This window comes from Impatiens glandulifera, chromosome 3, assembly GCF_907164915.1.
Source record: "Impatiens glandulifera chromosome 3, dImpGla2.1, whole genome shotgun sequence".
NCBI classification, from domain to species: domain Eukaryota; kingdom Viridiplantae; phylum Streptophyta; class Magnoliopsida; order Ericales; family Balsaminaceae; genus Impatiens; species Impatiens glandulifera.
In genome coordinates this window covers 56,940,310-57,012,398 of record NC_061864.1, presented here as the reverse complement: position 1 = coordinate 57,012,398, position 72,089 = coordinate 56,940,310, and the positions used below count along the sequence as shown (strand labels likewise).

General features: G+C 33.8%; 4 protein-coding genes across 4 annotated transcripts; 1 reads left to right on the top strand and 3 right to left on the bottom strand.

Annotated features, from left to right (window-relative positions):
* Positions 1-21,312: 21,312 nt before the first annotated feature.
* On the bottom strand, positions 21,313-22,959 carry LOC124930454 (flavonoid 3'-monooxygenase-like). Its single transcript, XM_047470796.1, has 2 exons — positions 22,066-22,959; positions 21,313-21,933 (listed from the first exon to the last, which is right to left on the bottom strand). Exons 1-2 carry the CDS (start codon positions 22,957-22,959, stop codon positions 21,313-21,315), a joined length of 1,515 nt encoding a protein of 504 aa, XP_047326752.1.
* A 21,788-nt stretch (positions 22,960-44,747) lies between these two features.
* LOC124932196 (flavonoid 3'-monooxygenase-like) lies at positions 44,748-46,843 on the bottom strand. Its single transcript, XM_047472813.1, has 2 exons — positions 45,851-46,843; positions 44,748-45,669 (listed from the first exon to the last, which is right to left on the bottom strand). Exons 1-2 carry the CDS (start codon positions 46,742-46,744, stop codon positions 45,049-45,051), a joined length of 1,515 nt encoding a protein of 504 aa, XP_047328769.1. The 5' UTR covers positions 46,745-46,843; the 3' UTR covers positions 44,748-45,048.
* Positions 46,844-52,754: 5,911 nt separating this feature from the next.
* On the top strand, positions 52,755-54,088 carry LOC124930453 (secreted RxLR effector protein 161-like). Its single transcript, XM_047470794.1, has 3 exons — positions 52,755-52,962; positions 53,053-53,260; positions 53,980-54,088. Exons 1-3 carry the CDS (start codon positions 52,755-52,757, stop codon positions 54,086-54,088), a joined length of 525 nt encoding a protein of 174 aa, XP_047326750.1.
* An 11,861-nt stretch (positions 54,089-65,949) lies between these two features.
* Positions 65,950-67,999, bottom strand: LOC124931986 (flavonoid 3'-monooxygenase-like). The gene is made up of 2 exons (XM_047472579.1): positions 67,083-67,999; positions 65,950-66,870 (listed from the first exon to the last, which is right to left on the bottom strand). Exons 1-2 carry the CDS (start codon positions 67,974-67,976, stop codon positions 66,250-66,252), a joined length of 1,515 nt encoding a protein of 504 aa, XP_047328535.1. The 5' UTR covers positions 67,977-67,999; the 3' UTR covers positions 65,950-66,249.
* Positions 68,000-72,089: the final 4,090 nt, after the last annotated feature.

Genomic DNA, 72,089 nt, shown 5'->3' with positions numbered 1-72,089 from the left:
AGATGCTTGAAGGTGAGCCTTGTTCCACTCGATACAGTTCTTCAAGCCGATGCCTCCCTCGTCCTTCAGTTTGTAGAGAGCGGTCCATTTGACTTTTTTTCCTCCTCTTCCGCTACTGCCCCAAATAAAGTTCCTCATCAGTGTATCGAGCTCCTTCATTACCTTCTTCGGAATGACCATTTGTTGCGGCCAGTAGCCAACTATGCCCATGACCACTGTTATGATAAGTTCGATCCTCCCTGCATAAGAAAGTTTTTTCGCTGCCCAACCAGATATTGTATTTTTTACCTTTTCAATCAACGGCTTGTAGTGTGAGATCTCGATGTGCTTCGCGGTTAACGAAATTCCTAAGTACCTTATGGGAAAACTCCTTCCTTGATGCCCATGATGTTGAAGATGTCCTTCTTCGTTTCATCATTTGTGCCTCCATAAAATGCCACACTTTTTCTTTCATTAATAGTTAAACATGTAACCTCAGAAAAGAACGTTAGTGCAACCCTAATAGTTTTAATAGAATTAATGTTTGCATGCGCTAAAATGAACAAATCGTTAGCATAACATAAATGGGTTACCTTCTCTACCTCACAGAATGGGTGAAAGATGTATGGACGATTCTTTCGGAATATCGCGAAGATGCTCTAATAGATCGCCATGATAGTTACGAAAAGGTAAGAAGAGAGGGGGTCCCCTTGACTTACCCCGTTTTCACCCTTGAAATAGCCTCCGTGGACTCCATTGACACTAACAACAAAGCAGGATGATGAAACACACTGCATAATCCAATCAATAAAAATCATAGGAAAATAGAACCAACCAGAAAGTCCTGAATGTCTTCCCATCTAACAGAGTCGAAAGATTTCTTGATATCTATTTTGAAAGTCACTCTTAGGGATATTTTCTTTTTCCCGTAGCCTTTTAAAAGGCTCTGCATGAGAAGAATATTATGAGAGATTGTCCTACCGGGAATAATGCAAATTGGTTAAGATTTATAATTTTTCCTATGACATTTTTAAATCGTTTAGAAATGATTTTTGAAATTATTTTATAAATCACATTGTAGCAGGAAATTAGTCTGAAATCTTGTACTTTCTCGGTTACCGTAGTTTTGGGTATGGATTTAGGGTTTAGGGTCTTGGTTTAGGGTTTAAGTTTTAGGGTCTAGGTATGGAAAAACCGTCTCTATTTGTCACTAAAAAGTTCATCGTTAAACGATAATGACTTTTATCGACGGCGATGGGCCGACGTTGATAATTAAAATATTAATGACGACGAATGGGGGATTATGTCACTGATAATTAAAAATAATAGCGACGTCTTTGTGCCTACGCTATCATTTATATTATAATTAATAGCATTGTCGCTGATATTTTAATTATCAACGTTGACATTCCTCTGATATCGTCGCTGATAGTCCCTGCTCTCGGGGTTTTGACACATTTTTTATTCTCTTATCAACGTCGACATTCTCTTAACGTCGTCGCTGATATTATTAATTATCAACGTCGACATTACTCTAACTCCATCGTTGATAATCTTTGCTCTTGGGCGACACATTTCTGATTCTTTTATCAACGTCGACATTCCCCTAACGGTGTCGTTGATATTATTAATTATCAACGTCGGTGTTCCCTAACGACGTCGCTGATAAGCCTTGCTAAGGGGTTTTTGGCATTTTTTTATTCTTATTAAAATTTTTTCATATTTTGTTCTACTATTATTTTCAAAAAAGATCATTCATAAATAAAAATTAATTCTAAATTATAAAAATCTCAAATTGTATGTCAATCAATACTGATCGGGGGTGGAGGGGGCATCCTAGACATAAACTCTTGTATAGCCTCTTGCATGGTCCTTTTCTCCTCGTGCAGTGCTTCCGTCTCTTGACGTTGTAACACACGTGCGGTGTTGATGCTCGAGTAATAACTTTCCTGTTGATCCGCTCTAAAGTGCATTGAATGTACTCCCAATTCCATCCTAGTCACCCTCCCATGTTCCTGTGGTCTCAAAGTAGCCTCATATAATTTGAAAGACTACATATCAGAGTTTGCTTCTAGCCTCGCACATCACATTCTATAATTATTAACAACATTATTACTAATTTTAAATTTAGACATGCAAATTAAAAACGATAGAAAGGATTAGAATTTACGACAACCTACTGAACATGCGGAGAAGCCACGGGAGTAGGATCCTCAGCGATACCTCTCTTAGGATGATTATGTAGGAAGAATTCAGCATAATTAGGGGTGTGTACAATATCCCTCTCATGTACAATAATATATATACCATCTGTTAGATATTATTAAATTTTAATACTCGTATTCAAACTTAACATATGTCGATCTATTTGCGAAAATGGTTTGTTGTCGGTGTTGGTCGTACTTGTTTTCTACAATTATAAGATAAATATAGTTGTTAATTCATAGTCGATTAAACATTTAATGAATTAAAAATGACTATTGTACTTGAAATTCAATCGTGAAGTAGTGATGTTCAAGGAGATAATTCCAATCATCATAGTCGAATTCAGGAGGAGGGTTTAATCTGATTCTCTCCTCGTCGCTATTATGTGGTTGGATGTAGTCCCTTTTGTTCGTATATCTCCACATATCACATGTTTATTAACATGTGTCATTTCCCTATCTTTGTAGGTTCAATGGTATAGGGAGAAGACTCGAAAGGATCCTGAAAAAGAAATTTAGGATTATGAAAGCTTCAAATTATAAGATGCCATATCCATAGAATAAAAAAGTTATTGTGATTGACTTGCCATTACAAACGGATCATGAATCCGAGTTCTCAATGTCATGTTCACATTAACACTACAAACCCATATTTATCTACATTTATACCACGGTCCTTGCAATGTATATCAAACCATCTACACTTGAAACGAATTACTCAGTTACCACCAAAATACTAAATTTCTATGATATTTGTGAGTACTCCATAGTAATTTATCATTTTGGCCCCATTGTTGCCAATTACTAAAACACCACTATTTTGTGTGGTTAATCCTTTCTCAGTGTTGAACTTGTACCAATTATTTTACAAGAGTTATACTTATCAACATAAATTGTTGGGTCACTCCCAAAAATCTTTAGACTCAAAGTTCGATCTAATCCGTCATTCAATTGCTCCACTTTCGTCTTGAAAAAACTTATGTAAAGTTTATCGCGTTCAATATTAGAAAGATTGAGTCGCCCTGTATCGGTAAACTCCTACGTGAATTCGCTGCATAAAATGCAATTTAATTGTAATTAGAAAATTCACACTTAGTTACTAATTAGCTTATAAACTCTTACTTGTAATATTGTTCGACTTCGAGACAATTCTTAAAAGGAAAAAAACTCACTTAGACGTACATACTAATAAAAGGTTATTTAAACATTCGTACTATAAAAAATTGGCTTATTTAGACTTTTTAATAAACTATAGTTAATTTTTATTTTTTAATTTATATATTTATTAACTAAATATTAATATATTTTCTCTCTCCTTTTTTTCATTAATCAATTAACTCTTTATATTTATCTTTTTCATAAATTTTTTTATAATTTCTATATGAGTATTTATTATTTATTATTTTAATTTTATTTTATATATATGAGCCTTCATCATTAATTATTTTAATTTTATATTTCTTCTCTTTTTTATATTATTTTCTTATATTAAAATTGATTATTAATTATTTTAAAATTATTTGGTCACAATTGAATATAACAATGACTTATCTTTTATACAATAAAATTTTTTCAACACAAAAAAATAAATTAATTAATAATCAAGAATTGGATAATAATAACAACTTATTCATCAAATAACAAAAGATAAAATAATCAAATAATCAAATATTAAACAAAATAATATTACTTACAATCAAAAATTAAATTTTGTTCATATTAAATTAAATAAGAAATAAAACCCTTTAAAAAAATATTACAGTAAAATACAAAATTTATAATCTTTTGTTTGATGAATGAGTTGCTATTATTATTCAATTCTTGATTATTAATTAATTTATTTTTGTGTTAAATGATTTTTATTGTTAAAAGGATAAGTCATTGTTATATTAAATCATTGGGAACAAACAATTTTAAAATAATTAATAATCAATGTTAATATAATAAAAAAATATAAAAATGGAAGAAATATAAAGTTAAAATAATTAATGATTAAGGCTCATATATATATAAAATTAAATTAAAATAATCAATGATAAATACTCATATAGAAATAATAATAATAATTATGAAAAAGATAAATATGAAGAGTAATGAAAGGAAAGAGAGAGAAAATATATTAATATTTAATTAATAAATATATAAATTAAAAAATAAAATTATCTATGATTTACTAAAAGAGGCTAAATGAGCCAATTATTGATAGTATGTATGTTTAAATGACATTTTATTAGTACATACGTCTAAATGAGCTAGTTGTACAAATATATACGTATAATTGAGCTTTTTTCCTTTTTAAAATATATACATGAGAATGCTCTCAATCACCTTGTTCGTATGTGTAAAATGTTGCAATCGATAAATCTTTCATTGCCAAGAATATAGAAAGTGTTTAAGTTGGTTGTATCGATGTCTCTATTGACTCGTGATCATCTAAATATTGAGCACATAAACTCATACTCTCGTACAAAAGGTAACTCTCACTAATTGACCATTGAAGAATGTTTTTGCTTCGAATGTAATTTTTAAAGGAACCAATATATTATTCAATTTGATACATACATCGATACTGGACACTAGTATAAAAAGTCAAATAACGACGGTAGAGGTCGTCGACAATGAGATATAAACCATCTCTATAAATAATTTGCGACGGTGAACAAGTAGTCGCCAGTTGTCGGCAATGCCCTTGTCGTTATTGCCCAAAATCACATATACTGGCCATTTTTGTACCGTCTCCATAAATCCCTCTAAGACAACCACTTTTACTGTCGCCATAAAATACTCTATAACGACCACTCTTACCGTCGTAATAGAGGACTCTATGACGACCACTCTTAAAGTCGCCATAGAATACTCTATGACGACCACTCATACTGTCGCCTTAAAAAACAATATGACGACCACTTTTACCGTCGTCAAAGACTATTATATGACGACCACTCTTACCATTGATATAGAGAACTCTATGACGACCACTTTTACCCTCACCATTGAGTAACCTGTTTGTAGTGTCATTTATAAAAATTAAAACAAATTAAATATTATTCTTAAAACATAAACAAACATAGAATATTATAAAATATTTAGCTTCAAGGTTTTAATATATAATTATCTAACTTATCATTGATCAGTAATTATATCACAACTATTTCCTTACTAAAAAAAGGAAATCAAAATTATTTTATAGTCTTAACAAAATGACCAATTTCAAGCCATGAATGTGAGAAAATTTCAAGAGAAAATTACCCACTCCACTTCACACTTCAAATGAATTATTTTTAAAGCACATAAACTGGATCTACTTTATCCCCTAAACCAAAAACAAAAGAGAATTATACAAAAAAATCGTACACAACTATTAGATATTATTTGATCAATTCAGAACTACAAATATCAACTATATAATATTCCTTTTAAATATATAGATACATAAATCATAACAGATCCTAATATCAGTATATCATTCATGATCATTCTATTTGTTCAATTTTGAACCATAAAGATCAACTATAATATTCATTTTACAAATAATGATACATTAACTATCTCAAATCTTAATATAAATATAACATTCATGATCATTCTACTTAATCAATTATGAATCATAAAGATCAACGATATTAATTATACGTAATACGTCAATGGAGAGAAAAGATATATGAGAAAACTGAGCAAAGAGAGCAATACCTGGTTTGTTGACTCCTAATAAAGCAACCATGTTCCTTTCATTTCGAGTCAATTGAGATCCTATTATAACTGTTCACTTATATCAAATATTATAAAAAAAAGTACAATCTACAACTTATAAAAATAAAAGTCTTCAAGATATTTTCTAAAATCTCCATCTTTATGAATTTAATGCACTATCAATAATAAGAAAAAATAATTGTAATCAACAAACATAATAGTGAAAACATAACTAAAATTTATATAAAATGTTAAATTAACAAAAATTACAAAAACAAATACCTATTAATCCATTGAACAATGAAAATTATTCATTGTCTTCTTGAATATCATCAAAATTAACTCATCTATGAAATAGTTAACAAGTTAAAATAACCACAATAGTATTTCATAGTAATATAAACAATAAAAAATGCAATGATGTAATAATCTGACCTCTGTCATAAAGCGATACACTTTGTGGCATTGATAAAGTGAGAGAATGGTGTAAAAAAAATTCAGCGACAAGAATGGTGATGAATAGCTGAAATACTATTAAGACATTAAGAAATAGAAATAATTATAACCAAATATGAATGACAAACCAACAATATTTGTATAATTGAGATTCTACTAATTAATTAAATCAGTCTTGCAAAGGAAGGTTGAGAGATTTTGAAAAACAAAATTTGTAAAAAAAGGCACACTTTCATAAAGGACTAGTGATTTTATCTTATTAACAACATTAGAGGTAAGATGTCATGCATAAAAGTTTAAATAGCTATATGTCACTAGCAGAAACTCACAAATGGGCCGTGACATATATCTGACTTGCGCACATTCTAAAACATTGAGATTCTAAAACATTGAGATAGTAGATGGAAATTATTCATAATATGATGGAGTTAGTCATTCTAAAATTGTCTCTCATCACACATTAATCTCTATGAAATTGATTCCTTCTTACTTGGAGTTACTCTTCTTTATCTTAACTTCTATCGTCATAATCTTTCACTCACACTTTACTAAAATACAATTCAGCCAAGACAAAATCTATCAAGTGTTCAAAATGTCCATTCACATCTATTGTTAATGAAAATTTATCACTAAGCATACCAAAAATTCAGAATTATGAAAATACCAGAATACCCCAAAAAAAGACCTTCAATGATAAACAAGTCAGTCTCCTCATCATCAATAGGCACAAACAAGTCAAACTTAATAGAAACTACATGATTATTCAGCCCTAACCTTTCTCTTTTGGCTCTTCAGATTTTGACCAATCTAGTTCCAAACCTGAATTATGACAATATATATGGTAATCTCCTCAGTTTCATTTATTCTGAATCTAGAAATATATCAATGATTAAGAACTACAAAAATGTGTGTATAGTTAGCATAAGAAGCTAAATATGAAGTGATTTATAATTAAGAATAACTAAAGGAAAATCCATTTGAAATCCATAAACGGGTCTATAAGTGTGTTAATAACTGAAGGATCAGAAAGACGTAAAGATGAATAGTCCACTAATTAATCATAAGGACATGTATAATTATTGCGAAGAAAACATGAAAACAAAACGAGTCGAGACATTACCTTTCAGCTCGAGAATCGTCCTTTCCCTCCTGCTCTAACAGCACCAAAGGTTATTGTTGATCAGGTTTACGACACAGACAAAAATAGAGTGAATAATCATGAAAGATTTCAAGGCTCAGATTAGAACCTTGAAAGGGGAGGTTTACATAAGTCATGAAAGATTTTAAGGCTCGAATGTTTGACTATTAATCTATGTTTTATAGTTTGAGAAGTAGTAAACCTTATAGATCAGTTTTACTATCATTCCATTTTGGCGATAAATTGAAAATAATACCTTCTTTCCTTCGTATAACTAGGTTGGAAAGCAGGTTTAGAGAACGATTGCGGGAACGGAGAGCTTGAGCGGAGAGCCGAATCAAGGAGTAGTAGGGAGAAAGGAAAGGGTTAAGGCAACGAGAGGGAAACAGGGAGCAAGGAAGGAAGAAATGGAGGGAGTTTGAAAAAATATTTTAGTATAAGATTTTTTCTCTTATTAAAACTAATCTTTTCATTTTAATTATTACTTGGCCAAATCAATTTTTTCTAAAATTAATAGAAATATTTAAGATGGTTATTTATTACTAATGGGCAAATCATTTTTTTCTAAAATTAATGGTAATAAGTGAGATAGTTATTGTTCATTAAAAACAAAATAAACAAGCTTTAATAATACTTTGTTATTATATTTAAGAATAAACAATTTCAAAAATATTATAATATTTTAATTGGATAATATATAATAATTTAAATATACCACATTTTATTTAAATTAAGGAGGTACACTGGTTACAATACCGAGGACTTTTAAGTGTTGGTTATTAAGCCTTAAATATTGAGAGTTTTTTAAATGGTCGTTATTAAACCCTAAATAACTATAACTATTTCTCTGGTCGACATTGTTATGCTATATATACTGAGGAATTTTGTTCCGTCGGCATTTGTCGTCGCTATTGAAGCTTTTTTACTAGTGTGGACAAACCCCCCTAGCAAAGCTTCAAGGGCCAAGTTTATAGAAAATGTACCATAATATCAAACAATGAAGGTGGAAATATCTTTTTCAATATACAAAGGTCCAAAACAATGTCAACATACAACTCTTCCAATTCATCTCGATTTAAGGATTTTGACACAACAATCGAAAAAACCTTGACAATATTAGGGAAATCTTTTGCTTGCATTAATAATTCGTTCCAGACAAAAGATCAGGTGTCGGTCTTCACTCTGTATTACCGTCAAAAGAATTTTTTTTCCCTGCGCCAACGATGAGTAGGTGGAAGAAACCGTCGTCAATAACTCATGTAACACTCTTTCTGGAAGTGTACCAATCTTAGCCAAGCTGTATTCTTATTACAACACGGACATGCATGTTTTCCCATCGTACTCTATCAAGATAAATTTGCAAATGTCGGAAAATCATTAATTGTCCATAACATAGTTGCACGCATATTGAAATATTCTTTTCGGCTCGCGTCGTAAGTCATCAAACTTGTATGTCACAACTCTTTTAGACATTTGATTTAGAAATTGACAATCTTTATGTTCATTTGTTTTGCATTAAACGTATTGAAGATGTTTTTGTATATTTTAAAGTTTCATTAGTTTGATACGCTTATTTCAGTTTAATAAACATGAGATTCCAATTTATGAAACTTAAATTTCAATTTAATAAATATTAAATTTCCGCTTAATATAACATGACAATTCTGTATTTAGAACATGACAATAATGTATTGAGAACATGACATTAACGTTTCAAGTTTAATGCAAAAAATTGAACATACAAATAGTCAATTTTATGTTGTATTAAACTAAATGTCATGTTTTCTTATTTTAGTTTAATAAACCTAAGATTTTAGTTTAATAAAACATGAAATTCCAGTTAAAAAAATAAATTTTAGTTTAATACAACATGACAATGTTGTATTGAGAACATGACAATTTTGTATTGAGAACATGATAATATTGTATTAAGAACATCACGTTTCAAGTTTAATGCAAGGCAATTGAACATACATATTGTCAATTTCATGTTTTATTAAACTGGAATGTCTATTAGGTGGATGTTTTTTTGCTAAGTCTATTTGGAATCTTTTCACTTTATCCATGGGAATTGTGAGCTTGATGGGGTCCTGGGAGGATATAAAAGTTGTTGCCCAAGTCTTATCTAAAGGTAGTAAATTTCATGCTAACGTCTTTAAGTGTAGGTTTGCTGCCATCGTTTATCATTTGTGGGCTGAGAGAAATGCTAGAGTCTTTGGTAGAGTTCGTCGAAACGTTGATCATGTGTGGAGAGACATTGTATTTGATTGTTGTGAGCTAATTAGAACGTGGAGACGGGTTCCTAAAGGTGAGCGGGAATGGGTCCTTTGTCACGAATGGAAAGTCAATTATGATGAAGTCACATCTTTTAAATGTTTTAAGGCTAACTAGTTCTTTATGTTTTGTTTGTAAGTCATGTATGTTGCTTTGTTAGAATTGTTTGGTTCTTGAACTTTATTCTAACTTTCTAGGTTTGTTAGAATGTTAGAGGAAACTATGTTCGTTTTCTTTTCCGTTTTGGAATTTTAATAAAATGACACTAAGTCGTTTTCCAAAAAAAAAACTGGAATGTCATGTTTCTTATTTCAGTTTAATAAACATGACATTCCAGTTTAATATAACATGTCAATCGAGTTTAAAAAATATGAATTTTAGTTTAATAAACATTAAATTTCAGTTTAATACAACATGACAATGTTGTATTGAGAACATGACAACGTTGTATTGAGCACATGACAATATATATGTTTCATTAAATTTACATGTAAATATATATATGTTTCATTAAATCAACATGTGAAAAGATAAGAGAATTCACTTCTAAATAATTGTTTTTATTATAATAGCACTAACAACCATTGCAAGATTTTGATTGTTGTGTATAATGTGTCCGCCTCTCTCATTCTTCTTTCTTTCTTGTTTCAGCTACGTCATCGTTCTCATCTTCATATTATTTTCTTCATCAAGCTCAAACAGATGCAAAGATAAAAAAAAACATTAATGACTTATTCAAAAACAAAATGTAACACAAAAAATAAGAAAAAGGTAGGTTAGTTGTAAGACAAACCTACTTGACTTCACCATTGAATATGCAATGAGCTACCAGAAATCCAATGACAAATGGTACAATATAGAGTAGAGTAGGCTATAACAAAAAATAAATAAAAACAACATGCAATGTAGTATAAACAATATAATAATACATATTCATAACTTGTTTATACAACATGACAATTCTGTCATTCAGTTTGAGAAACGTGACAATAAAGTATAAATAACATGACCATGCAGAAACTAACCTTAAACATGACATTCTAGTTTTATACAACATGACGCAGCTTTGCTAAAATTACAACGTTATTTTAAAAACATGACAAAATTGTTTTGAGAACATGACATGCACATTTCAAGTTTATGCAACCAATCGACTTATTTAAACACTTTCAAAACGTTTCCAGAAATACATCTAACATTTCTAGTACATAGATTGTGAATTTCTAAATCAAATATCTACGTTTCTGAATTTTTTTTAACAACAAGTTTTGTAGTAATTGCCTGCAATGAATGCACGAAATCGGATCAAAATGATATATAACAGAAAAAATCGAATCGTATGCGAACAAAGAAGATAAAAATAAAGAAGATTTAGACAGTGTTTGATAACTTAACTTATCACTTAATTTAATATATTAAGAACTTATTTAAAATAAGTCTGTTTGATAACACATCTTTATAACCACTTATTTTTATAGACTTCAGTGGAAACAGGTTAAAGATAATAAGCTAAAATAGGAAGGTTATTTTAAAAGTCAACAAATACTAAACACAAAACTTTAAAAATAAAAATGCAAAAGACCTCTTTACCCTTAGAATTTTAATAAAATTACCTACTATATATTGAATTATTAGGTTTTAACTTTCATTATATTTATCTCTATCTTCTCTCTTCTACGTCTTCTCTCTCGACGGCACGACACACAGAAGAGTTTCTTCATTGCAATTCGTTAAAGGCAAAGAGAGAAGCAAGAACAAGAACAGCAAGCGGCGCAGGGTCGGGAGATCTGGGCTTGATTGAGCTTAGGAAAGCGTTGGAGGGAGAAATGTTTATATTAGTGCTAATTGATTATCGATCTCTCGATCTATCATATTTATCTTCGCTGAATCAAGTAAGTTTTACTTTCTCTAATATTCTAGATGTTCTTTATTAGATTGATCTTGATATGAATGTCTATAATATGAAATTATATGTTTTTTCTGTTCAAACCCTGCCTTATTTGATTACATAATTTTCTATTATATTATTTGATTTAGTGTTTTTTTCTTTTGTTAACAGTTATATTGTTGTTGGTATAGATTAAGAAAAGAGTAAGACCTGAAGAAGATAGATTTATGGACATTCATTCTTTTTATGCCTGTAAGGTGTTTGATATAATGCATCTGAAGATTTTCATTTTTTTTGTGCCTGCAAGGTATTTGATATAATGCATCTGAAGAGAACTGAACCTACTTTATTTGTAGACAGTTATTAGAAACTATGAATATTTGGAACTGATATTATTTGTAGATTAGAAATCAATACTCCTTTATGATTATAAGAGAATATATATGTATTAATTTGTTTTGGACAATTTAATAGAATTTAGACAATTTATGATAAAGTAAAAGTGCAAATTGATCTAATTTTACCATCTTGTTTTTACGTTTTTCTAAGCTACTTTTTTTTAAACTAGAGACCTTTCCAATAAAAATCTGATTTAGATTCTTATTAGATACATATTTGCTTATTTATTTATTTCATTAATATAATCATAAATATATCTTATATTGTACATATTTGTTGATAGGTTATTATAAATAAAATAGCTGATAATATGTAGAGTGCAAATTGAAAAGTTCTTGAACTTTTAAAATTATATTTAGATGCTTGTATTGAAGAAGATAGGTGCGGAAATAAAAATGGAAATGTTTTTAAGAAACGTTCCTAGGATATAATTAGCAATAGTATTAAGGATAAAAAGACTTATATTGATTAGAAAACAATTAAAAAAATCAATGGGATTACTTCAAAAAAAAGTACAACATTTGGGAGAAAATAATTAATAAAAGTGGAAATGGATATGATCCAATTAGAAATACCGTTGGCTGGACTTCTGAAAAGTGAGAAGAATATATTAAGGTGAGTTATGAGATTTTTAATTGTTTATCATATTTAAAAGTGAAAAAAAATATTGACATATATGAAATGTTGATTTATTTTATGATAGGTTCATCCTGATGCAAAACAATTCAGATATGCTGGACTACAATATGCAGAGGAGATGAAGGCATTATTTGATGGTATTGGAGCTACTGGAAAAGATGTTTGGGGTCCTTCTATGGAGGGACAACCATCATGTACCCCAAATAATACCACAATCTTTGATGTTGATTTGGATATAGAGATACCTAGTAGCCTTGTATCTCCCGCTAACATCGAACTTTCAAAACATAAACGACGGAGGACAGAAGATGAGATTATTGATGATCATATATTAGAAGTTCTTAAGAATTTAAAAGAGTCGGATCAACCGAATTTAGAAGAATGCTCCAAAGTTCTTGATGACATGTTTGATGTGAATGATCCCTTATACTCTATTGCGGGTGTAATTCTTTCTGATTATAAAGCAAATAGAGAATGGTTGATGGTCCTTAGTAAGAAAACATTTGAAGCTAGAAAACAATGCTTCTTGTGGTAGGGAAAGAAGATGGGTTTAATATAAAATTTATATTGGATAAATATGGAGATTTGTTTTTGTTTAATTTTGAATTTGGAAGATCGTTTCTTAGTTTAATTGGATTTATTTGTATGTAGGTTTATTTAATTACATTAATTTATATTTTGTTTAGTTCATATTTTTATTTTATTTTATTAGTTTTATTGTATTTACATTTTTGTTTTACAGGTTTTATTGTGTTGGAAAATCAAGTATTTGATATGTTGGTTAGAAACAAAATAATAGAAATTGTCATTCTACGGTACCTAATTTCTCTTAGGAGAAAAAGGCGAGTTGGTCGAAGACCGGACGCAGTTTCTTTACTTAATGGAGCTAATTATGTAAAAGAAATTATTGAAGGAAATCCAGCTCATTGTCAAGAAATTCTTAGGATGAAGAAAGAAGCTTTTGTAGAGATTTGCTCTATTTTTAGAGAAAAATGATGGTTAAAAAATAGTCGTTATATTTCGGTGGAAGAAAAAATGACAATGTTTTTAATTACTTTAAGTCATAATTTACGAGTAAGGTTTGTCAAACGAAGATTTGTCATTCAACGCAAACAATTAATTTCTATTTTCATGAAGTGTTAATTGCTATGATACAATTCTGTAAGGAGATTATTGTTCCTACTACGAATAACTAAACAATATCTCAAAGTACAAAGTATCGACGTCTCCGAGAAGTATTTAAGGTAATGTTTAAATATTAATATATATAGATATGTATATTTTAAAGTTTTTATTTCATAATTTATTTTAACATTTATTTAGGGGGCATTAGGTGCATTAGATGGAACTCTAGTGAATGCTGTTGTTCCGAGAAATGAGCAAGTTCGATATAGAGGAAGAGGAAAGGGGAAATGTTATCAAAATGTATTAGCTATTTATGATTTCGATATGATATTTACATTTATTTGGGCGGGATGGGAAGGAGTGGCACATGATTCTAAGGTGTTAACTGAGATGATGCGTAATCCATTGTCAAACTTTCCCTTTCTAGCACCAGGTAAATTATTATTCTATATTTTAAAATTATGTATTTATATTAATAAATTTATATATGTTTATTTTAAACTGTAGATTAATATTATTTATGTGATGCTGCATATACTCATACTCGAGGATTTATGTCCCCCTATCAAAATGTGCGTTATTGGTTTTGGAATTTCAAGTTGAATAATACTTTCCTATTGAAATCAATTGATCTGATTAATTTCACAAGTCAACCAAATCATACTAGCAGATCAGAAAAGTAATAAAGAACACCAGATTTACGTGGAAAACCCTCTCAACACGAAGGGTAAAAAACCACGGGGCAAAACCAACAGATTTCACTAATCAGTAAGAAACCAATACAATTGTTCTTCTCAACTTTAAACCTAAAGTTGAGGTATACATACAGAGAAATTAATTTCATTCAAACCCAAACAAATCTAGGTTTGAGAAAACATGAAATTCCCTTTACAAATAAGAGAGAAATGAACCTGAGGGTAATCAAGACAAAGAAGGTGATACTCTGTTCTCCTTCTCTTCTTCTTCCTCTATATCTTCTTCTCTTCTTCTTCCTCTGTATTTTCTTCACTATATTTCTGTTTATCTCTTCACAGAACTCTCACTGAAAATTGTGGTAGAGAGAGAAACAAAATTAGGGTTTATTTGGTTTTTATATTGCCTAATTGGGCTGGACCCATAAGGCCCAACAATCTCCCCCTCCAGCCCACGGAGAGAGGTACACCGATCTTCAATTCATCACTTGGTATTCACGCCGACAAGCCGACAACAAAGCTCAAACTTGTCTTTTGGAACTATCTTCGTAAACATGTCTGATGGATTCTTATCAGTGTGAATTTTCTTCAGCTTCATCTGCTGGCTTTCTATTGCATATCTTAACCAATGAAATCTCACATCAATATGCTTAGTTCTGGAATGATATGTAGCATTCTTGCTCAAATATATAGCATTCTGGCTATCACAGAAAACAACTGCATCTTCTTGTTGCATACCAAGCTCCAAGAGAAATCTAATCAACCAGAATAACTCTTTACCATCTTCAGTGGCTGCAATGTATTCTGCTTCTGTGGTTGACAAAGCCACACATTTCTGCAATTTGGATTGCCATGACACGGCTCCCCCTGCAAAAGTAAACACATAACCTGAAGTGGATTTTCTGTGATCCAGATCTCCAACCATATAAGAATCAGTGTAACCTTCTAGCACATGTTCACCATTTCCAAAACTCAAACACAAATTGGAAGTGCCTCTTAGATATCTAAGAATCCATTTCACTGTTTCCCAATGTTGTTTTCCTGGATTAGAAAGGAATCTGCTTACCACACCGACTGCATAAGCTATATCTGGCCTAATGCAAACCATTGCATACATCAAACTCCCTACAGATGAGGAGTATGGCACACTTGACATTTCATCCTTTTCTTTTTCTGTTGATGGACACAACTTCTTGCTCAATTTCAAATGGCTAGGAAGTGGACAACTTACTTTCTTTGCTCCTTGCATGTTGAATCTTTCAAGCACCTTTTTAATGTACTTCTCTTGTAACAACCAAAGTCTCTTAGCCTTTCTGTCACGAGTAATCTTCATGCCCAATATCTGGCGTGCTTGACCCATGTCTTTCATTTCAAATGTCTTGGACATCTCTTTCTTCAACATAGCTATAAACAGAGCATCCTGTCCTGCAATCAACATATCATCAACATAAAGTAAAAGGATTATAAATTTTCCATTAGGAAATCTTTTGAAGAAAACACATGGATCTGCCTTGGTTTTCTGGTACCCATGACTCATCATAAAGGAGTCAAATTTCTTGTACCACTGTCTCGGGGCTTGTTTCAAACCATATAGACTCTTCTTCAATTTGCAAACCATGTTCTCTTTTTCTTTCACTTCAAATCCCTCTGGTTGCACCATATAGATCTCTTCTTCAAGGTTACCATGAAGGAATGCAGTTTTTATATCAAGTTGTTCAAGTTCAAGATCTAGGCCAGATACTAGACCTAACACTTCACGAATGGAAGTCATCTTTACCACTGGTGAGAAAATTTCCTCAAAGTCGATGCCCTGTTTCTGTCCAAAACCCTTTACAACCAGTCGGGCTTTGTACTTCATAAGTTCTCCATTTTCATCTCTCTTTAGCTTGAACACCCATTTATTTCTCAAGGCCTTTCTGCCCTTAGGAAGCTCCACAAGCTCATATGTGTCATTTTCTTGCAATGACTTCATCTCGTCTTTCATTGCATCCTGCCACTTAACTTTGTCTTTATGAGTTTGTGCCTCCTGAAAACTTTCTGGCTCTCCTTCTTCTGTCAACAGGATATACTCTGAAGAAGAGTATCTTTTAGAAGGTTTGTGCTCTCTTTCTGATCTTCTTACTTGGGGCTCTTCTGGCTCCACTTGATGATGTTGCTCCCCCTGCATAGAAGCATCATTAACAATATCATCATCATTACTACCATTCATGTCAGAGGTTTCTTCAGCAACTTCTTCATCATGTTCATCTTCATTTGTTACTGCTGACTGTACATATGAAGGAACTGGTATGAGTTCTATGAACTCATCAACCCTCTCTGAATTTTCGTTGATTTCTGGACTTATCCCTGTCTGACCTTCAAAGAACACAACATCTCTTCACCTGACAATTCTCTTCTTTTCTGAGTCCCATAACCTGTACTCAAATTCTTCATTTCCATATCCAAGGAAAATACATGGAGTTGCTTTATCATCCAACTTGGATCTTTGTTCCTTTGGAATATGCACATATGCTTTGCATCCAAACACCCTTATATGTGAGTACGAAACATTCTTCTTAGACCATACTGTTTCTGGTATCTCGAATTTCAAAGGAACAGATGGCGACCTGTTTATGAGATAGTAGGCTGTGCGAACTGCTTCTCACCAAAACTGTTTTGCAACTTTGCCATCTTTAGCATTCATCTCACCTTTTCTATAATGGTGCGATTCATTCTCTCAGCCACACCATTGTGCTGCGGAGTTCCAGGCACTGTGTTCTCATGTCGAATACCATATTTGGTACAGTATGCTTTAAATTCCTTGGAGGTATACTCTCCCCCGTTATCAGAGCGAAGACATTTCAGCTTATTGTCTGTCTCTTTTTCTACCATGACATGGAACTCTTGAAAGTAATTGAATACCTGGTCTTTTGTTCTCATAAAATAAACCCACACCTTTCTAGACGCATCATCAATAAATGTTAAAAAATATCGATTGCCACCCAATGACTCCACTTCAAAAGGACCACACACATCAGAATAAATCAAGTCTAACACATTATGTTTTCTTTCTGATGTCTGACTAAAAGAGACTCGATGTTGCTTACCAAATGGGCAGTAGTCGCATAGATCCAGAACCTCATCTTTGGTTGAGGGGATGTGCAGCTTCCTCAGCAGAATTCGCAGCCCTTTCTCACTCATGTGGCCAAGGCGTTGATGCCACAGATTTAGAGAGCTTTCAGCTTGTACTGCATTCAGATCATCTTTGAGTACCTTCACATGTGTTCTGTACAATGAGTGCCACGACTTCCCTTTTGCTACAATCATTGATCCTTTGTTGAGTTTCCATTCACCACCACCAAGATAATGCTTGAATCCATCTTTGTCCAATGCATCACCTAATATCAAATTTAGACGCAAATCGGGAATATGCCGCACATCTTTTAGTGTTAACCAATGCCCTGTTCTGTCTGCAAATAAACGTCACCAATACCCACAATGCTTGAGTGACTAGTATTACCCATCTTCACTGTACCAAGATCTCCAGCCTTGTACGTGATGAAGAACTCTTTATTCGGTGTAGCATGATAGCAAGCACCTGTATCAACTATCCACTCAACTCCTTGGTGATCTTCTACATGTAAATATTGTTCCTTTTCACAAGAAAGAATAACTACATCCTCTGTAGTTACTGTGGCTGTGGTATTTCTGTTTTCATCATTTTTCTTCTGATTTTTGCCTTCATTCTGTAGTCTTTTCCAGGCTCTACAATTTTTCTTCATGTGACCTTCTTTACCACAGTGATAACATTCTCTTCCCTTAGATTTTGATCTGCCTCTTGACTTGCTATGGCCTCTTGATTGTTGTCGGTGTTCAGCTTTTCCCCTGTTCTCTGTGACTAGGGCCTGTGCACTATTTGTATTAGTTGACTTCCTTCTTGTCTCCTCATTGAACAAGCTACTAGTAACTATACTCATAGTAAGCACACCATTCGGAGCTGCATTACTAACTGTCACAACCAATGTCTCCCAACTGTCAAGCAATGATCCCAATAGTAATAAGGCTTGTAGCTCGTCTTCTAAGGTCATCTACATCACTGATAATTGATTAATCAAGCTCTGGAACTCGTTTAAATGCTCAGTAACACCTGTCCCTTCTCTGAATTTCAGATTTACCAACTTTCGGATCAGAAACGCTTTGTTACCTGCCGTTTTCTGCTCATACAATGACTCTAGCTTCTTCCATAGCTCATGAGCACTTTTCTCACTTGCTACATGGTGATAAATACTATCATCAAGCCATTGTCTGATTGTGCCGACTGCTTTCCGGTTCAGTTTTATCCAATCAGCTTCAGCCATCTCTTTTGGCTTTGCACTATCTCCTTCAACTGGCTCATACAGATCCTTACAATAAAGGATGTCCTCCATTTTGGATTTCCAAATCTGCTAGTTATTGTTTGTCAGCCTGATCATAGTGCTACTGCCTTCCATCTGAACCTGAGAAAAGCACTCTTCAATAGAAAGTAAACCTAACCGTTCTGATACCACTTGTTAGGAATTTCAAGTTGAATAATACTTTCTTATTGAAATCAATTGATCTGATTAATTTCCCAAGTCAACCAAATCATACTAGCAGATCAGCAAAGTAATAAAGAACACCAGATTTACGTGGAAAACCCTCTCAACACGGAGGGTAAAAAACCACGGGGCAAAACCAACAGATTTCACTAATTAGTAAGAAACCGATACAATTGTTCTTCTCAACTTTAAACCTAAAGTTGAGGTATACATACAGAGAAACTAATTTCATTTAAACCCAAACAAATCTAGGTTTGAGAAAACATGAAATTCCCTTTACAAATAAGAGAGAAATGAACCTAAGGTTATCAAGACAAAGAAGGTGATACTCTGTTCTCCTTCTCTTCTTCTTCCTCTATATCATCTTCTCTTCTTCTTCTTCCTCTATATTTTCTTCACTCTATTTCTCTTAATCTCTTCACAGAACTCTCACTGAAAATTGTGGTAAAGAGAGAAACAAAATTAGGGTTTATTTGATTTTTATATTGCCTAATTGGGCTGGACCCATAAGGCCCAACAATTGGCTCGCTGATTTTCAACGAGGTGGTCGAGTTCAAACGAACGAAGAATTATTTAATCAAGCACATGCAAAATTAAGAAATGTCATTTAATGTACACTTGGTGTATTGAAAGCTCGATTTCTTATATTGGATAAGATGGCGCCATACAGTTTTCAAACCCAAAGAAATATTGTTATTGTTTGCGCAGCGTTGCATAATTTTATCAGAAAGAGATACAGGACCGACTCATTTTTCGAACAATATGAAGTTGATAATATGACTCAAAATAATCAACAACAATGGACTACAATGATGGAGTCTTCGAGACCGGCAGATCAAGCTTTTATGATTAATTTACGTGAACAAATTGCAAATCAATTGTCTAATATGTGAGTGAATTTAAAAGAAATATTAATATTTTATTTTTTATTTAATATTTAATATAAATTACATTTATCTAATTATCTAATTGAATATATTGAATTAATTAATTAATATAAACAATATATAAGGGTATAATAGTATTAATGTATTTTGTTGAGATATTAATTTTAAGGGCAAATTACCTGGGCGGTCCTCGAACTATCTCGATCGCTCACTTTTGGCCCTCAAACTAATTTTTGAAACAAATCGCCCCTTCAACTTTTATAAAGGTCACCGGTGGCCCTTCCGTCAACTTTTTAGTTAAATCTAACGGTTTAAGTTTAAAATATTATTTTTTATATATTATCTTTAATTTTATATTTTATATTTATATATATATAATTATTAAATCGCTTATATATAATATTATATATATATATTATTAAATTTTATATAATTATTAAATTTTTTATATAAGAAATAAATAATATATATATTATTTATTTTTATCTATATATATAATTTATATATATTATCTTTAATTAATTTATATATAATATTTATATAATATATATTTTAAAAAATAATTTAATTGTTAAAAGTATTTGAGTAGTTAGAAGGTTACAATTGGCTTTAAGATGTTTCCTATTTGATAATTTAAGTTGTTATTTTTAAATATTTAAGTCATTCAGTACTTTAATTTCAGTCTTTAGTATTCAGATCTTAATTTTCAGTTTTATCAAACAAACCCCTGGTAAATTATATACAATGATCTTGTATGCCCATTTTTCCCATAGAAAACGAACAGTGATAGAAGTAATAGAAGGAGAAACGATGTCATACTACAAACTACACGGATTCCTCCATTATAGAGGGAAACCGACTTTCTATTTACAGAATAACCGTGAGATATTTCCCTATCGGAGATGCTGAAGACGTCATATACTGTTATACAAAACGGAGGAGAAGTCTGAAGTATAGGCGACGACAGAGGCAACACCGAAGAGGAAGTTTGTATATTTCTTTTAAATGAAATACTTTCTGACTTATTTACACGAATAAACTAAGATCCACACATTAATTTGTGATTATTTCATCATACTTCAAATAACATAACAAGATAAAAGAAGAATAATCATAAAGATTAGGATCAATCCAATCATCATAAAAGTGGCCAAAGTTAAAAAGTTTTTGAAAATAGTGCAATACAATATTACTCAGCATGGTGAATTGCAAAAGCAGTTGACATTATTAATTACATAAAAGGTAAAAATAATTAATATGTAGTAAAAGAAAAATAGAAAAACAGACCATTGAAAAGTTTATTTGAACAATTTGATTTTGTTCTTATTTGAATATTTTTTAATTTTTATTGTAAATGGTTTGAGTTCTCACACAATGGTTTATAACTACTCATATAAGTCTTGACTCAATAGCCTCGGTGTTGGTATTGCCATAAGAGGCTTTTTCTTTTTTAGTGCAAGTCCAAACTTCTCTTCTAAGTCTAACTTCTCTCCATCAGACACTTTCCACTCGAAAGAGTGGAGTAGTGAGGCCATCAAGTATAAGAACATTCTTTCTGCTATTTCAATGCCCACACATATTCTTCTACCGGAGCCAAATGGTAAATAGTTAAATTCATTTCCACTATAATCATACTTAGAGTTCATAAACCTTTGAGGATCAAACTTGAGTGGATTCTCCCAAAATGAAGCGTCTCGATGTATGGCCCACACATTAATGAAAACACGAGTGCCCTTGAAGATGGTGTACCCACCGATGGTGCAAGACTCGCTAGGGGAGTGTGGTACGAGAAGGGGCGCAGGAGGGTGTAAGCGGAGGGTCTCTTTCATGACTGCATACAAATAAGGTAATTTGTGAATGTGTGATTCCTCAACTATATTGTTTGAGCCAACCACAACTTCTAATTCTTGTTGTGCTTTCTTCATTATTTGGGGGTCGTTCATCATCTCAGCCAACATGAATTCCATCATGTTTGTTGTTGTACCCGTCCCTCCGATAAACATATCCTGTCAAGATAAAACAAAACGATAAATGCTCTCCGCAATTTTATTAAAGAATTCCATCAAAATAATCCATTTCAATTTGATCTCATCGGATATGTTTTATGTTGTTATCATAGTAAGCATATAGATATTTACCATTAAAAGTGATTTCAGATGAGATTTGGTTAGAGGCGTTTTTGCATCCCCTCCTTTCCTCAAATTCAATAGACCTTTCAGAAAATCCGTCTTTTCATTATTATCATCTTCTCTCATTCGTTCATTTATCATCAATTCTAAAACGTCATCAAATCTCTTCACCAATCTCTTCATCTTTTTCTCTATTCCTTGTAAGTCAAAATAAGCTAGACATGGAATGAAATCTGATATATTTGGTACTACAATTAGCATAGTCAACTCTTCCACAAAGAGACGGAACTCAGTCCCTAGATTCCTTTCCATCATCTCATTTCCACAGTCTCCCCACAATATGGTGCTTATTGATTTGAACACCGTCATGAACATCTCTTCCCCAACATTCACCTGCGACATCCTCCGGACCCAAAGACTATTTACCATCTTTCGAACCTCCCTCCGTCGAATATCAGAGAATGAATCCACCTTTGATCTGCTAAGCATCTCTTGGACGCATATTTTCCTTAGCATCCGCCACTCAGGTCCGTAAGGGCTCCATAAAATGTCAGAATCGCGAAAGAACCCAACTTTACCAGCAATAGGGACGTCTCTGTTGGCAAAGATGATGTCTTGATCTTTGAGAACTTCTTGTGCCACCGAGGGAGTGGAAATGACAACTGCGATCTTCTGTCCAAGTTGAAGGGAGAAGATTGGGCCATAGGTCTTGGCCAAGGCAGAGAAGTAAGAGTGAAGTTCTGGATTTAGGAATGGGAGATTCCCAAATAGGGGTAACCCCATCGGTCCTGGAGGCAGCAACATGGATTGTTTGTTTTGAACATTTCTTGAGAATTTTTTAAGTAGAAGTGATGTGCACCAAATTAAGCACAGGATGACGATGAAAGAACTTAATAATGCCATGAGAATTGGAGGACAGAAGATAAAATGTATGAAGCTGGAATGGAGAGAAGATGAAGAAAATTTATAAGAAAAAATAATACTCTTGTGTGGGATGAGTACAAGAAGAACTTGTCTCAACCTTTCATTGTTCCCAAGATTTCCAAATAAGGAATTTTCTAATGTTGCATTGTTTATAGGGAATATTTGAAATCTAATATTGTGTCACAGTCGGGAAATATTATGTCAAAATAACGTTTGATTTGATTTTTTTATTTTTTATTTTATATTTTATATTTTTTGTTTATAGTTTATATTTTGTTTAGGCGGAGGTAAATGTTTCACTCTAGTCTTGATTCAGCCAGGTTTTATACTTGGGTTTGTTTGGACTATTTAGTCACGGAGTAGCTGCACTGAGTTCCATTAAGTCATAGACTCTGAAAATCGGATATTTCAAACTTCTAAGAATTCAGAAACAGTAGATAATATGATACATTTTATAAGTAAATGAAAAAAATACATTTTCGAAAGAAACTTCTGAAGGTTTTTTTTTTTTTTTTTTTTTTTTTTGAAAAACGACTTAGTGTAATTTATTAGAAATTCCTAAAAATAAGAAAAAAATCATTAGTTTAAGAAATCATTCTCGACAGGCTTATAATAATTTTGAAGTCGTGATATTCTGGATAAAACCTAAAACCTAAAATTCTTTCAATTCTAGTGAGTTTAAAAAACGGTAAATTCCAGTTCTGCTCCATGCTTGGAAATTCTTGTCCACGTTCCCGCGAGGACGCTGCAATCCGATACAATATCTTTCCATAACTTTTCAACACTCCTGCGGGTTCTGCCATATACCCTTGCATTCCGTTCTTGTCAAATGTTATACACTACTACTCCAAAACCGCACTTGAACACGTTGTTGCAAATCTATTTTCCTTGGCTTTGAGTATGCTACATCTTCGATTTCATTCCATTCGCTCGGGAAACTGATCAGCTCCAAGCTTTTATAGAATCTGTCACAAAGCTCTGAAACAATACAGCAACTCCCGAATAGGTGATCTATGGTTTCTTCATTTCCTCTACATAGAAGACAGTTCGAGTCCGAGATACTCATATACTTGCTGATATGATCACGAGTGCTGAGTCTTTCCCAGAAGGCGAGCCATATGATAAACTGATGTCAATGGATAATCTTCGTTAACCATACAAGAGGAGCTCATTCTACTTTCTGTGCTTTTTCTCGGATTACCTCTCATATTTTTTCTTCGATACCAGCTTCCCACTGTCCTCAGTTTTCCATTCATGAATATCCGGTCTGTTGTGTAGTTGTATGTTACTTATATGATCAAGTATCCTCTGTCCTTCTGGATTTCTTCTCAGGAGTGAGTCCCAATTCCCGTCTTTAATGTCTCTGATTTTCGCTTTTGTGAAGTCCCTTCTGATGCGGGTATTTTGAAACTCCTCCTTGTGGATGATAGACTGGTTTTCGAACTAGGGGTCGTATCAGAATAAAGTGTCTTTCCCGTCCCCTAGCCGGATGTCATAAAGATCTTCCCATAAATATTAGTTTTATGTCTTTATGCATTTTCAGAATAAAAACATGGTTTGAAACCAAAGAGATGATTGGGAATTCTAAAGTATAATAAATGTCATTCTCATTCACTAATTGATTTCTTCATTTGATATATTAAATAATATGGATTTGGTTTATCTGATATTTTTTTCTAGAATCCATTTGAAAGTTGAAATGCTTATTGTTAAGTGTAGGACATGATTGGCGGACACTTGTTGTTTGCCTATTTAGGAATGTGGATCACATGTTTTAAGGGAACTATATGTACTGAATTAGCAACGGTTGTATTATCCGTTGCTATTGGACGAAAACAACTTCACTATTGTTCGTATTACCGGTGGTAATGATCAATAGCATTGGTAATTGGATCACCTATCACTAGTCATTACTATAGCTTTCATATATCTCTAATCCAAGATAATCATTGCTATTGCTCCATTATTTCGATAAATATTTATTAAAATTACTTTATTTTTAGGTCAATAGTATGGGAAAGAAAAAATTGTCACTAAAATCTGTTACTATTACCTTTTGTAAACTAATGGATCTCTTTGTGCTTCATTCCAAGTAATTTTATTTCTAATATAAATTTTTTTTGGGAAAATTGTTTAACGCCATTTCATTAAAACCCAAAAGTGGGAGAAATGATCGATTATCAAAATTAAACAAACCCTAGCTTTGATTAAAATAATCAAACGATCCTAGAGTATCTGATTAAACAAACAAAAAAATAGAGATTACAGACAACTAAAGCATACCAATCATACTACTTAACATTCTTGTTCAATGTAACCAATTTTATTTCCGCTACTTTCGGATCCCAATCGGATGCTCTCTCCACCCACCTACTTTTTCTAATCACCTGTTTGGCTATATAAATTTCCAATATAACTTTCCTCTCCTCTACCGGATGGTTTGTTTATTTTATTTAATGGAGTTACCCTCAAAGTACTTATTCTCAAATGTCGAAATCATCTGGACATAGTATTCCGAAGTACAAAAAGTTTTGTGTTCTAAAAAATAATACTGATTAACACCATTTCTTTGTCATGCAGGTAAAGACCAAACCATTACAAATTTGTTGGAGTTCACTTATGCCAAATCCGAATCAGGGGAAGTTGGTATTGGTAACAAGAGGGCCAAATATATTTTTCTTATGCATCTCAAATGGATTCTTACAAGTCTTTATAAGAAAGCATAGACTTTTCATATGCTCGACTCTTCAAATGTCAAACTAATTATTGTGAATATTAAATAGCTCTCACCCAAATCTTTTCGTTATCCCATTCACCCCTAAATCATTATTATTGTTCTAGGAATATTAACATAAAAAAAACAAAAAACCTTATTAATTTAAATTTATTCAACAAATTTCCCCCTTAAACTTAGATACTTTTCCCGTCTCTCATTCCAATAAGCCTTTTATAACTCTCCAACAGTGTGGTCGGTAGTGGCTTGGTGAATATGTCAGCGGCTTGAGCTCGACTTTCAAGATGCTCCAGCTTAACCTTTCCTTCTTTGACTTGTTCTCGAATGAAATGAAATCAGACGTCAATGTGCTTGCTCCTTCCGTGATGAACTGGATTCTTTGCCAACTCAATCGCCGACTTGTTATCAACCCAAATCACAGTCCCTTCATCTTGGATCACTCCCAAATGCCTTAGTAATTTTGAAAGCCAGATTGCATGACACACGCTCAAAGAGGCCTCCACATACTCTGTCTCGCAAGTTGACCAAGTTACAATAGGCTGCTTCTTTGACAACCAAGTAAAAGCCATATTTCCGAGTAGGAATACATAACCCGAAGTACATTTCTGGTCATCAATATCACCACACCAATCACTATCAGAGTAACCCACTAATCGCTAGTCATCTGATTTCGAATAGAAAACACCAAGTGAAAGAGTTCCTCGAACATATCTTAGAATTCTCTTCAAGGCCTTCCAATGTGTATATCTTGGTTCCTCCATGAATCTGCTTGTTATTCCAACACTCAACATTAGGTCGTGTCTCATGCTTGTAAGATACCTTAGACTTCCAACTAAGCTTCGATTTCTCCCAGCATCAGCTCGTTCTCCTCCATCAAACTTTGAGAGTTTAGTGCCTGGTTCCACTGGAGTTAAAACCGGGTTACAATCATCCATTTCAAACTTCTTTAAAATTTCAAGCGCGTACCTCTCTTGAGATATAAAATATCTTTCTCTGACTACTTCACTTCTAGGCCAAGAAAATATTTCATCAGACCTAAGTCTATCATCTCGAACTCCTTCTTCATTACCTTCTTGAACTCCTTAATCAGTTTCGTGTTGCTTCTGGTGAATATAAGGTCGTCGACATAGAGAGCGACTACCATCATATCATTTTCTGATGTCATTGTGTACAAGGCATGCTCGTACAGACATTGCTCGTACCCATTTTTCTTGAATTACTCATCAATTCTCTCATTCCAAACACGAAGATCCTGCTTTAGCCCATAGAGGGTTTTTCTCAATCTCAACACCTTCTTCTCATCACCTCTCTTCATATACCCGAGTGGTTTCTCGACGTACACCTCCTCCATCAGCACTCCATTTAGAAATGCTGATTTCACATCTATCTGTAGAATCGGCCATTGGTTTTGAGCAGCTAATGAGATCAAAAGTCGGATTGACTCCATTCTCGTGACAAGAGCAAATACTTTATCATAATCGATTCCATCCCTTTGTCTATAGCCCTTCACTACAAGTCAAGCATTATAACGCTCAACCTATCCCTCGACATTCATCTTTTTTTTGTACACCCATTTTACTCCAATGGGTCGAGCTCCTTCAGGAAGGTGGGTTAGCTCCCAGGTTTTATTGAGTTCAATTGCCCCAATTTATTTATCCATAACCTATCTCCATTTCTCGTCTTGTATATCTTTCTCAAAATTCAAATTTTCTAAGTCAGCGAGGAGGCATACAATGTGGACTTCATTTGTAGTGTCATATATCTCCCGTAGACTTCTCATTCTAGGCTTTAAAGGCTCGGATTCATCTTCTAAAAGCTTGGTAATTGTTGATATCGGAGGCATAATTGCCTCTGAACTTATTTCTTCCTCAATCGGGTTACTCTAGTTCAATGTCATTGATTCAACTACGTGAACATCTCGACTAACCACCAATTTCTTGTTAATAGGATCAAGCAATTTATATGCCTTATATTTTTCATCATACTCGATAAATATTTACTTCTTGCTTCGATCTTCTAACTTTGTCATGTGCTGACTTGGTATTTGCCCATAGGCAACACTACCGAACACCTTAAGATGAAAGACACTCGGCTTCATACCACTCCAAATCTCTTGAGGCATCTTCTCTCCTAGATTTGCATGTGGATATCTATTTTGCACATAGACTGCGCACTACACTGCCTCTACCCAAAACTGTTTCGGTATATTCTTTCCTTTAAACATATATCGAACCATGTAGAGAATAGTTTGGTTCTTTCGTTATGCTATACCGTTTTGCTGTGGAGAATATGGAGTAGTAAAGAAACACTTGATTCCATGTTCCTCGCAGTATTTGTTGAACTTGGTAGAAGTGAACTCACCTACTTTGTCAGATCGAACTGCTTTGATAACTTTGTTTGTTTCTTTCTCCACCATCACTTTAAATTTCTTGAAGGTTTCAAACACTTTTGACTTTTCCTTCAGAAAATAAACCCACGTCTTTCTCGAAAAATCACCAATTAAAGAAAGGAAGTATCTCTTACCGCTAAATGATTTTTGAGTTATTGGCCCACGTAAATCAATATGAATCATTCTAAGTCGCTCTTTCGCTCTGTATTCAGAACTGCTTGGGAAAGAAGTCCTAGATTGCTTCTCGATCACACATTCTTCATAGAACCTCTTTTCGAATATAAATTTAGGCAGTCCAAGAACCATCTCCTTTTTTACCAGCTCGTTCAACCCCCCGAAGTGAAGATGACCGAACCGATAATGCCACTTCATGGCCTCATCCTCTAGATCAAGTTGCATACATTTATCTTGAAATGTTTTAAGCTCAAGTTTGTACATACAATTTTTCTTCATTTCTACCTGGGCAATGAGTCTCACAAGTTTATCCTTCATTTGCAGTTTTCGATCCTTCATTAGAGTCGAGTACTCTTACTCCATCAACTGTCCCATGCTCAATATGTTGCTTTTGAGATCAGGTACGTAGTAAACATCTCTAATCTCTTTAATTCCCCCATTTTTTTGTTGATACATAATTGTTCCTCGACCTTTGACGACTACTTTTGAAGCATTTTCGAAAGAAATGGATTCATATTCCACCTTTGAGAGTTTTTTGAATAAACTCTCGTCGCCATACATGTGATTACTTGCGCCAATATCCAAGTACCAAAACGAGTTATCAGAACAGATCAATTTGATCTCGGTTTCTGGAAATTTTGTCACCAGCAGCAATCCTTCATCTTCTTTCTCAGCAAAGAAGTTTGTTGGTTCCTCCTTTTTCTTCTCGGATCTACAATCTTTAGAAATATGAAACAGCTTTCCACAATTTTAGCATTTTATCGAGTAACAATCCTTGGCCACATGCCCATTCTTTCCACAGTTATAACACTCAATATTATTGTTTGAGTTTGTTCGGCCACCCCGAGCTGGACCTCGGCCATGCCAGTTCTGTTGGCCGACTTACTCACTTCCTCGTCCTCCTCTTCCTCTACCACCTAGACTTCTACCTCCTCCTCTACCTCTGGTACTCTAAGTATAGAGCACATTCTCCTCTTTTATTGTCGCATTCGCATGGAGAGCATATTCAAGAGACTCCCCTTCTTGTTTTCCCTTCTTTACTCATGCGCTTCCAGGGACCCAGCAAGCTCTTCAATGGTGAGCATTGATAGATCCTTGGATTCTCTATTGCGCACAATATATTTTCGAAACTATCTGTCAATGACCTTAGAATCTTTTCAATAACTTGGTTTGAATAAAGACTCTCACCATTTCGATTTAGTTTGTTCACCGTTATCTCCACCCGAGTAATGCATTCAGATACGCTTTCAGACTCTTTCATCCTCATATTTTCCAGATCGCCCCTTAGGGTTTGAAACCGAACTTTCTTCACCCGTTTGTCTCCTTTGTTTGCTATTTCGAGTGTATCTCATGCCACTTTGGAAGATTTGCGTCAGTTATCTTCTCAAAGTCATATTTGTCGACAGATAGGTATAGTACATACAAAGCCGCCCTATCTTTAGCTCGAACGACCTTCAACGCGTTCAACTGGGCATTTGAATACCCATCTGTGTTCTCCAGTTCATCATACCCAGTCTCGACCACATCCTAGTTATCTTCGGAGCCAAAAGGGCCTTCATTTGCACCTTCCAGTTATCATAGTTGACGCCCTTTGTCAACTTGGGTAGCGGGATGCCATTAGTTAAACCTGCCATTTCTCTCAAGAGTTTACACTAAACACACACACCTCACAAGGCTCTCGATCGCTATTTTTTTCTCTCTCGGCCAGCGCACACCGCGTCGTTCTCTTTTGAAACAAACAAGTTTTCTCACGCTCACCTCACACTGAATAGCTCTGATACCAATTTGTTGGTAACAAGAAGGCAAAATGGATTTTTACAAGTCTTTATAAAAAAGTATAGAATTTTCATATACTTGACTCTTCAAATGTCAAACTAATTATTGTGAATATTAAATAGCTCTTACCAAAATCTTTTCGTTATCAACTCAGCCCTAAATCATTATTATTTCTATAGGAATATTAAACATAAAAAAAACCAAAAACCTTATTAATTTAAGTTTATTCTACAGTTTGGTTGTCTTTCAATCTTCTTTACAACCGAAAAAATCATTATATACATGAATATAAATTGAAATTGTCATTGATTTCCATCAAAATAAGGTTTCAATCTCCTTCATATTGTAGATTCCTTCAAATAAAACTGCCAATCTCATTCCAAGCAACGCTAAGCAATATAAATTTCAACAAATCCTAAATAAATTCCCTTGGTATATATATTCTTTTAGACCAAGAAGTAAACAAACATTTGAAGCCAGAAGAGATTTCTTTGTAAAGTTAAAGAAGAAAATCATTTTTGTTACTCTCTATTTAGTTCTGATAGGAGAATTGATTGATCATGTTTAAAAATTCTTTTCACATTCATATTCAATTAGTGGATTCATCATTGAATGATATAATAAATAAATATGTATTTTATTCTATAACCTTTTATTAAATATAAAAACAGGTCCCAAAGGTTAAACTAGTTGATATAAAAACAATTTATAGTTGCATTGTTTATATCAAAATTAATAGTTTAAGGTCGGATTTCATACTTAAACAATTTGAAAATGATTTCATTATTTATTAATAACCCCCACATCAAATTAGTCAGTATCTTCTTATATATATCCCTATACGGACCCTACCAACTAAAAAAATATAATAAACTTATCCATTTCTATATTTATAATTAATTAAAAAATAAAAATAACATGACTTGTCAGCTTAAGGTAAAAGGAGCTACATCTATATTTTTATCCAAATTATGGCCTTTTTCGATGAGTTTTATTTTTTTAAAAATCTAGAGGGAGAAAAAAATAATGATTGGTGATGATTTGGAGGAAGTGGTGATTATTTTTGGTAAAAAAATTTAAAAGGTATTGATATATATGATTAAAATAAAAAATAATAATTTAAAATAGAGGGTATTTTAGTATTTTGGTTAATGAAATGAGTGATGTGATTGTTGAGAAGTGATTGATTGAAAAACTGATTTTTGTTGGGTTTTTTAAAAAACCCAAAGAGAACCATACCTATAATATGATCATAACAAAAATTTCCCTTTTGAAAAACATTAAAAAAAATTAATTTTAACCTTAATTCAGTTGATCTCTATTGTTGAAGCTTAGGGAGAAATTAAAAAATCAAAATTTTAATTTTTGTTTTCATTTAGGCAGACGCTTATTTTGTGTCGGCTAGTTAATAAATTTCCTACCAAAAAAGTGAATAATATATATATATATATATATATATATATATATATATTTTTGTTATGGATGCATGAATTATTTGGGTTTAGGATTACTGATAAATAGAGATTCATTTTTATAAATAGAGTTCTTTTGAATTTATGCATAAATGCTGAGGCTAAAAACATAGATTTTAATGTGTTTTTCTCAATAGCAATCATTAATAAGCCTTAATTATATTTTTAAAGGTGACACGCACCATGTAGGGGCGATTCCACACCCATGCGCTTAAGAAAACATGCATCCTAACCGTATTATGTTTTATATTGATAAATATTCTTGTATATTTCGTCTTTATTATTTATGAAATATTGATAAAGTCATTTGTAGGTTCTACTTCAGAATCATTTAGGGTGAATCATATAATAGGAGGGGAACAATAGCCACGGAATTGGTGACTTGAGTTATGCGTTTTTATTGGACAAAATGGTTAAGATTTGGATGTCCAAATCTGATATTTTTGAAACGATCTATACAAACGCAATAAAATAAGAACACAAGAAGACACAAATTTACAGTGTATGGTCTACATATGTCAAGGGTTCCAATATGTACATGGTTTCTGAAAAGCTAAAGATCTTGAATAATAAACTCAAAAACTTTGACAAGAGAAAGTTCAGCAATATCTCCGGTAGAGTTCTGATTGGAAGAGAAGAACTGGAAGAGGTTCAGAAAATGTTATTAAGGGATGATAGTTATGAATAACTCAATGAGGCGGAGAGTGATGCACTCGAAAACTTCAGGAAGCTGGGTATGTTTGAAGAGAACTTTATTAGGCAGAAGTCAAGACAAAACTGACTTTCGTTGGGTGATAAAAATACAGCTTTCTTCTATAGGAAATGCAAGGCTAGAAACATGAAAAACAACGTGTACAGGCTGAAGAATGATGAAGGCGAATATGTTCAGGGTCAGAAGGGTGTACAAGATCTGATTATCGAGTTCTATAAGCAACTAATTGGTACAAGAAAGCAGCCTCAAAGTCACCTAAATACTTTGTATCAGATTATCGATAGAAAATTTTATGCTAAGGAAAGTCGCGAGTTAATAAGGGTTGTCACGAGAGTTGAGGTTAAAGAAACTCTATTGAGTATTGATGGGAATAAAAGCCTGGGTCCTGATGGTTTCAATGCGAAGTTCTTCAAAAAAAATTGGTCGGTTGTGGGTAAAGATATTACTGATGAGTTCTGGAGTTTTTCAAGAATAGAAAGATTTTAAAGCAATGGAATACAGCAGTCCTGACGTTGACCCCCAAAATTGCGGTGCCCGAAAAAGTACAATATTTCAGACCAATTTTCTGTTGCAATGTGGTTACAAAATAATTTCAAAAATAATTTTTAAACGCTTTAAAAATGTCATAGGAAAAATAATAAATCTTAATAAATCTACATTTATCCCTGATAGGACAATCACTCATAATATTATTTACATGCAGAGTCTTTTAAAAGGCTACGGGAAAAAGAAAATATGTCCAAGAGTGGCTTTCAAAATAGATATCAAGAAAGCTTTTGACTCTGTTAGTTGGGAAGCCATTCTGGATTTTCTAGTTGTATCTGCTTTTCCTATGATTTTTATTGATTGGATTATGCAATGCATTTCTTCATCCTGTTTTGTTGTTAGTGTCAATGGAGTCCATTGAGTCTACTTCAAGGGTAAAAACAGGGTAAGGTAAGGGGACCCCCTCTCTTCTTACCTTTTCGTAGCTATCATGGCAATCTTTGAGAGCATCTTCGCGATGTTCCGAAAGAATCATGCATACATCTTTCACCCTTTCTGTGAGGTAGAGGAGGTAACTCATTTATGTTTTGCTGAAGATTTGTTCATTCTAGTGCACGCAGATATCGATTCCATTAAAACTATTAGGGTTGCACTAACGTTTTTTTTAGGTTACAGGTCTTATGGAGGAGTGAAGGACGAAACAAAGCAGGACATATTCAATATCATGGGCATTGCGAAAAGCATCTTTCCCGTAAGGTACTTGCGGATTACGTTAACCACGAAGCAGATCGAGATCTCACACTACAAGCTACTGATTGAAAAGGTAAAAAAACACAATATTTGGCTGGGCGGCGAAGAAACTTTCTTATGCAGGGAGGATCAAGCTTATCAAAACTGTAGTCATGGGCATAATTGGATATTGGGCGCAACAGATACTCATTCCGAAGAAGGTAATGAAGAATTTAGACACGCTAATGAGGAAATTCATCTAGGGAAGTAGCGGGAGAGATGGAAAGAAAATCAAATGGACTGCTCTCTATAAGCCGAAAGAGGACGGAGGCATTGGCCTGAAGAAATGCATCGAGTGAACAAGACAATAACCTTCAAGCATCTGTGGGCATTGGAACGCAACCAGGAATCATTATGGATCAAATGGGTACACACGCAATTTATGAAACATCAAACTAGTATCTGGACGTGTAAAATCAATGAAGGTATGAGCTGGTCACTAAAGAAAATTTTTAAACTGAGAAGTGATATTGTAGACCTTTACGACATTCGTCTGGGGGGCGAGAAAAACACTCAGTTCTGGCACGATCCCTAGTTCAAAAACTAGCCAATCATTTTCACAAAGAGGAGTTCCAAAACACACGTATCAGAAGGGACTACGTAGTGGAGAAAATCAGAGACATAAAAGATGGGGACTGGGACTCTCTTTTGAGAAGAAATTCAGAAGGACAGAAGATACTGGATCACATCAGTAACAAACAACTCCGAGACAGACCCGACGTTCATTAATAAAATGTAGAAGACAATGGGAAGTTGGTCTTAAAGAGAATATGGGAGGTAATCCGAAAATAAACGCATAAAGTAGAATGGGCTCCTCTCGTATGGTCAACTAAGATCATTCCTTGACACTAGTTCATCCTATGGCTTGCCTTCTAGGAAAGGCTCAGCACTCGTGACCGTATCAGCAACAAGTATATGAGCATCCCAGACGTGAGTTGTCTTCTATGCAACGGAAGTGAAGAAACCATTGATCACCTATTTGGGAGGTATAGCATTGGAAATTTGGGAAAGATTTTCTAAAAGCCTAGAGCTGATCAGTTTCTCGAAGGAATGAAAAGAAATCAAAGAATCAGCACTACTCAAAGCCAAAGGAAACAGATTCGCAACAAACGTATTCAAGTGTGGCTTTGAAGTAGTAGTTTACAACATTTGGTAGGAACGTAATGCGAGAGTTTATGGAAGAACCCTCAAAAGTGTTGAAGAATTATGGAGAGACATAGTCTCGGATTGTGGCGCACTTGCGGGAACGTGGAGAAAAGTTCCAAGTACATAGTATATTGGAATATTAGTAGGAATTGGAATTTACCGTTTACTGAAATCATTAGAAACGAAAAATTGTAATCAGATAGTTCATTTACGTGTTTGCTTTTATTTAGAATGATACGACTTTAAAATTATTCTAGGTCTGTCTAGAATGATCTCTTAAACTCGTGGGTTTTTTTCGTTTTTGGGAATTTTTAATGAAATGATGCTAAATCGTTTTTCCAAAAAAAAAAACACTACATCTTGTAAAGCTGATCGGATGAAATGATAACGAATCTGTATATATGCTTCGTCATGTCATGATAAACCAGATTCTTTGTCAAATGAATGACACGCTAACTATCGCATAGGAAAACACTTCCCTCGTATTCTTGACCCAATTCTCCAAAAAACATGTTGCAACCACATCATTTCCTTAGCAGACTCTATCACAAAAACATATTTTACCTCATAACTAGAAAGAGAAACTATGTTCTACAAATTTGATACCTAACTAATTGCAGTATCTCCTAGTGTATAGATTCACAATGTTGTACTCTTTCTACTATCAACATCACCATCATTGTCAGAATCAACATATATATCCTTCCAAACACATGCTAGATTTCAAAAACACAAAGAAACACTCATACTTCCCCTTAAATGTCGTAGTATCCACTTTACTACTTCTCAATGGTGTGTACCCGTGTTTCTCATGAATCTGCTAACAACTCCCATTGTATGTGTTATCTCTAGTCATGTGCAAGTCATCGCATACCAATGACAGAGGCATAAAGAACAATGTTCATGTAATTTTTCTAATTCTCTATTGAAGGCAACCTATCTTTGGTTAGTCTAAAGTGACTAATTAAGGGAGTAGTAACTGGTTTTGTATCATATAAGTTGAATCTGCTAAGAACTTTCTTCACATATTCCTTTTGTGAAAGTTTGAAACCTTCTTTATCCTTGAAGATCCTCACCCCAATGATTTGTTTTATAGCACCCAAATCTTTCATTACAAACTTCTCAGATAACTCTTTCTTTAACTTGTTAATCTCATACAAGTTTGCTCCATCAATCAACATGTCATCAACGTAGAGGAGCTGAATAATGTACGATTTATCAAATATCTTGATATAATAAAAAGGACCAACTTCACACCTCATAAAGTGGTTAGCTTTCATGAATCTATAAAATTTCTTATATCATTATCTTGGAGTCTATTTTAACCAATATAGAATCTTCAGAAGCTTACACACAAGCTCATCATTTCCTTTTATTCAAAGCCTTGTGGTTGTCACATGTAAAAATTTTCATCTAAATCACCGTGAAGAAAAGTGGTTTTGACATCCATTTATTGTAGATGAATTTCTTCTTTCACAACCAAACTCAAAATAGTTCTAATTGTCATCAATATAACCATTAGAGAGAAGATCTTGTTGTAGTCAATACCTTTTTTCTGTTGAAATCATTTCACAACCAACCTTGCCTTGTACCTCATGATTTTATCATGTTCTTCTTTAATAATTAAGATCTATTTGTTGTTAAGTTTTTTCTTTCTCTTGGTAGATCGATGAACTTCCAAGTCTGATTCGACTTCAAAGACGTATCATCTTTCATCACACACTCCCACTTAACTAATTCATCATATTATATTATTTTCTAGAAGCATTCAGGTTCGCCTCTATCTGTCAACAAGATGTAGTTTAGAAATGGAGACAATTGTTCGATTGATTTTCAATTTCTTGAGGATCTTCTCAATCCTATAACTAGTGTTTGTTGATTTGCCTATATGGTCACATTCTCAATGATTTCCTTTTCAACAACACATCAGTCTTCTTCGATAATCGGTATATGTTAAGTAGAAAAAACTCTCAAATCAACCATATTAGCCTATTTGGAATCACCATATGATATTTTCCTAACACAATCATTGTAAAGAACATGTTCATTGAAGATGACGTTCTTTCTACGAATCGATTTTGATTATTCCAAAAACGATAATCAAACTCTATATCACCATAACCAATGAAAAAATACTTATTAGATTTTTGATCAAACTTATTTCTATCACATTAATTAATATGAACATATGATAAACAATAAAATACTTTCAAATAAGAAATATTTTCATTTTTATCACTCCAAACTTCTTCTAAAATTATGAATTAAAGAGGTAAAGAGAGTCTTATGTTTATCAAGTAGGAAATAGTGTTCATAGCTTCTATCCAAAATGTTATAGGTAGTCCAACATGCAATCGCATGTTTCTAGCACGTTTGTTCAATGTTCGGTTCATCTTTTCAACTACTTCATTCTTTTCAGGCGTTTGAGGAACAATCTTCACCATATTGATCTCATTCACATCACAATACTCTCTGAAATCTAAATTGATGTATTCGCCTCCGTTGTCGGAACTCATATACTTACCTTTACAATTTGTTTCATTTTCAACTAAAGCCTTCCATTTTTAAAACAGCAAATACATGAGACTTGTTCTTCATAAAACATACCCATATATTTCTTGTTGAATCATCTTTAAACGTCACGTAGTAGTGTGGTCCTCCAATCGAAGAAATGGGTACATGTCTCTAGACATTAGTGTATACCAACTCTAACATTTCTTTCTTGAGCTCCTTCCCAATCTTTAAAAAACTCACACGTTTCTATTATCCAAGAACGTAGCTTTCGCATTACTAATGCTGAACTAAAAAGACTTCAGTTCTAGAATCCAACAATTCTTCAATAGAGTTTTCATCATTTTTTTGCCCATATGCCTTAACCTGCAATGCCATAACATAGTGTTCTTCGAGTCATCAACAACAACAAATATGTTTCTACATATTGACGTTATCTATAACGTTCCAGTTTTGTGACATAGAGCAACATTTATTTCTCATTTATACACCTTCCAGGTACTGTTTCCAAAACATAAATTATGACCTTCTTCATCAAACTGTGTAATAGAAATCAAATTACGTATTAAACCCGGAATGTATCTCACTTTATTAATATTCCAAATATAACCATAACTAGTGACTCACAATCTGCTAGATAAATATTTCCACAGTTTCAGCCACATAATTCTCCAATAATTCTTTGTAAGTAGTGGTGTGGAAAGACACTCTCAATTCCAAAACTTATTAATGCATCAGTGATAGTTTCTATAACTACGTTGACTGAATCATTTTTATCATCACCATTACTCTTTAGTGTTTTGCAGTTCTTCTTCAAGTGACTCTACTTACCACAATTCCGGCAATCAAATGTCTGCCCATACATTGAGTGAATCCTCCTATTCCTCGACATATATGTGTTCTAATCTTGATTGAGATTTCTATAATTACATATGTCATTGTTTTTAACATTCAGAGTATAACTTGTAAATATTTCACCAGATTTAATTTTACGAACCTCTTTATCAAAAATGCGATCTTTAACTTTAATAAATTTCAATTTTATATTTGCAATAGAGTTACTAATTATTGCTCTCATAGGTTCCTAGTTATTCAGTAGAGATCCTAACAAAATCAAGGCACTAACTTAATCTAAAAAATCAATCTCAATAAATAGCAATTCATTCACAATTGTATTGAATTCATTCAAATGAGTAGTGATAGAAGTTTCATCAACCAATCTTAAGTAAAAATAGTATTTTCATTAAATGTACCTTGTTGTTAGCAAATGGTTTTTCATACATATCAGAGAGAGCTTTTTTATCAGACTCATTGTGATCATCTATTTTGCTACGTTGTGAGCAACATTTTTGGCTAATGTCAATTAGACAACTCCCAAAACCCGTCTATCAAAGAGTTTCCATTCAATTTCATCAATCTTCTTTGATTTCTCACTTATAGGAACATGAAGCTTTTTCCCATCAAATCTTCCAATATCATGTCCTATATCGTACTAACTTGTCATCGTTTCAAAAGCTCTTATCTATCCTAGTAGCTCTAATAGTCACTACCATATTTCACTATGAAGAAGAAATAATACAAAGTTTTGCCTCACATTATTTATGTCTCTAGAATTTTGTCTTATAATATAAATTTAACAATAACATATTTATAGTATAAATATTAAGGTAATAAATCTAAATAACTCTTAGGTAGGCCCAAGTCCAAACTCAAACACACACCCAATCAATCTAATTAACTTATGTAAAGTTTATTATAATTGTAGGCTCCACAAGTCAACAAAAATAAAGTGTAAAGTGTTAGATATTGCTTAAATTACCGTCTTTAAAGGTAATAGCAACGATAGTTGGATTTCGTCGGCTATATCTTTTGTTGTTAATCCTAGGTATTGCTCCAAACAGTTTGATAAGTATTTATTGAAATTAATTTTTTACAGTTGTGTAAATAAGAAAGTAGTAAAAGAACATTTAAAACTCAGTTCTATAAGTATTAGAATATAAATAGTTGCAAATATTAACATTATATAATCTTTTAACAACAAGAATGCCATGTCAACAAGACCAACCTCAATCAATTGCCACCTCATCAAATCCCTTATTGAAAGAAGAATTAAGAAATGAATCAATTTATATTTTTCTTTTTTTTCTGGAAAGAAAACTATTTCATGTAGGAGATCGCAAAGGTCGCAACACTGTGAAATAAAATAGAAATTGTTAATTATTTATAAATAATAATACAAAATTATATGAATGAAAGTCGTTTTAACTAAATAATATAGAAAAATCAAAATAATTACAAATATAATGGAAGATTAATGTGTTGTCTTGCCTTAATATTTTCAATGGTCTGGGTAAGCCAACAAGTCCACTGGATATGACGGTACACCACATGACAGCCCATTTATTAAATAAAAGTAAAAAATTTAGTTAAATTTATTATTTTTCTAACCAAATATCTTTTTTATATAATGGTTTATAATAAATATTTTTTAATTAGGTTATGGGCAAATCTTACTTAAAAAACAATTTTTTAAACTAAAATAAGTATAGTTAAAAATAATTTTTAACGTTTTTTTTTTTACGTGAACTGGGGAAGCCAAAATCTCGGGGCCGACATTGACGGATCTTTCATGAATTTTAATTATGCAAAATCTCATAAGGAAATATAATAGAAGTATATCTATAATGAACACTAATTGGCCTCAATTTAGAAATAGTTTTTGAAGATGAACATGAGTGGGTGTCTCTATAATAGATAAAGATTTTTAGAAATATTTTTATTAAGTATTGTATCATAATATTGATTTAAATGAAATAATATTAATTATGAAATATACATAATTTAGATAAATATTGATAAATTTATTAATATTTTGTTATGAAAAAACAGATTTAGAACCAATTCAAAATAATTAATTTGGATTGTTTTCCCATTTGGCTATTTCAATGAAGTAAGGCTTCCTTCAACTATTCCAATATCTTGAAATGTATGAATTTCCGTTTGTTTAATCCTAAAATTGTCATTTCTTAGACTTTAATGAAATATTTTGCCTATGAGTTGTTTGTTCTTGTTTTTTTTTTTATATTTGGGTTTTTGATAAAATATTTGTTTGATTTAATTAAAAAACAAACTAGGTTTACTAGGTTTATAAAGTTTAATGAATATTCTACCCTCAAAATAGATATAGAAAAAAGAGAAAAAATATATTAGATAAAAAATATTTGATATTTTAATGGATAAAATGAGTGATGGGATAAATAGAGTGAGATGAGGTTTGACCCATGGCAATAAAATAGACATTCTTTTTATAAACTAAAACGTGTTCTCAAATATGAATATTACTAAAAAAATAATATTTTTTTTGGAAAAACGACATAGCATCATTTCATTAAAAATTCTCAAAATGGAAAAAACCACGAGTTTTACGGGATCATTCTACACAGGCCTAGAACGATTTTGAATTCGTAACAATTTCTGAATAAACTCTAAAAAGCTAAAAATGTAAACATATTATCTCATTACAATGCATTCAATTCTAGTGATTTTTGTAAAATGTAGATTCTAATTTCTTCATATATACAGTTCTGCTCCGTGCTTGGAATTCTCCTCCATGTTCGCGTGAGGGCGCCACATTCTGAGACGATTTCTCTCCATAGCTCTCAACACTCCTGCAAATTCTGCCATAAACTCTTGTGTTTTGTTCTTGCCATATGTTGTAGACCACTGCTCCAAAGACACATTTGAATACGTTTGTTGCTAATCTATTTCCTTTGGATTTGAGTACTGTTATCTCCTTGATTTCATTCCATTCTTTCGGGAAACTGATCATCTCCAGACTCTTTGCAAAACGATCCTAAAGCTCCATAGCGATACTACAGCTTCCAAACAGGTGATCAGTGATTTCCTTATTTCCGTTGCATAGTAGACAGTTCACGTCCGGGATGCTCATAAACTTACTGATGCGGTCTCGAGTACTGAGTATTTCACAGAAGGCGAGCCATAGAATGAACTAGTATCGTGGGATTATCTTGGTTGACCATACAAGAGGAGCCCAGTCTACTTTCTGTGCTTTTTCCTGGCTTACCTCCCATATTCTTTTTTAAATCAGCTTCCCATTTTCTTCGACTTTCCATTAATGAACATCGGGTCTGTTGTGAAGTTGTATGCTGTTTATGTGATCTAGTATCCTCTTCCCTTCTTGAACTCTTCTTAAGAGCGAGTCCCAGTTCCCATCTTTGATATCTCTGATTTTTGCAATTGCACAGTCTTTTCTGATGCGGATATTCTTGAACTCTTCCTTGTGAATGATAGGCTGATTTTCGAACCAGGGGTCGTGCCAGAATAGAGTACATTTCCCGTCCTTTAGCCGAATGTCGTAGAAATTTTCTATATCTTTTCTTAGTTTAAGAATTTTCTTGAGTGACCAGCTCATACCTTCGTTGATTCTGCAATTCTAGATAATGGTTTCCTATTTCATAAACCTCTGTGTACCCATTTTATTTTTATTTTTGGAAAAAACGACTTAGCGTCATTTCATTAAAAATTCCCAAAAATGGGGAAAAAAACCACGAGTTTAAGAGATCATTCTAGACAGGCTTAGAATGATTTTAAAGTCGTTACATTCTGAATAAAATCTAAAAAACTAAAAACGTAATTGAATTATCTAATTACAATGCTCTCAATTCTAGTGAGTTTAAAAAATGGTAAATTCAAATTTCTACACATATTTCAGTTCTGCTTCGTGCTTGGTATTCTTATCCACGTTCCCGCAAGGGCGCTGTAATCCGATACAATATCATTCCATCACTCTTTAACGCTCCTGCGGGTTCTGCCATATACCCTTGCATTCCGTTCTTGCAAAATATTATACACCACTTCTCCAAAGCCGCACTTGAACACGCTTGTTGCAATCTATTTCCCTTGCCTTTGATTAATGTTGCATCTTTGATTTCATTTCATTCGCTCGGGAAACTGATCAGCTCCAGGCTTTTATAGAATCTGTCCTAAAGCTCTGAAGCAATACAGTAGCTCCCGAATAAGTGATCTATGGTTTCATCATTTCTCTACATAGAAGACAGTTCGTGTTTGGGATGCTCATATACTTGCTGATACGATCACGAGTGCTGAGTCTTTCCCAGTAGGCAATCCATAGGATGAACTGACGTCTAAGGATAATCTTCATTGACCATACAAGAGGAGCCCATTCTACTTTCTGTGCTTTTTCTCGTGTTACCTCCCATATTATCTTCAATACCAGCTTCCCATTGTCCTTAGCTTTCCATTCATGAATATTCGGTCTGTCGTGTAGTTGTATGTTACTTATATAATCAAGTATCCTCCGTCCTTCTGGATTTCTTCTCAGGAGTGAGTCCCAATTCCCGTCTTTAATGTCTCTGATTTTCGCTTCTGTGGATTCCCTTCTGATGCGGGTATTTTGAAACTCCTCATTATGGATGATAGGCTGGTTTTCGAACTAGGGGTCGTTCCAGAATAGAGTGTCTTTCCCGTCCCCTGGCCGAATGTCATAAAGATATTCAATATCGCTTCTTAGTTTAAGAATCTTTTTTAGAGACCAGTTCATACTTTCATTAATTTTGCAGGTCCAGATACTGGTTTCGTATTTCATAAACCTCGTATGCACCCATTTGAACCATAGTGACTCTTGATTGCGCTCCAAAGCCCACAAATGCTTGAAGGTGAGTGCCTTGTTCCACTCGATACAGTTCTTCAAGCCGATGTCTCCCTCGTCCTTCGGTTTGCAGAGAGCGGTCCATTTGACTTTTTTTCCTCCTCATCCGCTACTGCCCCAGATAAAGTTCCTCATCAGTGTATCGAACTCCTTCATTACCTTCTTCGAAATGACCATTTTCTGCGCCTAGTAGCCAACTATTCATATGACCACGGTTTTGATAAGTTCGATCCTCCATGCATAAGAAAGTTTTTTTACTGCCCAACCAGATATCGCATTTTTTACCTTTTCAATCAGCGGCTTATAGTGTGAGATCTCGATCTGCTTCGCGGTTATCGGAATTCTTAAGTACCTTACATGAAAACTGCCTTCCTTGATGTCCATGATGTTGAATATGTCCTGCTTCGTTTCGTCATTCACGCCTCCATAAAATGCCACATTTTTGTTTTCATTAATAGTTAAACCTATAACTTCAGAAAAGAACGTTAGTGGAGCCCTAATAGTTTTAATGGAATCAATGTCTGCGTGCGCTAGAATGAACAAATCGTCAGCAAAGCATAAATGGGTTACCTCCTCTACCACACAGAATTGGTGAAAAATGTATGGACGATTCTTTCGGAACATCGCAAAGATGCTCTCAAAGATCGCCATGATAGATACAAAAAGGAAAGAAGAGAGGGGGTCCCCTTGTCTTACCCTATTTTTATCCTTGAAATAGCCTCCATGGACTCCATTGACGTTAACAACAAAATATGATGAAGAAACGCATTGCATAATCCAATCAATAAAATCATAGGAAAATAGAAACAAGCAAAAAATCCAGAATGACTTTCAATTTAACAGAGTCAGAAGCTTTCTTGATGTCTATTTTAAAATTCACTCTCAGAGATATTTTCTTTTTCCCATAGCCTTTAAGAAACCTCTGCATGAGAAGAATATTATGGGAAATTGTTCTTCCGGGGATGAATGCAGACTGATTGAGATTTATAATTTTTCTTATGACTTTTTTAAAACGTCTAGAAATGATTTTTGAAATAATGTTATAAACCACATTGCATCAGAAAATTGGTCTGAAATCTTTTTCTTTTTCGGGCACCTTAGTTTTAGTGATCAAGGTTTGGACAGTCGTGTTCCATTGCTTCAGCATCTTCCTCTTCTTGAAAAACTCAAGAACCCCATTTGTAACATCATTACCCACAATCGACCAATTATCCTTGAAGAATTATGCGTTGAACCATCTGGACCCGGACTCTTATTCCTATCAATACTAAACAAAGTCTCTTTAACCTCAATTCTCGTGATCACCCTTATTAACTCGCGACTATCTTCAGTTGAGATTTTCAAAAAAATTATGTTTAAATGTTATACATTTGGAATAAAAGGGGATTTCTTTGTTTTGTAAAAAAAGTTAAATGTATTGTACTTATTTGTCTGAAAAAATATGTTTACGAGTATTAATCATCTTTTGTTTAAAACAATGACAAACATATTCAATGCCGAAATTATTCCAATTTTTCTTCTATCTCTGCTCTACCATAAATTGTTCCTTGTTTCTAACCACATTGGGGAATGTTAGAAACTCTTTCAACATTAATTCTTTATCACTTACCAACTATCCAATATATGTCACCACCAAATGATCAACAACAACAAAAGAGACTAAATTAGAAAAGATCCGAACAAGAGTTAACAAGGTTACTTGATGGAAGACTATACATCTAATCCTAAAACATTGTCCGTATGCATCCATTTATTATATGGTATTATTTTCATGATAGAACATTGATTATCGACAAAGTGACGATTTCTTTTAAATGTAAATACTTTCTGGCCTATTTACAAGAATTTTGTGATCTTTTCATCATACTTCAAATAACATAATAACAAGATAAAATAAGAATAATCATAAATATTGAGATTATACCCACCAACATAAAAGTAGCAAAAGTTAACAAATTTTGGCAGATATTGCAATACAAATATTAATCACCATGGTGAATTGCACAAGCTGGCATTATTAATTACATAAAAAGGTAAAAGGAAGTAAAATGTAGTGAAAGAAAATTAGATAAACAGACCAATGAAAAGTTTATTTGAACAATTTGCTTTTCTTATATTTTCTTCTTATTTAAATATTTTATTCTCTTTAAGATTTTGTTTAACCATCAATATTCATACAATACTTTATAACTACTCATATAAAGCTTGACTCAATAGCCTAGGTGTTGGTATTGCCATATGAGGGGTTTTCTTCTTTAGTGCAAGTCCAAACTTTTCTTCTAAGTCTAACTTCTCTCCGTTAGACACTTTCCACTCGAACGAGTGGACTAGTGAAGCCAACAAGTACAAAAACATTCTTTCTGCCATTTCAATGCCCACACATATTCTTCTACCTGAGCCAAATGGTAAGTAGTTAAAGTCATTTCCACTATAGTTCAACTTAGACTTCATAAACCTTTCAGGATTAAACTTAAGTGGATTCTCCCAAAACGAAGGGTCTCGATGTATGGCCCACACATTAATGAAAACATGAGTACCCTTGAGGATGGTGTACCCACCGATGGTGCAAGACTCGCTAGGGCAGTGTGGTACAAGAAGGGGCACAAGAGGGTGTAAGCGGAGGGTCTCTTTCATGACTGCATACAAATAAGGTAATTTCTGAATGTGTGATTCCTCAACTATATTGTTTGCGCCAACCACAACTTCTAATTCTTGTTGTGCTTTCTTCATTATTTGAGGGTTGTTCATCATCTCAGCCAACATGAATTCCATCATGTTTGTTGTTGTACCTGTCCCTCCAATAACCATATCCTGTCAAGATAAAACAAAATGATTAATGCTCTCAACAATTTTATTAAAGAAGTGTATCATGGTTCTTCATTATTTACCAACTCCATTTTTTCTCAAACAAAGTCCACCAAATTAATTCATTTCAATTTGATCTCGTTGGATATGTTTAAGTAGGTATCATAGAAAGCATATAGATATTTACCATTAAAAGCGATTTAAGATGAGATTCAGTTAGAGGCGTTTTAGCATCCCCTCCTTCTTTCTTCAAATTCAATAGACCTTGCAGAAAATCCTTCTTATTATTATCATCCTCTCTCTTTCGTTCATTGATCATCAGTTCAAAAACATTATCAATTCTCTTCACCAATCTCTTCATCTTTTTCTCTATACCTTGCAAGTCAAAATATGCTAGACTTGGAATGAAATCTGATATATTTGGTACTCCCAACAGCATTAAGAACTCTTCCACAAAGAGACGGAACTCAGTCCCTAGATTCCTTTCCATCATCTCATTTCCACATTCTCCCCACATTATGGTGCTTATTGAATTCAACACCATCATGAACATCTCTTCCCCAACATCCACCTGCGACATCCTCCGGACCCAAAGGCTATTGACCATCTTTCGAACCTCCCTTTGCCGGATATGATAGAATGAATCCACCTTCGATCTGCTAAGCATCTCATCGACGCATATTTTCCTTAGCATTCGCCATTCAGGTCCGCAAGGGCTCCACAAAATGTCAGAACCGCCATAGAACCCAAGTTTACCGGCAATAGGGACTTCTCGGTTGGCAAAGATGATGTCCTTATCTTTTAGAACTTCTTGTGCCAGCGAGGGAGTAGAGATTATAACTGCGTTCTTGTTTCCGAGTCGGAGGGAGAAGATTGGGCCATAGGTCATGGCCAAGGTAGTGAAGTGTGAGTGAAGCTCCGGATTTAGGAAAGGGAGGTTCCCAAAAAGGGGTAACCCCATTGGTCCTGGAGGCAGCGACAACGATTGTTTCTTTTGAGCATTTCTTGAGAACTTTTTAAGTAGAAATGATGTGCACCATATTAAGCTCAGGATGAAGATGAAAGAAATTAATAATGCCATGAGAATAGCAGGAGAGAAGATAAAATGTATGCAGCTGGAATGTAGAGAAGATGAAGACAATTTATAAAAAAATAATAATACCCTTTTGTGGGATGAGGACAAGAAGAAGTTTTATCAACTTTCCAAATATGAAATCTTCTGATGTTGAATATTTTATAGAGCATATTTAAAATTTAGTATTGTGTTACTACTTAATAGCACGTCTGATTTGATCTTTTTTATTTTATATTTGTTTCGATGGTTGTTTCCATAGCCAAAGTATATAACTGTTTCACTGTGGTCTTGATTCAGTCAGATTTTAGACATAAAATTTGTTATGTTTATTCTTTCACCTAGATAATGTTAATTAAGCTGGCACTGAGTTACCATCGACCTATTCCATTAGGTCATAGATTGAGAATCGGATAATTCAAACTTCTAAGAATTCAGAATAAAATAGTAGGTTTAACTCTTTATGCATTTTTACAATAAAATAGTTGGGGGGCATGTTTTAGAATAAAAATATGGTTTGAAGGAACTCTTGGATAACCCAAGAGTTTGGGAAGTCTATAATATAATAAATGTGAGAAGTCTCTTCATTAAATATATAAATAATATGGTAGTGGTTTATCATGGATAAGCATAATCTACAAACAATATAGACAACCCAAACTATAATCAATTTACTCCTTCTATTTGTATTAGTGTACTGTTACACATTTTAAGACTATATATGCTCTTCTTTTCCACATTCATGTTTATTAAATTTATATTTTTCTAAACCCTAATTTTTCTCTCTCGACTATAATTTGTCAAGAGCTCGGTCTTTCAACAACGATCTGTGCGGTACTAGTTACGAACTTCACAAAAACGAGTAACTAGTTAGCCTTATTCGAAACAACACTCGATGCTAATTAGATATGACACAAGAATTCTAGATAGAATAAACTCTCACAAAGAATAATATTATATAATTTGAATACTTGGTGATTTACAAAGTAATACCTTTGCGGTATTTATAGGACTCATTATAACTACCACATTAATGACGCACTAATTTAGGAAATACTTCTAATTGTCAATTAGTGACGCACTAATTTAGGGTATTTCTTATAACTACAAATTAGTGACGCATTAATTTAGGATATGCATTTTATTGTCAATTAATAATGCACTAATCTAGTACATGCCTTTTAACTACCAATTAATAACACTAATTTAGCACATGCCTTCCAACTAGAATGTTTCTTGGGTTGGGCCTACTTAGACGATTGGGCCTCCCCTTGGGCTAGGAATATTGAGGCACCATGACATTCTCCCCACTCATTCCAGCGACTTCCTCGTCGTGTCCTCCTTGTAGTTCTAGATGATGTCTCCAAATGCGACAAAAGTTTTGAGTGATATGTTAGCTTTCCAACCAATTTATTCCCTAAGAAAGGACCTTCGTATTGTCTCACAAGCCCTTTATAAACTTTGGAAAGTCGTTTCCCTTGATGGAGGAGAAGTTTTATTATCACTCAGTTTCCACCAAACTTCAAGTGTCCTCTCTTATTGTCCTCCCATTTCTTCATTCTTTTGACGTCCTTGGCTATTTCGCACTTCTCTTTCTTAAATAGGAACTCCTCTAGTTGCCTCTTCAATTCCTCTAATTTGGGAGATTTTATGCGATAAAGAACCGTCGTCAATGGTTTAGTACATTTGACTAACTCTTCTCTGTGATCCACCTCTCTCTTATGGTGGAGTTTCTTTTATAATCCAGCGGGCATTACATTCTGACCATTCTCTAGGATAGTTGTAACTTCTGGAGGTATCTTTTATATGGACACAACTTTCTCATCTTCTTCCAGGGTGACAAAAATTGATGGGTGAGTATTCTTCGCACCTTTTGAGAGTTGCATGGCAGATAGGTACCTAGTTTCTCTCTTGCCCTCTCTTGTTAAAGGTATTATGTAAGTATTTCCTTTCTCTAAAATGTACATCATATTGGTAGAAGGGAGTAGGAAGGCATTTACCTTGTCTAGGAACTCTTTGTCGAGAATCATCTTGTAGTCGTCTATGTCTGTTGGGTATATGTTGGCCCAACATTATGGCTCAATCTCTAGGAACCCACTTATTGGACTTTATCTAATAATATAAATAGATACTACTCTCTTGGTGGGAAGAAGAGTTCAAGCTTCTTTGTGGTGTTTGGAGACTAAAGAAAGGGTTACCGCCTTTAGTGAGGTAGTGGTGCAACAAAATCGATAAACAAGAGGAACTGAGCCAAATTTCAATCTCATTCACACCCAACAATGGTATTAGAGCTAGGGTTTAGGGTTTGTAATTGGAGTTTGAGATTGGGTTGGAGGATATAAGTTATCTTCACCAATAAGCGTAGATCTGTCTTCTATTTCTTCTTTAATCCTCTTCCTTTTATTCTCTGCTTCTGCTGCTACTGGAGGAAGAAAAAAGCCGCCACCGCCTTTAGAGAATAAGTCGTTGCTGTCCTATTCAACCGTTGTCGGTGTCGCGTTTGTCGCGACTACTGAGAATCAAAGCCACCGTTGTGCCGCTACTAAGAAGACGAAGAAGCAAATCCCCGAGCTGGGTGGGTAAGTCGAAACTTTATTTGAATTTCGCAAGGTATCATAGCTTGAACCCTCATATTAATTTCTGCCAATTGATTGTTGATTGTTTTTTAATTTGTTTGATAGGATGTCTGGTGTTAATCAATATGGTATGGTTCCTTTTGACAGAAAAACTGATTTTAGCATTTGGAAACAAAAAATGAAATATGTTTTGATTCAGAAAAAATGTTTTCATATTGTTAGTCAAGTTTATGCTGTTACTGATACCGTTGAGAAAAATAGTGAAATGAATGAAAATGCTTCTGCCTCTATATACTTGAATTTATCTGATTCTGTGATGAGAAAAATTGGTAATTTAGAGTGTGCAAAAACATTGTGGGATAAATTGTCTGAACTTTATACTGAAATTTCTCTACCTAATAAAATGTTCTTAATTGAAAAGTTTTTCAAATTTAGATTAGATATGTCCAAGGACATTGAAGATAATCTGAATGTTTTTACTAAACATATTTCGAATATTAAGTTGTGTGGTGATAAGAACATTGATGAGTATGCCCCCATTGTCTTGTTGAATGCTATTCCTGATTCTTTTAATGATGTGAAGTCTAACATTAAGTATTGTAGAGACAGTGGCACTCTTCATATTGTTGTCAATGGTCTTAAGATTAAGGAGTTAGATTTAAGACACTCTAAGAGGGGTAAACAGTCTACTGGGGAAGTCATGCATGTGAGGGGTAGATCTCAGGGTAGGTCGATTGCCTAAAAGAATGTCAGTAATGAGAGTTCTAGTAAGAAATATCATTCTGCTAGTAAAAGCAGATCTAAGTCTAGGTCTAGTGCTAGTGCTAGAAAGTGCTATAATTGTCATGAGTCTGGTCATTTATCAAGGACTATCCTAAGCCTAAGAGAAATTAGCATGTTAAAAATGCTAATGTGGCTATTTGTGAGAGCAATATGAGTGATATTTTTATGATTAATAATCTATGTGATTATGCTAGCTTGAACTCTGTATAATCTGATTCTTTGTGCAAATCTGATTGGCTAGTTGACTATAGTTGTATTTTCCACGTGACTCAATTTAGAGATTAATTTTTGAACTATAAAGAGATTGAACATGGTTTTGTGTCTATGGAAAATTCAAAAAATTGCATTGTGTTAGGAATAGGTGATGTATGCCTAAGGTTCTCTTGTAGTTCTATGTTTACTTTGAAGAATGTGAGACATGTTCCTGATTTACGTTAAAATTTGTTGTCTTGTGCATCTCTTAAGAATGATGGTTTGGAGGGAAAGTGGAGGAAAGGTGTTATGAAAATTTTACGTGGGTTTCTTGTTATCTTTACTGCTAAAAAGATGAACAATCTGTATGTGTGTCATACTGAGACTGCTTGTGACTATGTGAACTCTATGATTGGTGATAAATATGTTCTTTGGCATAATAGATTAGGTCACATGATTAACAAAGGTCTAGAAACTTTGTATAAAGGTGGTCACTTTGGTAGTGATAAATTGTCCCCCACCTCCTTCTGTGAATCATATGTGCTAGGAAAACAACATAAGGTGAGTTTTCCCATCACCTCATACCTAAACGTGTCTAAGTGTACTAATATCCTTGAATATTTGCATGTTGATGTGTGGGGTTCCTCTAGTGTTGCTACACATGGGGGAACCAATTTTTTATGTCCATCATTAATGATTATTCTAGGAAAGTTTGGGTGTTAATTTTGAAACATAAGTATGATGTTTTTGAAAAGTTTAAGGAGTGGAAGATTTTGATTGAGAATCAAACAGGTAAGAGAATCAAAACTCTTAGGACATATAATGGTCTTGAATTTTATAATAAACAGATGAATGATTTATGTGTTACCTGGAGTATTAAAAGACATAGGTCTGTATCGTACACACCATAGTAGAATAGTGTTGCTGAGAGGATGAATAAGACACTTTTAGAGTGGGTGAGAGTTATGTTAGCGTCATCTGGGTTGTCTAAGAAGTTTTGGGGGATGCTTTACATACTGCTGCTTATTTAATAAATAGGTTCCCTAGTGTTCCCTTAGGAGGGAAATATCTTAAATATTTGTTCTCAAGTAAACCTCTTGATTTGAGAAACTTGAAAGTTTTTGGTTGTATTGGCTATGTGCATCAGAAGGTTGACAAGTTGGATCCTAGGTCCAAGAAATTTGTGTTCTTAGGCTACCCTGAAGTGGTAAAAGGTTATAGACTTTGGGATAGGAGTGAACATGAGCTTATAATTGTGATAAGTAGAGATGTTATCTTTAATGAGAATTATTTTCCATGCTTGCCTATGTCCCCCACTCCTCTTAATGATGCTTCCCCCACTCCTGTTAATGATGCTTCTAATAAGGTGGAACATGTGGCTTTAGTTCTTGATCAACCTGCTGAACATGATGTGAATATTCTCAATGAGGTGGAACATGATAATGTGCATGATATTGATGATTTGCATAATTCAAATGTTTTGTCTGATTCACATGATTTTCTTGATGATTTGAATAATTCAAATGTGTTGTTTGATTCACATGATTTATCTAATGATTTGCATGACTATGAACTTGCTAGGGATAGAAGTAGAAGAACTGTTAAAATGCTTGCTAAATTTAGGAATGATAATTTGAATAATTGTAATATGTCTGAATTTCTTTTAACATGTTTGAATCCCTAGACTGTAATTAGCCTAGCTCTTACAAAGAAGCTTTGGGGTCTAAGTTTTCTACTGAATGAATTGTTGCTATGAATAATGAGATGAATTCCATGAGAATCAATGATACTTGGAAACTTATTCCTAAATCTCATAATTTCTCCTTAGTGGATTATAAGTAGTTGGATAAGGTGAAGAAAAAGTTAGATTCAAGGCTAGGTTAGTAGCCGATGGATTTACTCAAAAGGAGGGAATAGATTATGCTGAAATTTCCGCTCCTGCTGTCAAATTCACTACTGTTAGAATTATGCTTGCTTTAGTTGCTCACTTTGATTGTGAATTGAAGCAAATGAATGTTACTACTGCTTTCTTACATGGTGAACTTGATAAGAATATTTATATGCATCAACCTGAGGAGTTTGTTGACCCCAAGTTGACTGATCATGTTTGTTTGTTAAAAAAAACCTTGTGTGGTTTAAAACAATCTCCTAGGCAATGGAATATCAAGTTCGATAAGTGCATGCAATATTTGATGTTTAAAAGAAGTTCTTTTGATCTTTTCATTTACTTCAAGAATATAGACTATGTGCATGTATTTCTTTTATTGTATGTGAATGACATGTTGATTGTTAGCCCATGTCCGAAGTCTGTTATACATGTGCAAAAACCGCTTTGTGAAAATTTTGACATTAAGGATTTAGGTGATGCTAAGAAGATTTTGGGCATGAATATCATTAGAGATAGAACAAAATTTTCTCTTGTGTTGAATCAAAGTGCATATATTGCTAAAATTTTGAGTAAATTTTCTATGTATGATGCTAAATTTGTGAATGTGCCTCTTGCTTCCCACTCTGTGTTAAGTAAGGATCAGTCTCCTAAGACTAAAACTGAAATAACTGAAATGAAGAACATGCCTTATTCCAATGCTATAGGATCTGTTATGTATCTCATCATTAGTATAAGGCCTGATATTGCATATACAGTTAGTTGTTTGAGTAGATTTATGTCTAACCCTGGTATGCCTCATTGGAGTTCTTTGAAATGGCTTTTGAGACATCTAAAAACCACTATTGATGTTGGCTTAACTTTCTCTAAGTATTCTGTAGGTACTAAGTTGGTTGGTTATGTGGATTCCAATTATGCTAATGATAGGGATAATAGAAAGTCTACTACTTACTATGTGTTTACTTTGTATGGCTCTTGCATAAGTTGGAAGTCTCAACTTCAACCCATTGTTGCTTTATCTACTACAGAATCTGAGTATGTAGCTACCACTAAAGCTTTTAAGGAAGCAATTTGGCTTAGGGCTGTTTTGTCTGAAATTAGTTTTCTTGACAAAATATGGCTGTGTTTTCTGATAGTCAATCTGCTATTCAACTGTGTAAAAATCCGGTTTTTTCATGATAGAACTAAACACATTGATGTTAGGTTTCATTACATTCGGGATATTGTTGAAAAAGGCATTGTTAAGTTAGAGAAAATTCTTTCAGAATTTAATCGTGCTGATATGTGTACTAAGTGTTTATCTGTTGAAAAAATTATTTCCTGTCAACGGATATGGGCCACTCCACTCCCCCAAGTTGATCTTTACATTACGAGCAACTCCATAAGTTGCACTTGTTGCCGAGTTGGCTGCTTTAAGCCACCCTTTCTCCTTAGTCTACCTGATCCCCAGTCTTCCCGCCTCCTTTACCTCTAGAAAGTTGTTGTTGGCTCTTGTATCCAACAAATCTTTAACCATGTAGTTTATTACTTTTATTTCCACGAATAATCGTCCTTTCTTCGCGGACTTTGGCTCATCAAACTTTACTGTAACAACACTAAGTAGGTTTAACGACCCTAGTCGAACTTCATCATGAAAGAATTCTTGCTCATCCATCAATATTGATAGTTTGTTCTTCATAGGGCACTCTCTTTCTTTGTGTGGCCCTTCACAAAAGAAACATTTTATTCGGGGTCTCTCTCCACGTTTTTCGTCCCAATCTTCTCTACCATTGGGTTTGGTAAACTTAATTAGGTCTTCATTGTTATAGATATGCTCTCCACCATTTTCCCCTTGTCATTCCTCTCATAGGTCGACTTTTGTTTCTCTTACCTTCTCATTTCGACAAGAGATTCAACCACGGGAATAGCGGTGTTTAGATCTAGGACACCACGTTGTTCCAACTCCAGCTTCGCCCACACTTGTAGACCATCAGTGAAGGCGAACAAAGCTTCGTCGTCTAAGTAGTTATGGATCTCAAGGAGAGTAGCGATGAACTCCTTGACATACTCCTTGATACTCCCCCTATGTGAGAGCCGCCGCAACTTGGCCCTTTCTTCTCGAATGCCGTTTTCAGGATAGAACTGTCTCTTGAGTTCCTCCTTGAATTCACCCCAAGTATTGATAAAACATAAACCTCTTTCTATGTCACTACTTCTTCTCCTCCACCACAGCATTGCGGTGTCTTCTGGGTACGTCATGGAAATATCTATCTTTCTTGCCTTTTTCACTAGGCAGAGTGCTTTGAAGTACTGATCCAAACCCCATAAGAAGTATTCGATCTCTTTTGCGTTCCTCTCACCTAAATACGTTTTAGGTATTAAAATTTCTATCCTTATCGGATTAGGACTCCTAGAGGCTCACGTCTGCACTCTTACGCTACCGCCTTCTTGAGTAACACCATATCCTCTTTAGTAGCTTGTAACTTAGAAGTCATTACCTGGAGTTTATCGTTCAAGGTAATGATCTCACAAAGGAGGGTTTGCTCTACAATTTGAGTTTGCTCTTGACATTTGGACAACCCCTCGTTCAAGGCACCATGCTTCCCTTCTTAGAGCTCGCCTCTCTCCTTCTCGAGCTCGGCAATTCGTTTCTCTAGGTCCTCAAAGTTATCTTGTCTGTAAGCCACGTTGAGTTCTACTTTCTCCAACCTGGCAACAATGTCAGTGATACCATCTCTTGATCTCCCCCTTTCTTTGGTATTCTTGGATCCTCCTCATTGAACCTAGCTCAGGTTCTTAAGATCATCTCCGATCTCTTGGGGAAGTTTCTCCAGTCCATCCACGTTATTAGTCATTGCACTTTCCTTCGATCTCTTCGTTATTCTTCTCTAATAACACTTGTCACGGGCTCTATTTTCTATCAACAATTCGTGCGACACTAGTTATGATCTTCGCAAGAACGAGTAACTAGTCATCCTTACTCGAAGCAACACTCGATGCTTATTAAAAATGACACAATAATTCTAGAGAGAGAATAAACTATTATAAAGAATAATATTATATAACTTGAATACTTTGTGATTTACAAAGTAATACTTTTGGGGTATTTATAGGACTCATTATAGTTACCACATTAATGACGTACTAATTTAGGGTATTTCTTTTAATTGTCAATTAGTGACGAACTAATTTAGGGTATTTCTTCTAACTGCCAATTAGTGACGCACTAATTTAGGACATGCCTTTTTAATGTCAATTAATGATGCACTATCTATTACATGCCTTTTAAATTCCAATTAATGACACTAATCTAGCACATTCCTTCAAACAAGAATATTCATTGGGTTGAGCCTACTAAGACGATTGGGCCTCCCCTTGGGCTAGGAATATTGAGGCATCGTGAATAATTGTACAAGGCTTGTATATTGAATTAAGAACATCTGATGTTTTTCCTAGAATCCATTTCATAAGAAAAGTTCAAACGCTTATTGTTTGGTTTAGGATATGAGTGATGGACCCCTATTGGTTGTCAATTTAGGAATGTGGTTTGCTAGTGTGGAGGGGACCAATGTGTACTGAATTATTGATGGTGAATTATGTGGTGCCATTGAACCAAAGCTAACATGAGAAGAAAATGGCGATGGTAATTGGCTATGCCTAGTCATTGCTATATCTTCCATCTCTAATCCTATATAGTTATTTCTATTGCTTTCGTCGTTTCGATAAATATTTATTAAAATTACTTTCTTTCAACAGTCGCCAATTTATGTTATTGTTACTCTTTTGTAAACTAATGGATCTCTTTGTGCTTCAATTCGGCCGAGATAATTTTCCTCTCCTCTACCTGATGGTTTGTTCAAAGTACTTATTCTCAAAGGTTGAAAATCTTCTTGACTAATTAATATCGTTTCTTTGTCATGTAGTTAAAGACCAAACCATTACAAATTTGATGGAGTTTACTTATGCCAAGTCCTTATGAGGGGAAGTTTGGTTGTCTTTCCTTGTTCTGTAAAACCCAAAAAACCATTACACGTAGAAAAATTGATATCGTCATTGATTCCCTGTCTAAATAAGGTGTCAATCTTTGGTTATTTTAAAAAAAAATATGTTTTCTTAAAGTAAAAAAGAAATGGAAAGAAAATTATTATTTTCATTAAGATGAAATCATTTAAATACTACCAAAACTAGATAGTGGAGCTACAAAATATAGAAATAAATGGACATGATCTACTAGAAACTCTCCTAGAAACCATCCACTACATCATAAACTAAAACTGAAATGCTAAAAGCAAGGAGAAATAACAGCAATTTTGAGCAAATTTCAACACTCCTCCTTGCTTGAGTTGTTGTATTTGCCAAGTTTTTTCTTCGGAACTCGAACTTGTTCCTCGGTAAGGCCTTGGTGAACATGTCTGCTAATTGAAGTTCAATCTTGCAGTACTTCAGCTTAACAAACCCTCTTTTTGTACTTCCCTAAGAAATAACAACTTAATATTGAAATGTTTGGTCTTCCATTGAAAAAATAGGAATGTATGAGATAGAAATTGCAACTTAGTTGTCAACAAACACCTCTGTAAAATCTTCTTGTCTCAAGCTTGGATCAATTAGCACTTTCCTCAGCTATAAAACTTGATTTGCAGCAACAATAGCAACAATAACATATGCTTCTACGGTTGATTGTGAAATTATTTCCTACTTCTTACCGCACCATGAGAACACTCCTAAACCAAAACTAAAACAATAGCCCGGAATACTCCTCATATCATCAGTAGATCCATTCCAATCATTGTCCGAATAACCCTGCAAAGAACACTTTAGACCTGTACTTTCAGTTGCATAGTTAGTAATCTTGACAAAAGATTTGCAACATGCAATATATCAGGTATGGTTGTTGTCAAGTAAATGAACCAACCAACCTTCTATAGAGAGCCTCATTAACTTTATTAGCTTCATCATTCTTGCTCAGTTTTTCCTTCTAACAAGGGCATACTTTTGTAATCCTCCATATTAAACTTCTTTAATATCTCCTTGACATACTTTTTCTGGTAAATGAAGAGCTTATTAATTTTCTGCATGATTTCCATCGAAAGGAAAATGTCACCTAAATCTGTTATTTCTAAATAACTTTGCATATCCCTTTTAAACTCTTCATCAAGCTTAGCATTGCTTCCTGTTATTTCATCAACATATAAAGAGATGACAACAAAATTGATTTCATATCCTTTGACATAAATAATTGCTTCACTTATACTTTTTCTGAAACCCAACTCCATCAAATACTTATGAATTCTGCTGAACTAGGCCCATTCCCTTTCACAATAAACCCTTCAGGTTGCTCAACATAAATCTCCTCTTCAAGGACATTATTCAGAAATGTAGATTAACATCTAGTTGATACACTTTCCAACCATTTTGAGATACCAAAACAAGTAGCAATTCAATGGTATCTAATCTAGTTACATGAGCAAATGTCTTAGAAAAATCAATACCAAAGATCTAAGCATACCTTTAACAACAAGCCTTACTTTGTGCTTGTTAATGGAGCCATTTTCATTTAGTTTGGTTCTGAACACCCACTTCACTCCTATCACCTTTCTATTCCTTAATCTCTTTATAAACTTCCATGTGTGATCTCGATCATAGTGATCTCCTCTTTCATTGTAGCTCTCCATTTTTTATTCTTTTTAACTTTCTAATAATCTACCGGATCAAGATCTGCAACATTATAACTCTGGTAGATACCGGAAGGTAATCTTGTGCCCTCACTGGTTCATCATCTTCCAACTCTTCTTAATTCAGATAAGGATATGTAATTGGTTCTACTTCTTTCCAATTCCACTTGTCCTTCTCCATTAAGTGCACATCTCGACTTATTAGAATCTTTCTAGTTTGAGGCTAAATTAAACCAACTATTCAAAATAAATCATCCCATGCTTTCAATTTTAAAAAATTCATTTGATTGGATGACCATAAGAGTTTATAAAAATGGCGCTTTCTCATCTTGTTCGTTATCAAAATGCTATATATATAAGAGATCTTTGCATGTGGGATTTTTAAATTGTTTTGGGATTTTATCTTTTTTTTTTATAAATTATTTCTCAGTTATCATTATCATAATAACAATCAAATAATTCATATTATTACTTTATTTTATAAAATAAAAAATTTAAATATAAAAAAATATTGTAATAATTTAACAAATTAAAAAACCAAATAACCTATTTTTTTTTTTTACCATTAAACAAGATTTATTTTGAGAATAACACCGAATAACCTCAATTATCCAATATGGAAAAAAGCCCCAAGCCTCCTAGTGAAAAAAATAATTAAAATAATAGAAAAAGAAGGTCTATTTGAAATTGGAGTTGAGCTAATTTTTAACAAAAATATTTAAGTTTTAAAAAATAAATTGAGAAACATGAGTTGACATACTTAAGATTTTTAATTTGAAAGGAATATTTTTAATATATATATATATATATATATATATATATATATATATATATATATATATATATATATATATATATATATATATATATATATTAAATAGAATTGAATAGTTACTTCAGGTTTGATCGATTTGAGATTATTTGAAATAATAATTGTTAACAATATCAAGGTGATAATATTTTTTTTTATAAATAATCTTAAAAAATATTGATATATATAAATAAATAAAAATTAATAATGTGAAGTAAAAATAATTTTAAAATTTTAATTAATGAATAAAATAATTTAATTAATAAAAAAATAAAAATAATTTTTAAATAATTTAAGTTATTTAAATAATTCACGTCGAACACTCATTATAAATATTTATCCATGCAATTGATGACATGAGACACATAATGTATTCTAAATATCCATTTCAGAGTTGACTTATAAAACTATTATAAAATTAATATTATTTTAAAAGTTTGAGCTGTCTTCTCTTGTATCTATTCTACAATAATAATAAAAAAATACTTGAGAATTCATTTTATCTTTTTCTTAGATGAATAATTAATTTTTGAATAATTTTTTTTTTTTTTATGAATATCAATATATAACTTTCGGAAAGCTTTATGGTATTGGTTTTTGTGAAAAACCCCCCGAGCTTCGAAAATTTTAACATCGGTTTGTATGTTAGAATTTTTTTAAAAAAAATAAAACATTATTTTTTTTAAAACAATTTACTAATTCTTGACACTTTTTGAAATTAATTAAAAATAATTAATTTCGGGATTCAATTTTAAATAATCTAGGGATTCATAATAATCAAATCACGATCTAAGTCGCCAATTAATTTATGAAAATCAATAAAAGTTGACATACGTATACAAACTTATGGACCCGTGTTTTATTTTAGTTCGTAGTTTGGTTATACTCGGGAAAGCACTTTCGTGCTTGTCCCTTGTACCCATTTAAAAAAAATGTTCTCTATTTATAAAGTTTGCTTTTGAAATTTGTTTGCATAATGTTTGAGTTTTAACCAATTATTCTTCTGGTTCTAATCATGCTTCTTCGTTTTAACATTATTTAATATACTGAAACATAAATATTTAAAATATTGGTACATGTTGTTGATGATAACTAGGGAGGATTATACCTGAAGAACATCAATCATTTTAAGGAAGTTAAGATTTAGAAATAAACATCAAACATGTCTTAGTCAAAATATTTTTTGTGGGACATATCCCAAAATTAGATTGTAATCATTTTATAAGATTTTGGGATTTTTAGAAATTGGTTTGAGGTCCCAATTTACAAAAATAATTTTAGGTTTTGAAAAATTAAACCAAACAGGCCTCTAGGACTGTAGTTCTAAGCCTCAAGTTCGTTATCGGTCAGGGTCCGAAGACCCTCGATCAAGGTGCTAAGGACTTCCGGTCCTTGGCTAAGATTTACCGGTCTAAATGTATAAACATGTTAGTCTTGAGTTAGCTCTGAGCTACGTTTCTCGGTCAAGGTGTATAAACCTCTCGGTTCTGGGATAACTCTAGGCTAAGTCCCTCGGTCGTGGATTTGGGAGCGCTTAGTCACAAGTTTGGGATTTTCGGTCCCAAGGTTAGACTTCTCGGTCCTAAAGTTTCATGAGTCTCGATCCAAAACTCAAGCCATTCGGTCTTGGATTTGGGATTTTTAGTCACAAGGTTAGACCTCTCGGTCTTGGGTTTGTGATTCTAGGTACCAAGGTTCGACCTCTCGGTCCCGAGGATCAAGAGTCTTAGTTCCGAACTCAGACCTCTCGGTTATAGGTTTGAGATTATCGGTCCAAGGGTTTGGGATTCTCGATCCTAGGGTTTGAGATTCTTGGTCCCAAGGTTTGAGATTTTCGGTCGCAATGTCGGACCTTTTAGTCATGGGTAAGAATACTCGATCAGATCTCTCGTTCATAGCTCAAGAACATCGTTCGGACCTCTCGGTCCTAGCTCAAGAAAATCGGTCGGACCTCTCGGTCTTGTTGATATTCTCAATCTTATGTTTGAATTTCTCGGTCCTAGGTTTCGGTCCAGACCGAGTGTTCTCAGTTGGATCTATCGGTCCTAGGATAACAAGCCTTGGTCCTCAAGAACACAAATGTGCAGGTTTTTAAATTCGTTTTTTTTTTTGCGCTAATTCTTTGATCCAAGAGCTTGGATAGCATCACAAAGCTCTTAGGAATATGTTGATCATCATCTCAAGATATCAATCGACATAGATGATGATCAATTTGTTTAAAACAGTCTTTGATAAAACACCGGGTTTTTGATTTTAAAGTTGTTTTGAAGTATAAAGAGCTATCTAGTAGCTTCCTTACACTACATATACTTGATTGGTATCAAAACAAGAACATTAGATGTTTGTTTGGACCAACTCAAGAACTCAAAATTTTTTCAATTCAAGAGTTTTTATTTTGATCAAACATGATTAGGATGGATCAAAAATGATCTAAAAATCTGTCCACCATCATTAGAATAATATTGGGAAAATTTTTGAGCTATGATTCAATAGAATTAACCCAAGAATAACAAACTCGATTTTTGGATTTTAAAAAATTCAAATTTGGGGTTTTGTTATTAAGATCCATTGATTGGTTCTATCTTATCCAGATAGTTTCTAAATAATCTTAGGATCAGTGATCATATGATCAATATTCAACCTTAAAAAATCATAAACAACAAGTATACAAGTTTATGCAATTTGAAATATAAAAATTTCAAATTCAAACGGTAAATATGAATTAGAGAGTGATTGAATCCTAACCAAAGATTTTAAAACACTATTTAGACTTTAGGGAAGTTGTTGGGATGCTCAGATCTAAGCTTTAAGGCCTTATCCAAAGTTTTCAAAAACATGTAAAAGCTTAAAGCTTTAATGGCGGATTTCTGATAATCGAATATTGGAAGATGGAGAGTGAATCTCTTTCTTTCGGAATGACTCATGGGAGCTATTTATAGTTGCCCAAGGTCGGTTGTGAGCTTCAAGTGGACTAAATCAGCTAAAAGTCATTAATGACATTTTGGTTTTTCTTCCTCAAGTTGGCCGAATCCCTATTTCTTGTAGGAGAAGTGATCCTTACCTTAAGATGATCATTTCAGGATTTAAATCAACCGAAATCGTTGACTAACGGTTGAATTCCAAAAAGATAGGATCAAAGACGTATCGTTGATCTAATCCCTACAACGATGCGTTGGAGACGTAAGTGGCTCTCAAAATGACGCTGTTTTGAGCGCGTTCGGGCGTTCTGTCTGCGCTCCGTCAACATTTGGGCGTTCCGTTAATGTCCGGCTAACGAGGCTAACATCTATTTTTTTTGGAAAAAATGACTTAGCATCATTTCATTAAAAATTCCAAAAAATAGGAAAAAAACCACGAGTTTAAGAGATCATTCTAGACAGACCTAAAATGATTTTGAAGTCGTAACATTCTAAATAAAAGTTAAAAAGCTAAAAACGTAAATGAATTATCTGATTACAATACTTTCAATTTCAGTGAATTCAAAAAACGGTAAATTCCAATTCCTGTAGATAATCCAATTATGCTCCGTGTTTTGAATTCTTCTCCACGTTCATGCGAGGGTGCTGCAATCCGATACAATATTTTTTCATAACTCTTCAATTCTCCTATGAGTTCTGTCATATACCCTTGCATTTCGTTCTTTCCAAATATTATACACCACTGCTCCAAAGCCGCACTTGAACACGCTTGTTGCAAATCTATTTCCCTTGGCTTTGAGTAGTGTTGCTTCTTTGATTCTATTCTATTCGCTCGGGAAACTGATTAGCTCTAGGCTTGTATAAAATCTGTTCCAAAACTCCTAAGCAATACAGCAGCTCCCGAATAAGTGATATATGGTTTTTTTATTTCCTCTACATAGAAGATAGCTCGCGTCCAAGATGCTCATATACTTGCTGATACGATCATGAGTACTGAGTCTTTCCCAGAAGGCGAGCCATAGGATGAACTGGTGTCGAGGGATAATCTTGTTGACCATATAAGAGGAGTCCATTCTATTTTCTACGCTTTTTCCCGGGTTACCTCGCATATTTTCTTCGATACCAGATTCCCATTGTCCTCAGCTTTCCATTCACAAATATCCGGTTTGTCGTGTAGTTTTATGTTAATTATATGATTAAGTATCCTCTATCCTTCTGGATTTCTTTTTAGGAGTGAGTCCCAATTCCCGGCTTTAATGTCTCTGATTTTTGCTTCTGCGTAGTCCCTTCTAATAAGGGTATTTTAAAACTACTCATTGTGGATGATGGGTTGGTTTTTGAACCAAGGGTCGTGCTAGAATAGAGTGCCTTTCCCGTCCCCTAGTCGGATGTCATAAAGATATGCAATATCTCTTCTTAGTTTAAGAATCTTTTTCAGAGACCAGCTTATACCTTCATGAATTTTGTAGGTCCAGATGCTGGTTTCGTATTTCATAAACCTCGTATGCACTCATTTGATCCATAGTGACTCCTGATTGCGCTCCAAAGCCCACAGATGCTTGAAGGTTAGAACTTTGTTCCACTCGATACAATTCTTCAAGTTGATGACTCCCTCATCCTTCGATTTGCATAGAGCGGTCCATTTGACTTTCTTTCCTCCTCTTCTGCTACTGCCCCAGATAAATTTCCTTATCAGTGTGTCGAGCTCCTTAATTACCTTCTTCAGAATGACCATCTGCTGCGCCCAGTAGCCAACTATGCCCATGACCACGGTTTTGATAAGTTCGATCCTCCCTGCATAAGAAAGTTTTTCGCTGCCCAACGAGATATTGTGTTTTTTACCTTTTCAATCAGCAACATGTAGTGTGAGATCTCGATCTTCTTCGCGGTTAACAGAATTTCTAAGTACCTTCCGAGAAAGTTGCTTCCTTGATGCCCATGATGTTGAAGATGTCCTGCTTTCTTTCGTCCTTCATGCCTCCATAAAATGCCACACTTTTGCTTTCATTAATAGTTAAACCTGTAACCTCAGAAATGAACTCTAGTGCATCCCTAATAGTTTTAATGGAATCAATGTCTGCGTGTGCTAGAATGAACAAATCGTCAGCAAAGCATAAATGGGTTATCTCCTCTACCTCACAGAATGGGTGAAAGATGTATGGACGATTCATTCGGAACATCGCGAAAATGCTCTCAAAGATCGCCATGATAGCTATAAAATGGTAAGAAGAGAGGGGGTCCCTTGCCTTACCATGTTTTCCCCCTTGAAATAGCCTCCGTGGACTCCATTGACGCTAACAACAAAGCTGGATGATGAAACGCACTACATACTCCAATAAATAAAAATCATAGGAAAAGCATAAACAACTAGAAAGTCCCGAATGACTTCCAATCTAATAGAGTCGAAAGCTTTCTTGATATCTATTTTGAAACCCACTCTCGGGAATATTTTCTTTTTCCTATTGCCATTTAAAAGGATCTGTATGAGAATAATATTATGAGAGATTGTTCTACCGGGGATGAATGCAGATAGGTTAAGATTTATAGTTTTTCCTATGATATATTTAAATCGTTTTGAAATGATTTTGAAAATTATTTTATAAATCACATTGTAACAGGAAATTAGTCTAAAATCTTGTACTTTCTCGGGTACCGTAGTTTTGGGAAACAAGGTTAGGACCGTTGTATTCTATTGCTTTAACATCTTCCTGTTCTTGATAAAGTCCATAACACCATCAGTAACGTCTTTACCCACAACCGACCAATTGTCTTTGAAGAACTGTGCATTAAACTCATCAGGACCCGGGCTTTTATTCCCATCAATACTAAATAGAGCTTCTTTAACCTCAACCCTCGTGACCAACAGATGTAATAGAAAACCAACAGATGTAATAGAACCAACAATTCTTGATATCAACCCTAGAAGTCGACCCTATCTCAAATCTTCAAAATATTTGACTAAATCAAGAAAACTCTCCAAAAAATCAAATTGCGACCACCTTAGCCCAACTTGTGTCTAATACGAGTTTGTGATGAAAAACTATCACCCTAAGAATGAAAGAGGAATAATTTCAACCGTAGTGGAATGCATATCAATTGCGTAGAAGTAAGAAAGAACAAAATAACGACACAAGAATCTTACCCAGGTTCGGATCAACAATGTCCTATGTCCTGTTTTCGGAGAATCGATTCAATAGATTTATAATAGGGCAGGATGATAAACTCTAACTCACTTTATTTGTTCTAGGTTTTAAGTCTCGCACTCTTCTCGTTACCATGTGATATATATATGCTTTTAGAATTCATAATTAGAGTAAAGATCATGTGATATTTTTGACATCTTCACCATGATATGATTTCATGTCAATTTAGTAGACTTCTATAATAATACAATTTGATTGACATCTTCACCATTATGTGATTTATTGTCTTTCTGAATCCAACAAATAATCACATATATCTTCCTTTTCCTTTTTTTTACCTAACATTGAGTCAAACCAAATTAACCGGAAAACCTCTTAGGCTCCATTCCAAAGAAGTCTTTTGGGTAGAGGTTAGAGTATACGTAGGATAGATAAAAACAAGATTTGAAGCCTAAGAACACTAAAAATAAACATGTCATTGTAGCCCAAGCTTCAAATTGTTTGATTTTATTGAGGAAGGATTTCCAATCCATTTCTATTCTACCCAAAAGTTCCTAGGATTTGTAGAGAGTCATTTTAAATCTCTTTTGTAAGTTATCATTCAACTTTGTAATACAATTTCTAGATTATTATAATTGTTTTTCTATTTGAGTTCATACTCCAATTTGTTGATTAAACTATATGTCACGTTGTAAATGTGACAAGGCAGCTAATTGTCAAGCTGGAATTCAATCACTCAAACAGATCAAGATTGCCTAATTTTCACCTAATACTTAATCATGTGGATATCTCCCAAATATTTTTAAACATATTCAAGGCCTCCATACAGTTCATCACTTTAAGTCCAAAACTAGATCCCTACATTATTCCGAATTTTCTTCTATCTCTGCTCTACCATATATTATTCCTTATTTCCAACCATATTGAGGAATGTTAGAAACTCTTTCAACATTAATTCTTTAACCCTTACCAACGATCCAATATATGTCACCTCCAAATGATCAACAGCAACAAAAAGAGACTGTAATAGAAAAGATCTGAACAAGAGTTAATACGGTTAATTGATGGAAGATTACACATCTAATCCTAAAACATTGTCCGTATGAATCAAATTATTATATTGTAGGATTTTCATGATAGGACATGATTGATTATCAACAAAGTGACAATTTCTTTCAAATATAAATACTTTCTGTTCTATTTACACGAATTTTTTGATCATTTCATCATATACTTAAATAACATAATAACAAGATAAAAGAAGAATAATCATAAAGATTAAGATCATACCCACCAACATAAAAGTAGAAAAAGGTAACATATTGTGGCAGATATTACAATACAAATATTAATCACCATGGTGAATTGCACAAGCTGGCATTATTAATTACATAAAAAGGTAAAAGGAAGTAAAATGTAGTGAAAGAAAATTAGAAAAACAGACTAATGAAAAGTTTATTTGAACAATTTGCTTTCTTATATTTTCTTCTTATTTAAATATTTTATTTTCTTTAAGATTTTGTTTAACCAACAATTGTCATACAATACTTTATCACTACTCATATAAAGCTTGACTCAATAGCCTAGGTGTTGGTATTGCCATAAGAGGAGTTTTCTTCTTTAGTGCAAGTCCAAACTTTTCTTCTAAGTTTAACTTCTCTCCATTAGACACTTTCCACTCGAAAGAGTGGACTAGTGAGGCCAACAAGTACAAAAACATTCTTTCTGCTATTTCAATGCCTACACATATTCTTCTACCTGAGCCAAATGGTAAGTAGTTAAAGTCATTTCCACTGTAGTCCAACTTAGACTTCAGAAACCTTTCAGGATTAAACTTAAGTGGATTCTCCCAAAACAAAGGGTCTCGGTGTATGGCCCACACATTAATGAAAACACGAGTACCCTTGACGATGGTATACCCACCGATGGTGCAAGACTCGCTAGGGGAGTGTGGTACGAGAAGGGGCACAGGAGGGTGTAAGCGGAGGGTCTCTTTCATAACTGCATACAAATAAGGTAATTTGTGAATGTGTAATTCCTCAACTATATTGTTTGCGCCAACCACATCTTCTAATTCTTGTTGTGCTTTCTTCATTATTTGAGGGTCGTTCATCATCTCAGCCAACATGAATTCCATCAAGTTTGTTGTTGTACCTGTCCCTCCAATAACCATATCCTGTAAAGATAAAACAATATGATAAAACAATATGATTAACCATATCCTCCATTAATATGCTCTCAACAACTTTATTAAAGAAGTGTATCATAGTTCTTCATTAATTACCAACTCTATTTTTTCTCAAACAAAGTCCGTCAAAACAATTCATTTCAATTTGATCTCGTTGGATATGTTTAAGTTGTTATCATAAAAAGCTGATAGATATTTACCATTAAAAGCGATTTAAGATGAGATTCAGTTAGAGGTGTTTTAGCATCCTCTCCGTCTTTCTTCAAATTCAATAGACTTTGAAGAAAATCCTTCTTATTATTATCATCCTCTCTCATTCTTTCATTGATCATCAATTCAAAAACTTTATCAAATCTCTTCACCAATCTCTTCATCTTTTTCTCTATACCTTGCAAGTCAAAATAAGCTAGACTTGGAATGAAATCTGATATATTTGGTACTCCCAACAGCATCAAGAACTCTTCCACAAAGAGACGGAACTCAGTCCCTAGATTCCTTTCCACCATCTCATTTCCAGATTCTCCCCACAATATGGTGGTTATTGAATTCAATACCGTCATGAACATTTCTTCCCCAACATCCACCTGCGACATCCTCCGGACCCAAAGCCTATTGACCATCTTTCGAACCTCCCTTTGTCGGATATGATAGAATGAATCCACCTTCGATCTGCTAAGCATCTCTTTGACGCATATTTTCCTTAGCATTCGCCACTCAGGTCCGTAAGGGCTCCATAAAATGTCAGAACCGCCATAGAACCCAAGTTTACCAGCAATAGGGACTTCTCGGTTGGCAAAGATGATGTCTTGATCTTTAAGAACTTCTTGTGCTAGCGAAGGAGTAGATATTATAACTGCGTTCTTGTTTCCAAGACGGAGGGAGAAGATTGGGCCATAGGTCATGGCCAAGGTAGTGAAGTATGAGTGAAGCTCCGGATTTAGGAAAGGGAGGTTCCCAAAAAAGGGTAACCCCATCGGTCCTGGAGGCAGCGACAACGAATGTTTCTTTTGAGCATTTCTTGAGAACTTTTTAAGTAGAAATGATGTGCACCATATGAAGCTCAGGATGAAGATGAAAGAACTTAATAATGCCATGAGAATAGGAGGAGAGAAGATAAAATTTATGCAGCTGGAATGTCGAGAAGATGAAGACAATTTATAATAAAAAAAAATACTCTTGTGTGGGATGAGGACAAGAAGATATTTTCTCAACTTTTCATTGTACCCAAGATTTCCAAATAAGAAATTTTCTAATGTTGAATATTTTATAGAGCATATTTAAAATTTAATATTGTGTCACTAGCATGTTTGATTTGATCTTTTTTTATTTTATATTTTTAGTATGGTTGTTTTTTTACCCAAGGTATATAAATGTTTCACCGTGGTTTTGATTCAGTCAGATTTTAGACATACAATTTGTTTGGACTATTTTTTTCACCGAGTTAATATTAAGGTGGCACTGAGTTACCATCTACCTATTCCATTAGGTCAAAGACTGAGAATCGGATAATCCAAACTTCTAGGAATTCAGAATAAAATAGTAGGTTTAACTCTGTATGCATTTTTTAAATAAAATAGTTGGGGGCGCAAGGCACATGCTAATAAAATAGTAGGTTTAACTCTTTAATTATGCAAGTTTAGAATAAAAATATGGTTTGAAGGAACTCTTGGCTAACCCCAAGAGTTGATTGGAAAGTCTATAATATAATAAATGTGATTCTCAATCACTAATTTGTTTCTTCATTAGATATATAAATAAACTTTAAACAATTTAGATAACCTAAACTATAATCAATTCAGACCTTCTATTTGTATCAGTGTTTTGTTACACACTTTAAGACTATATACGCTCTTCATTTCCATATTCATGTTTATTAAATTCTAATTTTGTAGGAACTGGAATTTACTGTTTTTTAAATTCACTAGAATTGAAAGCATTGTAATCAGATAATTCATTTACGGTTTTAGCTTTTTAGCTTTTACTCAGAATGTTACGACTTCAAAATCATTCTAAGCCTGTCTAGAATGATCTCTTAAACTAGTGGGTTTTTTTCCCATTTTGAGAATTTTTAATGAAATGACGCTAAGTCGTTTTTCCCCCCCCCAAAAAAATTCTAATTTTGTAAACCCTAATCTTCATTTTCTCTCTCGACTGCAATTGCAAGAGGTTTGTATATTGAATTAAGAACATCTTATGTTTTTCCTACAATCCATTTTTGAAGGAAAGTTTAAACGCTTATTGTTAGGTATAGGACATTAGTGATGGACCCCTATTGTTTTCCGAATTAGGAATATGGTTCGCTAGTGTGAAGAGAACTAATGTGTATTAAATTAGCGACAGTTGAATTATCCATCGCGATTGGACCAAAACTAGCATGAGAAGATAATAGCGACGGAAAAACATTATTATTTCTCAAATTACCGTGACTAAAATTTACTAATCCTGGATAGTCATTGCTATTACTTTTGTCGTTTCGATAAATATTTATTAAAATTACTTTTTTCTTAGGTCAATAGTAGAGGAAAGAAAAACAGTCACTAATTCATGTTGTTGTTACCCTTTAGTAAACTTGTGGATCTCTTCGTGCTTCATTCTTTGTAATTCATTTTCGTGACAATTTTCCTCTTCTCTACCATATGGTTTGTGAATTTTGTTTATTTTCATGTAATGGAGTTACCCTCAAAGTACTTATTCTCAATGGTTGAAATCTTCTCGATTGAGTATTTAATTAAAACTTCCACGTTTTTATTAAAAAATCATTATTAACACCGTTACTTTAATTTCTCATGCAGCTAAAGACTAAACCTACGAAATTGAGAGTGATCAGGGGAAGTTTGATTGTCTTCCTTTGTTCTGTACAACCGAAAAAAACATTTCATTTAGAAAAAATGGTATCCACATGGATTCTCTGTCAAAATAAGGTGTCAATCTCCTTCATATTGCAGATTTCTCTAAATGAACTTGTCAATATCATTCTATTGTCTATACTAGCAACTCAAGCACTGATAGAAGACTCCTCTAGAATTGTCTTAGAAACTGGATCGGTAGTGATAAACTTTGGGCTGTCCTTGATGATTACAACGTAACCAGAGATGAATCTGATCGTAGCCCAGAATCTGAAATAACTCGGGATATGATTGACTTTAATGACTGTATCAGAGATATGTGTTGTATCGAGCCTACCAATTCTGGGAATTTCTTCACTTGATCTTCTACGAGTGGGAATGAGCAAATTAGAAGAAGTAGAATTGACAGATGTCTGGTAAATGAGAACTGAATTAACCAATTTCCGAGAAGTCAACTTCATGTTCTGAATCCGGGTATATCTGATCACTGTTCGATTAAATTGTTCTGGGAAAAGGAAAAAAGGTTCAAAAGGCCCTTTAAAATTTTCAATTTCTTGATGGAAAACGACAAATTCAAGGGTATTCTCGAAAGCGTATGGTCTACAGATGTCAGGGGATCCAACATGTACAGGGTTTCTGAGAAGCTTAAGCTCTTGAAGAATCATCTCCAAAGCTTTGACAAGAAGAAGTTCAGCAATATCTCTAATAGAGTTCTGGCTGCTAGAGGAGAACTAGAAGAAGTTCAGAAAAGGTTATTAAGGGATTATAATGATGAACAACTCAATGAAACAGAAAGGGATGCGCTTGAAAATTTCAAGAAGCTGAGTCTTTTTTAAGAGAATTTTATTAGACAGAAATCAAGACAAAGCTGGCTCTCGTTGGGGGAAAAAACACAGCTTTCTTCTACAGAAAATTCAAGGCTAGAAATATGATAAACAATGTATACAGGCTGAAGAATGATGATGGTGAATATGTTCAGGGTCAAAAGGGTGTACAAGATTTGGCTATCGATTTCTATAAGCAGCTTATGGATACAAGAAAGCAGCATCAAAGTCACCTGAATACCTTGTATCAGATTATTGATAGGAAAATTTTATTAGAAAATAGTCGTGAGTTGATAAGGGTGGTCACGAGGGTTGAAGTTAAATAACCTCTGTTTAGTATTAATAGAAATAAAAGTCCGGGTCCTGATGGGTTTAATGCACAATTCTTCAAAGACAATTGGTCGGTTGTGGGTAAAGACGTTACTGATGGGGTTCTAAAGTTTTTCAAAAACAGGAAGATGTTAAAGCAATGGAATATAGAGGTCCTAACCTTAATCCCCAAAACTGCAGTACCCAAGAAAGTACAAGATTTCAGACCAATTTCCTACTGCAATGTGATTTATAAAATAATTTCAAAAATAATTTCTAAACAATTTAAAAATGTCATAGGAAAATTATAAATCTTAACCAATCTGCATTCATCCCCGGTAGGACAATCTCTCATAATATTCTTCTCATGTAGATATTTTTAAAAGGCTACGGGAATAAGAAAATATCCCCGAGATTGGCTTTCAAAATAGATATCAAGAAAGCTTTCGACACTATTAAATGGGAAGCCATTCAAGACTTTCTGGTTGTATCTGCTTTTCCTATAATTTTTATTGATTGGATTATGCAATGCGTTTCATCATCCTACTTAGTTGTTAGCGTCAATAGACTTCACGGAGGCTATTTCAAGGGTGAAAATGGGGTAAGGCAAGGGGACCCCCTTTTTTCTTAAGTTTTTGTAGCTATCATGGCGATCTTTGAGAGCATCTTCGCGATGTTCTGAAAGAATCGTCCATACATCTTTCATTGATTCTGTGAGGTAGAGGAGGTAACCCATTTATGCTTTGCACTAACGTTCATTTCTGAGGTTACAGGTTTAACTATTAATGAAAGCAAAAGTGTGGCATTTTATGGAGGCGTGAATGACGAAACGAAGCAGGACATCTTCAACATCATGGGCATTAAGGAATGCAGTTTTCCCATAAGGTACTTAGGAATTCCGTTAACCGCAAAGAAGATCGAGATCTCACACTACAAGTCGCTGATTGAAAAGGTAAAAAATACGATATTTGGCTGGGCAGCGAAAAAACTTTCTTATGCAGAAAGAATCGAACTTATCAAAACCGTGGTCATGAGCATAGTTGGCTACTGGGCGCAGCAAATGATCATTCCGAATAAGGTAATGAAGGAGCTCGATACATTGATAAGGAACTTTATCTGGGGCAGTAGTGGAAGAGGAGGAAAAAAGTCAAATGGACCGCTCTCTGCAAACCGAAGGACGATGGAGTCATCGGCTTGAAGAACTGTATCGAGTGGAACAAGGCTCCCA

Coding starts and splice junctions, on each gene's coding strand:
- LOC124932196 (XM_047472813.1), bottom strand. CDS start 46,744: ATGGCATTATTAATTTCTTTCATCTTCATCCTGAGCTTAATATGGTGC. Junction 45,670..45,850: donor ATCTTAAATCGCTTTTAATG/GTAAATATCTAT, acceptor TTATCTTGACAG/GATATGGTTATTGGAGGGAC.
- LOC124930454 (XM_047470796.1), bottom strand. CDS start 22,959: ATGGCATTATTAAGTTCTTTCATCGTCATCCTGTGCTTAATTTGGTGC. Junction 21,934..22,065: donor ATCTGAAATCACTTTTAATG/GTAAATATCTAT, acceptor TTATCTTGACAG/GATATGTTTATCGGAGGGAC.
- LOC124931986 (XM_047472579.1), bottom strand. CDS start 67,976: ATGGCATTATTAAGTTCTTTCATCTTCATCCTGAGCTTCATATGGTGC. Junction 66,871..67,082: donor ATCTTAAATCGCTTTTAATG/GTAAATATCTAT, acceptor TTATCTTTACAG/GATATGGTTATTGGAGGGAC.
- LOC124930453 (XM_047470794.1), top strand. CDS start 52,755: ATGTATGATGCTAAATTTGTGAATGTGCCTCTTGCTTCCCACTCTGTG. Junction 52,963..53,052: donor TAGATTTATGTCTAACCCTG/GTATGCCTCATT, acceptor AGTATTCTGTAG/GTACTAAGTTGGTTGGTTAT. Junction 53,261..53,979: donor ATTTGGCTTAGGGCTGTTTT/GTCTGAAATTAG, acceptor TCATTGTTATAG/ATATGCTCTCCACCATTTTC.